Source organism: Xyrauchen texanus, chromosome 42, assembly GCF_025860055.1.
Source record: "Xyrauchen texanus isolate HMW12.3.18 chromosome 42, RBS_HiC_50CHRs, whole genome shotgun sequence".
In the NCBI taxonomy this organism is placed as follows: domain Eukaryota; kingdom Metazoa; phylum Chordata; class Actinopteri; order Cypriniformes; family Catostomidae; genus Xyrauchen; species Xyrauchen texanus.
Window position 1 is genome coordinate 30,248,299 of NC_068317.1, and position 71,754 is coordinate 30,320,052.

Consider the following 71,754-nt stretch of genomic DNA (forward strand, 5'->3'; position numbering starts at 1 on the left):
GGTCCATACAATGCATGTGAATGGTGGCCAGAACTTTGAAGCTCCAAAAAGCACAGAAATGCAGCATAAAAGCAAAAAGTCCATACGACTCCAGTGTTTAAATCCATGTCTTCAGAAGTGATATAATAGGTGTGGGTGAGAAACAGATCAAAATGTAAGTCCTTTTTTTTTGTCTAAATCTCCACTTTCACGTTTTAAAGGTAAAGTGTCGATTTATAGTAAAAAAAAAAAAAAAAAAAGGGACTTACATTTTGATCTGTTGCACAACCACACCTATTATATCGCTTCTGACATGGATTTAAACACTGGAGTCGTTTGAGTTACTTCTATGTTTCCTTTATGTGATTTTTGGAGCTACAAAAGTCTGATCACCATTCACTTGCATTGTATGGACCAACAGAGCTGACATATTCTTCTGAAAATCCTCAGTTGTGCTCTGCAGAAGAAAGAAAGTCACACAGATCTGGGATGGTATGAGGGTGAGTAAACCATGTAACCTTGTAAAATGCTGTAACGCATGTAAATCCCAGATTTTATCACGTTAACACGTACAGTGTTTACGTCTTTTGACTACGAAACTGTGTGTAATTGAATGTTTATATACTGGCCCCATTCACTTCCATTGTCAGAGACTTCCTGCAAATGCAAAATTTGTTTATTTCTATGTATAAATGAGGGATGAGTCGAAGTAATTTTTGTGGTAATCAACTTTATGTTGCAAATGCTGTCGATTGAGCTTAACTTGTAGGAACATTCCTTTAACAGCCATTCGTGTGTTTTTGTCTGATTGCCTTTTCACAGGCGGCCTGCTGACTACCTCTCAATGCAGCTCAACGAACAGGCCGAGACGCCACTTCAACTTTAGTGTGTTTGCATGAGTGTGCATGTGAGTTTGTGTGTGGGTGAATGCTTGCAGAATCATACGTCTGTGTATTTTTAAGAGTAGTGTTTTTAACTACTTGTCCTTGAAATGCAAGCAAACAGATTTACACAGATTTCAAGTTTTTTCAAAGCCATATTTTTGAACCTGCTATATTAACACCCCAATGATTTTCATTTGTTTAACGTTGTTTAACTTGTTGAATGTTTAAACTGAAGTTCTAAAGAACATTCTTTTATTAAATCCATTCAAAGTGTGTAATGTTTGTGCCACTAGCTTCACCAAACAGAAATGCTAAAATAATCGCTGTTTTCAACCTCTACCATCCTGAGTTGACTCCACATATTTAGCTGGGGTACGAGAAATCTTTTAAAATAGAAACAAATTACACATCATATTTTTGTACAATTTCTAATATTAATTGAAAATACCACCCTCGTGCCATCCCAGATGTGTATGACTTTTTTTTTATTCTGCTGAACTCAAATGAAGATTTTTAGAAGAATATCTCAGCTCTGTAAGTCCATATAATGCAAGTGAATAGTGACCAGAAGTCTGAAGATCCAATGTAGACATAAAGGCATCATAAAAATAATCCATGAATTAATCCATCCATTTAAATCCATGTCTTCTGAAGCTATATGATAGGTGTGGGTGAGAAACAGGTTCATATTTAAGTCTTTTTATTATAAATCTACACTTTCACTTTCAGCCACCTGCTGGATGGGGCTGGTCAAAGATGGAGATTGATAGTAAAAAGGACATAAATATTGATATTTTTCTCACCCACACTCATCATATTGCTTCAGAAAATATGGATCTAACCACTGAAATCATATGGATTGTTTTATCTGCCTTTATGTCTAATTTGGACCTTCAAAGTTCTGGTCACCATTCACTTGCATTGTATGGTCCTACAGAGCTGAGATATTCAACAAATAATCTTAATTTGTGTTCAGCAGAATAAAGTCAAACCCATCCGGGATGGCATGGGGGTGAGTAAATGATCAGAAAATGTAAATTTTTTTGGTGAACTATCAATTCAATTTTCTGTATAGTGATATAAAGAAGCATTGTCATTGTTGTGGGACATTTGCTCCTTGGCATTTGTGCTATTGTTTGCAGCCGATTGTTCATTTAAAAGAGAAACAGATGATTGTAGGGAATTTTTCACATTTACTCAGCTGTAATCAATAAAGTGATTTGTGTGTTCATGTGTTCAAAGATTTTCTGCATCTACAAAGTATTATCAAATATTCTCTGGGGCCACAGAAGGGTTTCAGAGTGTAATAGTGTACAGTAGGGTATTATTAGGATAGATACAGCCCATGTTGAAGATATTCCATCTTGTTACTTGTATAATTGCCACTTAATCAGCTGCCATTCTCATTAGTTTTATATTGATCACAACTGCTTGTTATTTAGAAATTAGACTGTTGTTTCACTTGTATGTAATTCTAGGACTGTCATTGCAGTGTTGAATTTAAAGGGCTAGCTGCAGTTAGATGTTCCAGCCTGCTTTGCGTCAGTGAGGTCTAGATAGATCAGATAAACGCATTCATGCAATCAAGTTTTTTTGGTTTATGATTTTGAAAATAACTGTGGAATTGCAATGTGCTCCATTTTGTTTGAAGGGATTATATATTTGATCTCATTGGTTAATGATGAGTCTTTTACACATTTGTCAGATGCAGTTTTGTAAAATAATGCAATCAAAATAAAGGATTGTTTGCTAATATTGGCTGTGGATGACCTACTTGTCTATAATATAATATAGTGGGTGCCAAAAGTCTGAGACCACTAGTAAAATAAATTCTTACGCTTGATTAGTGCACATTTCAATATTTGTAACTCATTTTACGTCTTGGTTTTAAATTTCTTTTAAATTTATAAAAATCCTAAAATGTTATTTCCAAGTAAAAAAAAAAAAAGGAACTTTTGGATGCTGTAAATATGTTAGAATTAAAAGATGCTCGAATCTTAACTTTTAGATTTGGTCTCTTATACAGTTGAAGTCAGAAGTTTAAATACACTTATGTTGGTCATTAAAACGTATTTATTTTAACCACTCCACAGATTTCATATTAGCAAACTATAGTTTTGGCAAGTCGTTTAGGACATCTACTTTGTGCATGACATGAGTCATTTTTCCAACAATTATTTACAGACAGATTGTTTCACTTTTAATTGACTATATCACAAATCCAGTGGGTCAGAAGTTTACATACACTAAGTTAACTGTGCCTTTAAGCAGCTTGGAAAATTCCAGAAAATTATGTCAAGCCTTTAGACAGTTAGCCATTTAGCTTCTGATAGGAGGTGTGCTGAATTGGAGGCATACCTGTGGATGTGTTTTAAGACCTACCTTCAAACTCAGTGCCTCTTTGTTTAACATCATGGGAAAATCAAAAGACATCAGCCAAAACCTCGGAAAAACAATTGTGGAACTCCACAAGTCTGGTTCATCCATGCAAGCAATTCCCAAACACCTGAAGGTACCACGTTCATCTGTACAAACAATAGTGTGCAAGTACAAACAGCATGGGACCACACAGCCATCATATTGCTCAGGAAGGAGACGCATTGTCTCCCAGAGATTCAGGTAGTTTGGAGTGAAAAGTGCAAATCAATCCCAGAACAACAGTAAAGGACCTTGTGAAGATGCTGTTGTCACATTTATAAAGTATCTATATCCACAGTAAAACGAGTGAATGGCTGCTCAGCAAGGAAGAAGCCACTGCTCCAAAACTGACATAAAAATCCAGACTACAGTTTGCAAGTGCACATGGGGACAAAGAGCTTACTTTTTTGAAGAAATGTCCTCTGGTCTATTAAAACAAAAATTGAACTGTTTGGCCATAATGACCATGATTATATTTGGAGGAAAAAAGGTGAGGCTTGCAAGCCGAAGATCACCATCCCAACTGTGAAGCATGATAGTGGCAGCATCATGTTGTGAGGGTGCTTTGCTGCAGGAGGGACTGGTGCACTTCACAAAATACATGGCATCATGAGGAAGGAAAATGATGTGGATATATTGAAGCAATATCTCAAGACATCGGTCAGGAAGTTACAACTCAATCGCAAATGGGTCTTCCAAATGGACAATAACCCCCAAGCATATCTCCAAAGTTGTGTCAAAATGGCTTAAGGACAACAAAGTCAAGGTATTGGAGTGAAAATCACAAAGTCCTGACCTCAATCTGATAGGAAATATGTGGGCAGAACTGAAAAAGCGTGTGCGAGCAAGGAGGCCTACAAACCTGACTCAGTTATTTAAGTTCTGTCTGGAGGAATGGGCCAAAATTCCAGAAAAGTATTATTATTCTGACATTTCACATTCTTAAAAATAAAATCAGGAATTGTGAAAAACTGAGTTTAAATGTATTTGGCATATGTAAACTTCTGACTTCAACATTATGTTCTGTCTATCATATATATCTATGTAATATGTTCATGGTATACATTACTGGTCAAAACACTTATTCTTTATTATATATATATATATATATATATATATATATATATATATATATATATATATATATATATATATATATATATATATATATATATATATAATAGTAGTCATTAAAACTATGGAATGGAGCTATGGGAATTATGCTGTGACTAATCAAAATCCAAAGATAAATCAAAACTATGTTATATTTTAGCACACTTTTGCCTAGAATTTGTAGACATGGACTCGACATTTTCTCAAGCAACTTCTTGATGTATCACCCTGAGATGCTTTTTAAACAGTATTGAAGGAATTCCCATCTATGCTGGGCACTTATTGGCTGCTTTTCTTTATTATTTGGTCAAAGTCATCAATTTCCAAACTTTTTTATTATTATTATTATAAAATTTTGGTTTTATAGTGAAATAAATTAATATGGTGGCATAATGATATTTTTGTCTACAAACTAATTTCAAACATTTAAGCAAACGCCTTCAGATTAAAACATTTTTAAGATCATGAGAATCATTTCAGTCAAGTGTTTAAAAACCCTTGACAGGTAGTCAATCAAAGGTAGTCAAAGTGTATATCTCAGACAATCTATTCCACAGAAACCTCTCTATGCACTTTAACAGCTGCTCTAAAAAATGTCATGACTCTCATGTCAAAACTCTCATTCTCTCTCTATCGCTTCTTTGTGCTTTCATCAGCACTTCCTGTCCTGTCTGTATCAGACATATTTTCTTAAAATACACATAGACACAGTCTCCTTGTTTGATGTCTTATTTATTTCCCTGGTTTGCATATATTGCTATAAATTACTTTCCTTACACACTTGAATTTAGTATGTACATTTTATTAATTGCAGACACCTGTAAGAATTTCTGTCAGATGTCTGCACATCTGTACAGTCCAGTGCTTTATGTAAAGCAGATATGTGCATGTTATTGCATGTCTGCATGTGTGTGTGTGCGGTTCTGTGCACTTTGTGACAGCATGTCACAGATGATGCTACACGTCAAAATTGCATCTGTGGCCTGCTGCACAGGAAGAGATGGAGGTGTGACAGGAAGGATAGAAAGAGAAGGAAAGGCATAGCGTGACAGAGAGAGACACTCAAACAGAGAAAGTGTAGAATGGAGGATGAAGTCTGTGAGAAAGAGGGTAAAGAGTAGCTGAAGAGATTGAATGGCAGTATAACTTCCTGTTGACAAGAAGTTGCCTTTCATACCTGCATGATCCTGGTTCTGTAATTGGATAAAAACTCTCTAAAGACCTTGAGCCTCAATCAATAGTAAGTGATCTCTATGTGTGTTTGGTTTCCTGATCAGCTGTCTTGTTCTGTCTGAATGTCACAAATAAAAATAGTTACAATATACATGTGGCTTATTGTATATCATACACAGTGGGGTCCAAAAGTCTGAGGCCACTAGTGAAAATGCTTCACTAATTTTATAATTTAAAAAAGTAATTAAATTCAGCATAGAATTTGATTGGAAAGTTGAATTTGTTGTATCAACGCTCTTTTGCTTTGATAAAGTTTTCTAATTTATTGTTAGACCATCAAAATTAAAAACATGTATACTAGATCCCACATGTACTAAGCTACTGAAAGAGGCGTTTTCTGGAGTTTTGGAACCTCTTCTCAATATTATGAACTCCTTCTCTTCAGGACATGTACCAATAACTTTTTAGATGGCTGTAATCAAACTGGTGAATTGGTTAATTGTGTAGACCCATCTCAAAAATACTAAAAAAGCTGGATCCTCCCAACTATGCTTTTATTTTGCAGAGAAACGGTATTTATTAAGATGCTGTATTCAGTCAGGTCTTAAGCCCATCATTGAATGGAGCCTGCACTTAGAAATTATTTAATTTTACCATCTGACATCAGCTGTATGTCCCTTCCAGTATTAGACCTTTGTGCTAATTTTGTCACCATAGATCATGACATTCTCTTGGACAGGCTTGTGAATTACGCTTGCGTCTGTGGACAGAAATAAATATGTTTAGACCCAATTTATCTAAATGCTGCTACTTTCTTTGTGTAAGGAGATCAAAAAAAAGTTAATTATGGTGTGACGCAAGGCTCTGTATTAGGTCCTCTGCTGTTCTCGCTGTACAAAAATGACTTTAACTTGAGAACCAGCGACTCGAGATTGACTTGAATTGCATGACTCGACAATGACTTTAATGTTATTTGTTATTATTATTTTCAATAGCTTATTATAAAAAGTAATGAAATGTGTTTAAAGCCACCAGCACCACTGATCTGCATCTGTGCAGTTAACGCCACGCTCACAACGTGCCAAAATGACAGATGACTGCCGAGTTCCAAAAATAATATCCTTTGGATATAAATATTTCAAATTGGACCGTGTGAATAAAAAAAGTATGAAAATATACAACGGAAAAATATTAAAAAAAATTGCATGCTATATATATATATATATTTTTTTTTATTAGTAAATTGCATGCTATATATATATATATATATATATATATATATATATATATATATATATATATATATATTAGTAAATTGCATGCTATATATATTTTTTTATTAGTAATATATATATATATATATATATATATATATATATATATATATATATATATATATATATTAGTAAATTGCATGCTATATATTTTTTTATTAGTAAATTGCATGCTATATATATATATATATATATATATATATATATATATATATATATATATTATATATATATATTAGTAAATTGCATGCTATATATATATATTAGTAAATTGCATGCTATATATATATATATATATATATATATATATATATATATATATATATATATATATATATATATATATATATATATATATATTACATTGCATGCTATATATATATATATTTATTGTTTAATACTGATTATTTTGGCATACAGCTCATGAAAACCCAAAATTCCTATCTCAAAAAATTTGCATATCATGAAAAGGGTCTCTAAACGAGCTATTAACCTAATCATCTGAATCAACTAATTAACTCTAAACACCTGCAAAAGATTCCTGAGGCTTTTAAAAACTCCCAGCCTGTTTCATTACTCAAAACCGCAATCATGGGTAAGACTGCCGACCTGACTGCTGTCCAGAAGGCCATCATTGACACCCTCAAGCAAGAGGGTAAGACACAGAAAGAAATTTCTGAACAAATAGGCTGTTCCCAGAGTGCTGTATCAAGGCACCTCAGTGGGAAGTCTGTGGGAAGGAAAAAGTGTGGCAAAAAACGCTGCACAACGAGAAGAGGTGACCGGACCCTGAGGAAGATTGTGGAGAAGGATCCGATTCCAGACCTTGGGGACCTCCGTGAAGCAGTGGACTGAGTCTGGAGTAGAAGCATCCAGAGCCACTCCCAGGTCACAGGCACTTTGAACTAGAAACAGCTGCAGAAGCGCCTGACCTGGGCTACAGAGAAGCAGCACTGGACTGTTGCTCAGTGGTCCAAAGTACTTTTTTCGGATGAAAGCAAATTTTGCATGTCATTCGAAATCAAGGTGCCAGAGTCTGGAGGAAGACTGGGGAGAAGGAAATGCCAAAATGCCTGAAGTCCAGTGTCAAGTACCCACAGTCAGTGATGGTCTGGGGTGCCATGTCAGCTGCTGGTGTTGGTCCACTGTGTTTTATCAAGGGCAGGGTCAATGCAGCTAGCTATCAGGAGATTTTGGAGCACTTCATGCTTCCATCTGCTGAAAAGCTTCATGGAGATGAAGATTTCATTTTTCAGCACCGACCTGGCACCTGCTCACAGTGCCAAAACCACTGGTAAATGGTTTACTGACCATGGTATTACTGTGCTCAATTGGCCTGCCAACTCTCCTGACCTGAACCCCATAGAGAATCTGTGGGATATTGTGAAGAGAAAGTTGAGAGACGCAAGACCCAACACTCTGGATGAGCTTAAGGCCGCTATCGAAGCATCCTGGGCCTCCATAACACCTCAGCAGTGCCACAGGCTGATTGCCTCCATGCCACGCCGCATTGAAGCAGTCATTTCTGCAAAAGGATTCCCGACCAAGTATTGAGTGCATAACTGAACATAATTATTTGAAGGTTGACTTTTTTTGTATTAAAAACACTTCTTTTATTGGTCGGATGAAATATGCTAATTTTTTGAGATAGGAATTTTGGGTTTTCATGAGCTGTATGCCAAAATCATCAGTATTAAAACAATAAAAGACCTGAAATTATTTCAGTTGGTGTGCAATGAATCTAAAATATATGAAAGTTTAATTTGTATCATTACATTATGGAAAATAATGAACTTTATCACAATATGCTAATTTTTTGAGAAGGACCTGTATATATATAGCATGCAATTTACTAATATATATATATATATGGCATTTTCTGTTCAACTTCAACTTACCGCTGTATAATGCCTAATAAATTATTGTTTATAAGCACTGGGCTGCTTTTTGTACAGGCTTTATATATATATGAAATGTGTTAATGAACATGCACAGTATTTTTATCGTGGGCACTTAAAAATACTGTGAATACTTCTAGATACCTTATTATCTGAACACATTACTGTTGTAACTGATGTAAAGGTATGTGTATATGTTCATCTTTTCAGAGCAAAAATAAACATTTATTTCAAAAATTAACCTCTATTTATTTTAGTACTGTGGCTTGACTCGACGACTTGAAACTCACCAGGACTGGACTTGTTTGATTTGTCTACACTGCACTTGAGACTTGATGGTTAAGACTTGAGACTTGCTTGTGACTTGAACATGTGTGACTTGCTCCAACCTCTGCATAATACATTCAAAAGGGATTAACAGGATTTCCTTCAAACAGTGTTAGAATCTTTCAGATTACTTTTTTGATGATTGTGCAACAATATGTTACCAAAGGTTTATTGCATTGACAAATTCTGTGGTGACAAATTGTGACAATGATATTTTGGAGGAAATTTGGATACCATGGCACATTTTTGCAAGGATAGTTCATTTGAAATCAGCTTCTTTTTTTCTATTTTTACTCGAATCACTCTTAGTTCATTAAAAGGATAACTAGTATCTCTTTACCCTTGTAAAAATAAAAAAAAAACTTGTTATAACACAGGAAGTGAGATACAGTTTTGTGAAAATATTTAGGCATCTCTTATATCTGTATTATAAATGTGACTTTGACTGAACTTTGGCAGACCTGTTAAACTGACACTCGCTTAAACTTACACAAGGGGTTAGAGAAAATCATTTCCTTGACTAAGCTGACTGTCCTGATCTTTGTTGAATTTCTGAAGTCAATCAAGATGCTTTATTAGATTAGGATTTTCATAATGTAGGAGAAATATCAGCATCTGTAGAGCAGAAATAAAAGAAGCCGAAAAGAGAAATGGAAGTGGTCTTATAAGAATAAAATGAGAAGTGTTTAAAGGTGATGATGCAATTGAGTTGTCAAGTATTTCAGCTGGTGTTGGCTACTTTGAAAAGGCAACAAGACATAAAATAACACATGCCTCACATGATGCACCGGAGGAACCCTCTGGAGATCCTCCAGACAGCCTTTAAAAGAGCCTCAAATAGCATCTTTATGCATTCAAGGAACTTCAAGATTCACTGACTGGCAAAAATAAAGTCAGGATGACAATGTCAAGATTCATCGGGCTCAAATTGTGAAAGAGTGGTTCAGGGAGAATGAGGAATCATTTTAACGCACCTAAACCCCATTGAAAGTCTTTGGGATGTGCTGGAGAAGACTTTACGGAGTGGTTCAACTCTCCCGTCATCAATACAAGATCGGGCCAAAATGAATGCAACTCTGGATGGAAATAAATGTAGTGACATTGCATAAGGTTGATGAGACAATGCCATGACGAATGCGTGCCGCAATCAAAGCTACAGTCAGTCCAATGAAATATTAGTGTATGCAACTTTTTTTTGGTCAGCCAGTGTACATTTCAAGAGACTTGAAGCCTTTCCCTTATGATGGGGTTACTGAGGGAACCATTATCAGTATGCCAAAACAAACGCTAGACAAATTTCTATGGTTTCCTCCTGCTTGTGTCTGTAATATGGAAACAATAATTGTTTTGAGGAGGAGGCTAAAGTCCTCTCACCTCCTCCTCATTATCTTTAATAGGTTCCCCCCACCCCCTCATTTTGATTTAACAAGGTGTCTGTGTAAAAATGTTTTGTGGATAAATTATGTGTTTTGCAGAATCGTGGATCATTATTATTGATTGCACCTCTGGGCTTGTAGCCTGTTTGCATTTGTGCACAACTGTTTGTTACAGCTGTCGTGTTGTTGCCATGGTAACAGTGTTTGTTGGCGTATGTGGGTTATTATGAGGTTCGGTAATGTCTATAGTCTTAGACTGTGGTCTTGTCTGTTTCCACTGAACTGATGTCTCCCTCAAATAAAGCGAAAACCAACTGCATACAAAGTGCACGGGGAAATGTGTGAAAACAAAGTGAACAAGCTTAGATTTTTTTCAGCAGGTTAATATCTTGCAATTATTTATATCATATTACATTATTAATTGTATTGCATTACAAAAACAGTATTTTATAACTAGTTAAGAATAATATAATGAAGAATTCAAATGAATACTTAACAAAATGTCTTAATGTATTTAAAGGCCTTTAGAGGTGCCCGATAAATTGTCAATTATACTTTAAAAATCAACAGGAATGGATCCAACGACTGAACTGCGCTGAGCACATTTTCCCAGCACATTCTGGGATGGAGAGAAACTCTCATATTCCATGGCAGGAATGCTGCTACCTGGATCTAAAGTCAAATGCACAAAAACAAGAGACTAACAAAAGGATGGAGGGTACAGATACATGTCCACCACATTGTATTTGCACAATACACTTTTTGATTATACTGTCTTTGTTAAATGTGTGTCTTTAAATACATGTGTGTTTACTCTCTAGATCCCAGCTGGTTATGCAAGCACAAGACGTTGCTGCAACGGTTTTTGTCCAACTCCATCTTAGTAAATGTGGTTCATCACATGAGAAAATCAGACAAACTCAGTGTGCAGGAAGTGGGGCTTATCCAGGAAATGGGTTCTTTGAAGGATAAAGTGCATTCATTGGTCGAGTTCCTGTCTGTCACGGATCCGCAAGGCACCACCCTTCAGGCATACCTTCAAAAATTGCACCCTAAAGAGTATAACCTTATAACTGTACATGGTAAGTGTGTAAAAGGGCCGTAAAGGTGTGTGGCAAAGTGACTGGGAGTCATTCATTCTCAATGAAAGTTGGCAATTTGAGTGGACATAATTAAGTGACATTTGCTAATGCAATGCCATGCCATGACAAATGCGTGCCGCAATCAAAGCTACAGTCAGTCCAATGAAATATTAGAGTATGCAACTTTTTTTTGGTCAGCCAGTGTACATTTCAAGAGACTTGAAGCCTTTCCCTTATGATGGGGTTACTGAGGGAACCATTATCAGTATGACAAAACAAACGCTAGACAAATTTATGCAACTTAATGCAAATGAGCTGTAACTACCAATCAACGTGAAGAGCTGATGTGTTTCGAAAGCTGTTTGAAACGTGCTTGTGCCATAGAAATTACTTTCAGCTTAAAGAACTTTCTCCATTTAAATAATACTGATTAGCACCATAAAATGTCCACTACATTTGTGAAAAATAAAATTGAATCAATTGATTACATCCTGTATAACATATTGAGCTGTAACTACACAAGTTAACTAATAATGCATTTTCGGTGAATCGAACAGAATTTACACTGGTGGCCAATAGTTTGTAATTGTTACGTTTGAGCAATGAGGCAGACGAGGAGGTACGGATCCAAACGCAGTTCAAACTTTATTAAATGAACAGCACAGGAAAAACACAAAGGAACAGCCCACGATGGGGAAATGAAACAAAAGTATAAACTAAACACGAGATGAACAAAGAGGGCATTCGAGGGAGAATCACACACCAGGTTGACATCAAACAACGATCGACAAAGACAGCACAAAGACACGGGGTATAAATAGACAAACGTGGGAAAGGTGGCCAATGAAAGAACAGAACTCAAACAAGGTAACAAGGTGATAAACAGAAACCAAAGGCAAATTAACCAGGGCAGGTGTAAACAATGAACAGTGAGCACGAACGCTAACAGAGGGTTATGGAATCAAATACGGGACTAAAGTGACAACTAAAAGAGATAAGGAAAACAAGAGGGCAACAGTGAAACAAGACAGGGTGGACTATGGAGTTAAATAAGGGAACAAAGTGAAAACTAAGTGAAAAAGTGACAAGATGGAAAACAAGAGGGTAACAGAGAGACAAGACAGGGTAATCATTACAGTAATGCACAGATTTTACTCTTATGGAAAGAAATTGGTACTTTTATTCACCATAGTGGCATTCAACCCAATTCCCAATGTGCTCCAAAGCTGCGTTCACACTGCCAGCTACTTTGTCGCTGCATGTCGCCAGTGGCTGGCGGTTAGGTCGCTAGTTGTGTGTATGGAGAGTCTAAACAGCACTGTTTCTTTACAATTAATATTATTGTTATTAAAATATTAGGATCACGTGATCTCTACCATCTTCTCTCTTCTCGAAAGTCGCTCTTCAATTGCATAAAGATAAACATTTCTCAACACTGTCACTACGCTGGACACGTCCACATCCGGTCTCCAACGGTTACCACAGCCTGTGTTGCAGGAAGTTGCCAGCTCTCATTGAAAATGAATGGTCGTTTTGTCGCTGCGTGACGCTGGCAGTGTGATAAGTCCTTGTGGTTGTGTAGTGACCCTCATCAATCCGGGTGGCGGATTAGGCAGCTCAGTTGCCTCCGCATCTGAGACATTCAATCCACGCATCTTATCACGTGGCTTGTTGAGCGCATTAACACAACTCACCACACGCCCCACCGAGAGCGACCCACATTATAGTGACCATGAGGAGGTTACCCCATGTGACGCTACCCTCCCTAGCAATCGGGCCAATTTGGTTGCTTAGGAGACCTGGCGACTTTTAGCAATTTAATCGCTGCCAGACTGAACACAGCTTGAGTGTCAATGTGTTTGCCATTTTCCAATGACTCATAGTAATGCACCCTCTATCTTTCCCTACAGACTCTGTGGTTCAGCAGAATAAAGATGCTCTCCTTCAGCGACTTAATGAAGAAAGTGTAAATTCTTCGTACCAGGGTGTCGGTAACTCATATGGCTCTACGCTCCTCCTCATAGAGAGCGTTTCTGATCTACAGCAACGAGAGCATGACCTCGTGCAAGTGTCTGTAAACAGAGGGGCGGGGCCTCTTCATGGCCGAGCACTGGGATTGGACAAGCTGATTGCACCTCTGACCAGGGTCAGCACCGCCCCACGAGTGACACTGACAGTGGGCGTGGCCGGTAGCGGGAAGAGCCGATTGGTTCACCATTATGTCCGCATCTGGAGTGGCGGGCAGGTCTATCCTGACCTGAGTCTCGTAATCCCTATTGCTTGCTGGGAATTGAACAATTATGACCGCTTATCGGTTGAACGCTTGCTACGATTGTTTGTTGCATATGATAACGTGGATGTAATTATTGGTAACGAAGCCTGCAAAGTGTTACTCATCTTTGACGGATTGGAAGAATTCCGTCAGCCTCTTGATTTCGCCGATGCCCCGTCCAATAGCGACCCTCGGCGGGAAATTCCTGTGTCAGACCTCATTACGAATATCGTTCGTGGTAACCTTTTGCCAGGGGCAAATATTTGGCTTTTGTCAAGACCTGGCATTGGGGCAAAGGTGCCGGCCGGATTGGTCGATCGTGTGACGGAAGTCCCACCTCTATTGCAAACGCAAATAAAGGATTACGTTAATCACTATATTACGAACACACTGGATATGTACTCTTTACCGCAAGACAACTCAAAGTCAAGAACATCGAGTCAAAGTGATTCCAATGCCTACATACCAGAGGATGTCTCCTCCCAGGTGTGGGCATACCTGAATTCCCAGAAACCATTGCTTGTTTTGTGTACTGTACCCGCTGTCTGCCATATTATCATAACAACGCTGTCTCGCCTTCTGAAGGCGGAAACAGATGCAACGTCCCTTCCTCGGACACTAACAGAGATCTATGCCCACTTTTGTTGGCCACACCTCTCCGGATCTGATTCAAGTGGCAGCATCAGGAAGCCATTGAGTTCTCTGGGTCGGATGGCTTTCTATAGCTTGTTACGTCGACGGCATACGTTCAGCGAGGCTGAATTGCGAACTTACGGTTTTGATGTCCCACCTCAGGTAGGGACTCTTGACTACCGAATTCTGCGGCGTAAGCGAAGCTGGTCGTCCGATAACGTGGCATGGCAGTTCACGCACACTTCCGTGCAGGAATTCCTGGGAGCGCTGTTTTATTACGTTTCTTCAAGGCGCGGAATGTTCGATCTCTTCTCAGAAAGTGGCGTCTCCTGGCCACGAATTGGTTTCCATAGCCACTACCGTGCTGCGCTTCAGAAAACCAACCAGTCAGATGTTGCAGCCCAGGGCAACCTCGACCTCTTCATGCGATTTCTGTCAGGACTGTTGTCGCCAACAACAAGTGCTTTGCTGGGTGGTCCACTGGGCATAGGACGTGAGGAGCAGGTGACCCAGCGCACCACAGCGACAAGCTTGCTTCAGAATGCAATCACCAGTACAGGAGGAGACGCCGTCAGTATGCGCAGTGTCACCATGGTTACATGTCTGGCGGAGTTGCAGCAGGGGGAGTGGCTAAGGTCAGTGGAGGATGATCTAATTAACTGTGGCCTGCGGGGAAAGTTAAAGGACGGAGTTTGTGCTGTGCTTGCATACTTGTTGCAGGTATCAGATACATGTACCGACGAGACGCAACTGTCCAATTGCCTAGACTCGACCTCCCTGAAAAGGCTCCTCCCACAGCTCCTGTATTGCAGTAAGCTAAGGTAAAACACACAGTCTAACACACTGTTTAACAGAAATCCCTCATGCTAAAGCAAAGGTTTAATTTTTTATAAATATAAATTGTATGAGGTTATATACACATTTCAGAAAATTAAAACATATATAATATTCATAATAATAAAGATCATTAAAAACATTAAACACAAATTCTAAAAGCTAGAGACCTGAATTATATATTTACTGTGTGTGTTTTACAGAATGGAAAACAATGAATTTAAGGAAGGTTCAATGGAGTTGTTGGGAAGTTTGCTAAGTGCCAAGGAGTGTCATATTCAGACCCTCAGGTACACACACACACACACACACACACACACACACACACACACACACACACACACACACACACACACACACACACCAGTTTAAATACATTTAAGCACATCTAACTGTCTTGCTCGCTCTCTCTCTCTCTTTCTAGTCTTGCAGATAACTCAATAAGCAGTAAAGGAATCAAACCGCTCAGTCGAGCTTTACTCGTCAACCGGACCCTCACAGCTCTCGAGTCAGTCATATTTGTATTTTTTATTTTATTTTTATTTTACCTTCTTGTAGATCTTTGTACGAGTTTTTGGAATATATTCAAGGTAAATGAAGGGGTTTTAATAAAATGTATATCTTTTCTCTTAGTCTCCGTGGCAACAACATCAGTGCCAAGGGAGCAAAGACTTTGTGTGAGGCCCTAAAAATGAACCAGGTCCTTGTCTCAGTCAAGTGAGTTCTAATGAACCAGAATGATATTTAAGCTAATTGTTACAGCTGTGAAATCTTTCATTAATAAATAGAAATAAAAATACATATCAAATATAAAAATATTATATTTATAAAAATACAATATTTCCAAAAAACTTATCAAATAAATATTTGTATTGCTAAATTATTATTTTTATTATTATAATCATTATTAATAATAATTATTTGTATAATAATATTATTTAGATGAATTATAATTATTTAATATTTTAATTCAAATACTTTTGTATTAAAGTGTAACTTATCAAGGATAAATAATTAATAAAGAAAAAAGTGAAAAAATAAAAAGTCTTTAATCAATACATTAAGTTCATATTGTATGTGCTGCTTGTGTGTGCATCATATGTTCAGCATATGTTTGTGTTTAGTCTGCAGAGTAATCATATTGAGGATGAAGGTGCCCGTGCATTGGCCGACGTTCTTCAGTCAAACCGAAAGCTTACCACACTGAAGTGAGTGTGTGTGTGTGTGTGTGTGTGTGTGTGTGTGTGTGTGTGTGTTAATTTACTTTCACAGAACCACAGGATCATAAATACAAATCTTTATGCATTTCAGTGTTCAGAAGAATGGCATTGGACCAGACGGAGTGAAAAGAATTGCAGATGCGCTCACAAAGAATCAAACTCTACAGGAAATAAAGTAAGAGCAGTGTGTGTGCATATTAAAAGGGTTATACTGACTATATACAGCAATATAGTCTTGATTTACAGAAAAGATATCAAAATATATTCTTTGGGAAGAAAAATGACGTAAGATATTAAAACTTGTTTTCAGAGAGATTTATGCTTAAAAAAGACCAGATAAGAAATAAAAGCGTAATACATTTATTTCTTCTTAAACATAAACATTTAATTTCTCTGAAGATAAGTTTTAACGTCTTATAGTTTTTATTATAATAAGTAAATGTGTCCTGTTTTTAGGATGTTGTACTGGGAAACAAGGCATAACATTTAGTTTTCAAAAAAAAAAAAATTCTAATAATGATTCAAGTAATGTATATGGCTATTAAATTCTCCTTTCATGCATACATTTTTCCCCAATTGTTTTTAATCATCTTTAGGCATATAAAAAATTGAACATCATTTTTTATATACACAAATTTTTGAAAGAGTTTTGTATATGTCCACTCAGGTGGACAGCGTGCGTTTGGGTTGTGAAGAAATTAGAAACTGAAGAAATATGGACTTGGCAAACCAATGAACAAAATGATGTATTATGCTGTTAAAACTAATGTGTCACATATTTTAACGTCTTCTTAATGCTTAACGTTACTTAACGTTGCTCAATGCAATGCAAACACAATCTGCATCCTCAACTCCTTCTTTGGTAACATTAAGTAACAAGGAGTAATACAATTGTAACATTGTTGAAGTATTGCATTTATTTTGGGAGGAAATTATGGTAATTGCTCCACTATCTTGTAGGCCTTTCTATCTCAAACTGCACTTGAGATCTACAAAATATAAAGACACTAACTGTTACTCACAGTTTGTTACAACTAATCTGCACAAAATTTTGTTTTTGCCACATGAACTGCAAGTTACATTTTAAATACATAAATCAATTGATTACAGCCCAAAATGTTACTGCAGATGAAGTATTTTCATAGTCGCAGTAATAGAATGAATTGTAGTTGACATATAGCCAGCAATGCATGATGTCCAATTTAGTGGACATATTATGAATTGTAATTTCCTCCCAAAATAAATGCAATACTTCAAAACTTTTACAGTTGTATTACTCCTTAGCAGTTACTTTATGTTTCCAAATTGTATTTACCTGCAAGGGTCTCCTTCTATAGAAGGATTGGCAAGATATCCCTGCACTAGCCGGTGTTTTTGGCACTTGCATCTTGGATATGAGAAGATTTTGTTGCACTTACAATGGCTGGCCAGTGGGTGGCAATGTATGGGATGATCATAGACTGTAAAAAAAGATGGACGACGCCCCTTCGCTCTTTTCCATTGGTGAGAACTGAAGCCTCCAGTGTCCCGATATGGCGCTGACATCTTGGGACTTGAGTCTGCGCAGTTGCGATTTCTGAATCAATCGCAAGTACACGCCCCTGCACTTTTGACTTTTGACTTATGACGGTGTGAAATAATTAATTATAGAAATTTAGATATTAAATTTAAAGCTTCAATCTCCTCAGTCCTCCGAAGATCCCGAAAAATAGTCAGATGGTGCTTCAGTGACTACTTCGCTCAGAGAACCTGTCAATCACATCTGTCAATCATGATGTCACAGCAGCGTTTTTATAGCATCAAATAACGAACTAAAAACAAACTTAGTTTGAAAACAAACACTTGAAATGACATCAACGTGATAGAAACGACAGTAAATGACAGAAAATATCTTTGGAAATAAGATATGTGAAGTGTAATTTAATTGTTTAGTTGGTCTCATGTCCCGTTGAATAACATGGGGAGGCGGGGTTTATGACCTATACTAGGACCAGTCACTGGGGGACGATCGAGACGTTTTGGCTTCACTTTTGAGGGCTTGTGCGGCACACTTGGGGATGATGCAATAGCGTACATTGAAGTGGCTGATGTGCAACTAGACCTTCAAAACCCATGCATATACAAGAAAACTGGTTTTGAATAGCTGTCCAATGTAGTGGCCACTATGCGTGAAAGGGTTAAACATCAGCCCTTAATGTGATATTGATGGCAGAAGAGACAGCTGTGTTCCCTTCGATTTGTTATGTTTCCATTATAAAGGTTATTTTTTTATTTGGGCGGCTGTGGCTCAGGTGGTAGAGCGGGTTGTCCTCTAATCACATGGTCGGCCCACACGACTCCACATGCAGAAGTGTCCTTGGGCAAGACACTGAACCCCATGTTGCTCCCAATGGCAGGCCTTGCATGGCAGCTCTGCCGTCATTGGTGTGTGAATGGGTGAATGAGACGCAGTGTATAGCGCTTTGAATACCGCTAAACAGGGCCAGATTACCGAACGGGCCAATGGGGTCAGTGCCCAGGGGGCCCTTGACTGCCCGGGGGTGCATTTAGTTTGGTGACCCCCCCCCCCCTTGAAAACCCTTTTGGCATGAACAACGAACCCTCCCCGCTCAACAACTTTTGGGTGGAGGGGGGCCCTTGGAGATAACTGACCCCAGGGTCTTTGCCAGTCATAATCCGTCCCTGCTGCTAATGTTAAAAAGGTGCTATATAAGTGCAGACCATTTACCATTTATTTGCGTGTGTGTGTGTGTGTGTGTGTGTGTGTGTGTGTGTGTGTGTGTTCACAGTGTATCCAGTAATCATTTGGGTGATTTGGGAACAGTGGCTCTGGCTCAAGCTCTTATATTCAACCACTCAGTCCACACACTCAGGTAAAACACACACAAAACAGTTTTATTTGAAACAATCCACTCCAGATTAGGAAATTAGTTGTGAGGGATCTTCTGCTCTGTGTCTGTTTCAGTCTTCAGAGTAACTCTGTTAGCGACAGAGGAATTCAAGCTCTCTCTCACGCTCTTCAATCAAACCGAGGACTCAGCAGTCTGAAGTATGTCAGTAAATGTGTGCTGTGTTTTATGTTGAATGCAATACATGAAATGTATAAGATACTTTCTGGAATACTTGATTCTGGTCATTCTGGCATTACTGAATGTACATTATACCTTATTTATAGTACTGTAATTACAACTGTATAGTCAATATCCTGGTCAATAAATAATAATAATGTTGTTTTTTGTGGCAGTCTAAGGGAGAATTCAATAGGAGTTTCAGGTGCCAAAGACATCGCCAAAGCCTTAAAAGTCAACACCTCTCTCAGAGAACTCGAGTGAGTGCACATACATTTTTTGTTGGCACAAAACAACTGCAGATAAATTAATTGACTGGTATTCAAAATCATTGGACGTGTGTGTGTGTAAGTCTGACAGCTAATCTTCTTCATGATGAGGGGGTGACAGCCATAGCTGAAGCCATGAGGGTCAACAGAGCGATCACTTCATTACAGTGAGTAAACACACGCTTTACACCAAAACACCAAAAACTATTTCTATTGATTTCTCTTGGTGTGACTAAAGGTATGTTTGGTCTTCTTTAATGCAGTCAGTCATCTGTCCTGGCTTATGGCACTTTTCCACTGCACGTTACGGTTTGACTCGCCTCAACTCTACTCGCTTTACTTTTCTGAGCTTGCATTTCCACTGCAGTTTGCCACCACAACATGGGTGGGATTATAGGCTGATCGTCATAGTTGTGCCACCTCTACTGCCGTGACATCATCTTAAATACGACCAAAACAATAACACAACCTCTAGCTGTTAGCTAGAGCTCATTGTGCTGCATACATTAGTTGTTGCATGGTGATTTTACACAAGTGTAACAGATAAATTGGCCTGGATGTATTAGAAGCAAGCTTCCAGTAGCTGGTCAACTAAATAAAGTGAAGCTTTCAAGCAGAGTTTAGAGTTAACATAACAAAACGTACCATCCTCCATCGTGGCTGAGTCCAGGGCACTCTCTTTCCCATTGCTCGCCGGTTTAGATAGTGTCCATTTGGTCGAACCACTTCCACTTTTCCTTGATGGTTCTGTAGTCACTTAAGTTTTTTTTTACTTTTCCCTTCACTGTTGGTAGGTCCGGTGCTAGCCCTGTTCGGCTAACAGCTGATACACTTCCTGAGAGACTTATCGTTTTTGCTAATCGCTAACGAGTGGACCGTCTGCACCTCGTTTATTGACCACAGCGTGGTTTTGCGCACAGCCATTTCTTTTTTCACAATTCGAAAGTCGCGTGAACAAATAATACTGTTATCGCTGTTGCTAACTTTAAAACTAGTGGGTTGATGTCGCATGTCGGAAATCCAGTGACGCTGCTAGTGACGATTCTCCCTGACCAATCAGTGATCTGCAGGATTTTGACGTCACATTTAGTATCGGCTCGGCTCGCTTGGAAGCTCTGCCGAGGTGGTACTAAATTATCAGTTACCAGGTATCCACAGTGGAAAACCCCAAAAAAGCGAGCAGAGTTGAGTTGAGTCGAGTTGTACCGTGCAGTGGAAAAGCCCCATTAATTTATTAATGATAAACCAACCAAACTTATTAATGATATGGTATTAATGGAACGTTAACATAAACATACTGTTCTGTTAATTAATCCAGAAATGGTCTATAAATGTGAAGAATTTGTAGCTGTGAGAGAATGTGATGAGATGTAATCTTGTCTGACTGAGTAGACGTTCATGATTCACTTTTTCCATATAGCAAAGGATGCTTAATATTCATATCAGGACAATCTCTCGTGTAAATGACTGAAGAAACGCCAGTGTTTGTGTGTATGTTTTGAAAATGTCCTCACTAAAAGAGTGAAAACCATCTTTACTCCAAAAATATGTTAACAATATTAACTTAAACAACTTCTCATTTAGAAATAAAAGCCTATCTAGGGACCTGAGCCCGTGCTATGAAATCTGAATGTGCATCTTTTTTAGTATGTTTTGTACTGTCCCTATACAAATAAACCAATAAATAAATAAAATATATATATATTTTTTAATATAATTATATATTTAATTAGGTCTGTCAATCGATGAAAAAAATGTAATTCAGTTGATTACATAATTTGCCATCATATTTTTTTTTTTTTTATAATTAAAGAAATTATGCATTTAAATTTCAGAATACATTTATTTCATAAAATAAAAAAAAAAAACTAAATATTTAATGTTTTAATCATTTCATTTTGTTAAACATTACATAATTTAATTTTGTTGGAATTTTGGGTAACACTTTACTATGAGACTCCGTTAGTAAACATTAGTTAATGCATTAGTTAGCATGAATTAACAATGAACAAAATCATTTTACTACATTTATCTTCGTCAATTATATAATTAATAAATATACAATTCATGTTAGTCTGCAATGCATTAACTAATGTTAACATATATTCAACTTTTAGATTTTTTGAAAATGTATTAATATCTGTTGAAATTAACATTAAGATTAACAAATACTGTAAAATTATTGTTCATTGTTAGTTCATGTTACTAATGTTGGATCTATTTGATTAATTCCTAAAAGAAATTCAGCATTTGCACAATCTTTCTTTTCATACAAGCCAATTAAAGAATGGAATAAGCTACCCGATGAGCTTCACATTTGTTTAGATTTTTATACGTTCTCCAGAAATGTTACAAATTGGCTTTTAGTACTTCAAACTTGTCATCATTAATTTTGTACGATGTTAGAATTTTACTGTTAATGTATATGTGTTTATTTACATGCATATATTTGCATGTTTTTTGTTTATATTGCTTTATTTACCTATCCAGGGACTGCAGATGGAAATTAGCTAGTAGCTAAATCTGGTGAAAAGCATCTCTTCTCTTGTGAGATTAAAGTTTTTGTGCATGGTCCCTGACAAATAAATGAATAAAATAAAATATACAAATGGAACCTTGTTGCAAAGTGTTACCATAATATTTTATTGAGTGTTGTGATTACATTTGTAGATGATAATGGCTCATATTTAGGTCAAATCATGTTTTGCTGTAATTTACTATGAGGGTTAAGGTTTAGGAATAAGGTTTGACACTGTATGCTATGAGCTATCCACTTATATAGTGAAAAAACATGTGTGTTTCAGTCTCCAGTGGAACTTCCTGAAGGCTGGAGCGGCTAAAGCTTTATCACAGTCTCTCATGAGCAACACCTGCATTCAGCTGCTGGAGTAAGACCATTTACAGTTTGACTCATTAACCTGTCCATCTCTTCCTGTGTAGCTGTGTAACATTATCTAGACAGATTACTGTCATTCTGTTCATTCCTCTTTGACTCCACACTTTTACAGGCTGTAAAACCTTTGTGCTTCTAATTGGAATGAACCATTATTTGTAGAGCGCATGTCTCAACTTTATTGGTTCAAATGTGTCATTGGATATGGATCTGTAACATGATTTATTATCACTCATATCTCTCTCACATTGTGTGGACAGCCTGCAGGAGAACACTCTGGGTGATAATGGGGTCATTTCACTGGCCAGTGCACTGAAGACAAACTCCTCTCTCAAGACCCTCTAGTGAGTCTGACTTTGTTTAGTCATTTTTGGTTATTTAGTCCATTCACTGTATGAAGCTGATGTCTGACACTCTGATGTCTGTGTGTGTAGTCTTCAGGGTGTATCTGCCGGTAAAGCAGGGGCCATGGCGCTGGCTGATGCTCTGGTGGTCAATGAAACCCTTCATACACTAGAGTGAGTTCATACAGCATTTGTTCTAGTAAATGGAGATGAATGACAAAGCTTTGACACTCCTGATTCAATTGCATTCAGTTGCTTTTGTAGTAAAACTAACAATCTTTGCACTGAACAAACCCATATTTTATAGAATGCATATTTTTATTTAAATGCACAGTTAATGCAAATTTGTATGAAACAGTTACCGAGTTCAATGCTCAATTTAATGGACTGAATGTTCATTGGCTTGTTCAAAAGTTTGGGCACCCTTGTAGACAAAACAATGTTATTTTACAACAAAGTTCTCTTTGTTAAAATAGTTAATGCATTAGGTATCATGCATTGCATTGCATTTTGTTATAACTAACAATGAGCAATATTTTATTACAGCATTTATTAATATAGGTACAATTGTTACGACATTGTTAGTTCAAATTGCATTAATCGAATTAAAATGCATTAACATTAGTTGCGATTAATCAAATTAATGGCAATGAATCGCATCTATCAATATTTTCAGAGAAAGACCCCCAAAATGTATTTAATAGATAATTATTAAATATTTATAGATTAATAATTACAAATGTACTATATTATAAATGTACTATATATTATTAATATACAATATTGCGGCAGACAAGTAAAGCGTTGATAAGACAATACAAAAAATTGCTTTGGAATACAACATGCTATTTATTTCCATAATCATTGAACAAATAAGCCTATAATTGGCCAACAGTCCGAGACAGATCTATTATAAGGGCTTTACTAAGGATGTGTATATGTGCACGTCAGACTAACGCTTTTGTAGCATCTCATTTTGGACGCACCGCCTTATACACAGCATTTGAAATTTAGAAAAACACATCTCAAGACTCCTGCAGTTGGAGTTGCGCTCCTTCCAACTGTTGCGCTTAATGCCCCCTGCTGACCGAGACTAACAAAATAAATAATTTGCTGCAGTGGATGATCAGCTCTTTACATAAATGCAATAATCTTCCACGATGTTTGTCCTAGTCTTCGTGGCAACTCCATTGGGATGGAGGGAGCGAAGGCATTTTCCAGCGCTCTGAAGATTAACAGGAGTTTGAGAAGTCTCAAGTACGTCTATAGACACCGCATCTCTCTAACGGATCTGTGAATAATCGAAAGTTTAAAGTCTTATAAGAGTGTGTTTGCATGTTTGTAGTCTACAGGAGAATTCTCTGGGGATGGATGGAGCGATCTTCATTGCCACAGCGTTGAGAGGGAACCATCAACTCACCTACATTAAGTATGTGTGTGTGGGTATATGTGTGAACCGCCTTCAATGTGTGTAAGGTTTAACCACAATTTGTCACAAGATTTGTGCATGCCACGTGTGGTAAATATTTTACACTTTCAAACTGGGTGAGATTCTTAAGACTGATTTTGAGATAATACGCATCTTTCATATTTTGATGTGATATGCATCCTATGATGTGGTTTGTCTGTGATTTGTGTCCGTCTAAACATTTTCTATTTCACATTCAGTCTCCAGGGTAACGGCATTGGTGAGTCAGGGGCAAAGGTCATCTCCGACGCCATCAAAGCTGGTGCACCAGAGTGTGTGGTGGACATCTAGCATGCACGCACTCTCAACAAAGCAAACATTGTAAAATGTAAATTAATGTATATATTTAGTCCATGTAATAATGTCTATTTGATTTTTACAGTACTGACAGAGATTTTATATTAATAAAAGACAATTACATCTATTTTAATTCAAGACTTACAATCAAATTGATCAGATTTATTGAGAATTTTAAGGCTAATTGAACAGGCAGGCTCACCTGAAGTCAAATAAGAAGATATATTTACATATATTAGTAAATACGTTATAATATTTACATTGATGTGGAGTGCATTGCACACTAAAAAGAGTGTTGTTGTAGTTATGATTCATGCATGTAAGCCATTATATAATAATTAATTGCATGTCAGTTGTGTGCATGTGTGTTAAAAATCATTATCGCTCTCCTCGAGGATTTGCGGGTTCAATGATCGGTTTGATCGTCCGGGTTTGGCAGACGAGCCCTCGAGACTGTCATTATCTTCATCCAGATCCTCGTTTTCCTCCTCTTCATCTTCATCACCATCTTCATCATCATCGTCAACATCGATCTCACTGTCCGACTGCAAACCAAAGAAAATGACAGATTATATAGCATCATTACGTCAATCAATAGTCAACCACTGGTCGATCTCATTAACTGGTCAAACAGTAAATTAGAAGAGAAACTACTCAAATAACGAAATTCTCTTTCACTTTTTACTTTCCTTATGTCGGCTCCCACGTGGGTGATTTCCAAAACGTAGGATGGTAGGAGAAGTCTCGTTAATATTTATGAGGAAAGCTCTTCCTGATTGATTAGGATTAGGGGTAGGGCCCTGATTGCTCCGTCAAATCAGGTATTGCTTTCCTCGTGAATATAAATGACTCTTCCCCTGATATCATGTCAGCTTCTTTTTGTGTTTGTGTGTTGTGAGTGAGTGTGTGTGTGTGTGTGTGTGTGTGATGGTCAAATGCATTTCAAAATACCTGTAATATTAAGAACAATATCAAGAAACCCATTCATTGCTCTTGGCTGGATAACTTTAAAATAAATGGTATAATGGTATATCTTACTGTAATAGCATTATGAAAAAGTAGATCTCATGCCATAAAAGTGTGAGCACCTCTGGTTTAAAGGAACATTACAGAGGATTTCTTGTAAAAATTTTCATTTCAAAAGAGAAAAATGCCATTACATGAAAAATACGTGTTCGTGTTTATGTTCCTGCCTTACCCCGAGTCACTACTTTAAGGCTACAAGTAACAACAGAGCGCAACAGTCTGGTTCTGAAAGTAAAAATGATTTGTTTCCATAGGAGTGGGCTACGAGGTTGTTAATCAAAGGTATCCCTTAAAAAATATAAAAATCGAGAGTTCATGACAAACTTGCCGCAAATTTGCCACTGATAATGTTCTCATGCAAATGAGTTTTGAATTGTCGATTGTTGCTAAAGGTCTGCTGCAAACATTTGCGGCGAATCACAAGCTCTTTTGCATGTGAAAATAATGAGTGGCAAATTTGCTGAAAGTTCGTGAAAAGTTTTCCAGAACTCTCGATTTTCTTGAAAGGAATATGCTTCTGTTAAAGCCATCAGTCTGCATTATTTCCACTTAAATTTGAAAACTTGTGTTTAATAGTGGAGTTCCTAATAAAGAACTACATTACCCATGATCCTAAATTAAAAGGATCCACCAATCAGAGAAATGCAGTCACTCCCATTTATTTTTTATTTGACTATGTCATTCGGAATGCTTCATGGGATTGTAGTTCATCCCTAATTTAAAGATGTTATAGGGATGGTCCACCCAAAAATTTTAATTCTTGAAAATATGATAGGTGTGGGTGAGAAACAGATTATTATTTGTCTTATTTATTTATTTCTTTTACTATTAGTCGCCCCATTCACTTCCACATTCTTCTTCTTGTGTTTTTGGCAATTCACGTTTGTCATGCATATCGCCACCTACTGGCATGGAGAAGAATTTATGATAAAAAAGGACTTAAATATCGATCAGTTTCTCACCCACACCTACCATATCATTTCTGCAGACATGGATTTAACCACTGGAGTCGTATGGATAACTTTTATGCTGCCTTTATATGCATTTTGAAGCTTGAAAATGTAGGTTCCCATTCACTTGCATTGTATCAGAGCTGAAATATTCTTATGTTCAGCAGAGAAAAAGAATGTTATACACATCTGGGATGGCATGAGGGTGAGCAAATTAAGAGAGCATTTAAATTTTTGCCTGACTTTCACATACTTTATTTTGCTTCAAATCAATGTTTGTAATCTTGGGATTCACCTCAGAAATTTTTTTTTATGAATGGTTTAATGAGTCACCTGAAGTGACCTGTGCAAAAAAAAAATCTAAGAGACTTCCGCGTGCGCACGCGAAAGTCTCTTAGTTTTTTTTTGTTGCACAGGTCACTTCGGGGGCTCCGTATTTATGAGACCCTTATGGAAAATATTATTGTGAAAAAACGTCCAGAACCAAGACGGCTGAAAAAATGGGCGGGCACTGTTGCGCTCTAGTCTAAAAACAAACAACTATGTATTCTGCATTTGTACACACATACAGTATAAACACACTCATACGTGCAAAACCTTTTCTTTCTTTTGTTTCCGGCCGCTGCCGGATAGGCGGATTCGTTCCTTTACTCTGGGCTTGATGAACGAGTGCAGAGGAAGACAAAGAGAGATGTAGGAGTGAAAATAGAGTGAATGAAATGAAAGCTGACAGCATATACAGTGAGAAAAGAAAACGTAGGAAAAAGAACGAGAGAGCTAGGCTACTGTGCAAAGGCAAAATGCAGTAACTACACATTTTATCAAGACTAAGCTATGACTGTGACAGACAGGTTTGGCTCAACTATGCTCTGATTTAGAGAAAAAAAGTGTCAAGTTTATAGTACATTAAACTACAAACTCCACACTAAAACTAAGTAACTTTGAAGCCATTTTTCTCAGTTTCAGTGTTGGTGTAGTTACCAAGTTTTGACTTAGTAGGTCAGTAGGAAGCCATTATTGCATGCACAATCTGAAAACTCTACATGACAGAAATATAAAAGGGAAGAAAGCCCTTGATGTGTTCTGATTTCATGCATGTCTTTGCTCTTCCATCAGTGTGTCTACGGAACAGAGAGTTACTGTATATGAACGTGTGCATTATCACCTCGTCACTGTCTCCTCCTCTCATACTGCCAATGAATTGAGCTCCACCTCGTCCTACAGCAGACAAAAACACATCAGGCATGCATGAGAAATTAAACTCACTTTCAATAACAGATACAGCCATATGTTTTATGAAAGTGTGAGTATATTTGAATTATGTGAAATGTTTTCTAGCTTTGGGAAGCAGGTTTCTATAAAACATGATTTATGAATCACCTGACATCTGGGTGTGGCGTGTGGGGTGTGGTCTGAGCTGTCCGTCATCTATGTCACTGTCAGATCCTTCATCCTCTGGGATGTCCACATCGGAGTCTTCATCCCTCACTACTGAGACAGAAAAATTAGAGATCTGTGATTCTTGTTGAAATCACATTAATAATTATTTTACATTTAAGTTACTTTCTAAAACACTTTTCACTGAAACATTTTTGCTCTCCCACTCAACAAATTCAAAATAATATGTGCATTTCCTCCACGTTCACTGCCGTACACGAGTCATGCACTCGTTTCTCCCATTCAATGACTTGTTGGTTTGGCACACACCCTTCAGCTTTTACAGAAACTCTTTTTAACATAATTCATGTTTTAAATGTATTCTACATCAACAATTAGGAATGGGAATTGTTAGAAATATAACTATTCCGGTTCCGAGTCCTCTTAACGATTCTTTCAGTACTTTTGAGGAAGAATTACTTGGAAATAAGAAATTCTTATTGCGTATACTGACCTCAGTGACCTGTTTCCAAAATATAATACAGACAATTTCATACAATTGTTGTAAAAAGCATGTCTGCATACTTTCTGCATCAAAGCTTGAGTATCGTTAAATACGCCTTTAAGCGCCGGATGTTTCACACTGTAGGTTAAAAGAACCGACTCATTAGAGTCATTCGTTCGGGAATCAATACACTGGAATCAATCTACAGCGCTATGTGTTTAATATTATAGATTCAGTAGGGGCAGCGCTGCCGCTGAAATGCACTGCCGAAAAATCGGAGTATTTTAGTACAGGGCTCGTCCCACATCGGCAGAAAATGTACCGTTACCGAGAACCGTTAACCGAACCGAATGTAAAGAAAAATCTACAGTTCTGGTATTTTTTAAAATGCAACCGATTCTGAACAAGAACCGTTCCTCAGTTCTCAACACCATAAATAATACAATTTTAGAAAAATGTGTAACATAAGTAATGTACTTCAAATTTACTTAATTGAAAGTCAGTAGCTGTAATCTAATTACAATAATTAAAAAAGTAATGTTACACTATTTCTGATAAAAAATTTGATTACAGTAATTAATCATTACACCCAGATTACACCAAACAATGTTTATAATTCAATTCTGTGTGTGTGTGTGTGTGTGTGTGTGTGTGTGTCTTACCTCCACTCCTCATGAGTCTCTTTTCTTCCTCTTTTAATTTGTTTTGTATCATTTTCATTGTAATTTCTGCTTCCTAGAAAAACAAAACAAAGTATACAGTGATAACATTTCCCATCAATTCAGTATCCTTAAATCTTCATGACAACACCTGCAATATTCAAGCTAAATACGCAAACATTTCATGTTCAAATCTTAACTTTCGTCTTTTGTTATTTGCACTTGTAGCTCAATCAATTCAATTATGATGCCATTACGGAGTGTCATAGTTGAGAACTGGCCTCATACGAGTATCAAAGAGTTGTTTTGATGCATTTCTACTGTAAAACAAGTGTGTAATTGCACCTCAAACCGTTCCTGCTCTGCTCTGTGATAGTCCTCCAGCTGTTGCTCCAGGAAGCTCAGGTTTCGAAATTTATCCACATATGTCTGGTACTGCTTTTGCAAGTCCTCTTCGATCTTCTCATATTCATCCATAAACGCTGGACTACATAACAAAACAGTGTCAGACAGTATTGTTTGTGTATTTTTGCACGGTTGTATTTTTGCGCCTGCGGCTCACCGTACGCTCTGTAGTGTTTGTAAACGTTTCTGGTTTCTCTCCAGATCCTGTTTCTTCTTCTCGATTTTGGCTTCCAGACTCGCCTCATCAGACGACACGTTATTGAGCAGATCCTTGGTCATCTGGATGCTCTCCTGAACACAGAAAACATGCCCAATGTATCAGTACACAAAGCTACAAGTCATTGCAACTCCAAAATAACATCACTTACCCACTGGATCCAAATACTCCAAAGAACCTCATGTTCTTATAATAAATAAATCATGTACACTATTCACTGAATGTACTAAAATCATGCCTATGAAGAGCTGAACCTGAAACAGAAAGTTATTTTGAGTTCTTGCAGCCCTCTAGAGACTTGCATAACACTCTTACAAAGAACATTGATGGTACAGTTTATATTTCTGGGTACTAACAGTTCTTGTAAAGTTCTTAATATGCTAAAAGTGATCATATCTTAAATAAGTTTGTCATGTTGTGTTATGTGGACCTTCTCTTAGATTCAAGAGGCTACCAGACCACAAAGACCATTTATAAACTCTAAAAAATGTAGAAATGTCTCATGAAAATGTACCTAACTAACAAAACCCGAGCGTTATGTTTGTGATTGATTGCGGATCTGTATTTTACCGTAACGTCTTTCACTGCCGCTCTGAGAGCTCTCTCTGTCTCAGTGATCTCCAGTGGTCGGGCAATTGCTGCCGTCCTGTTCTCTCTCAGGTCCTCTTCATGCCCAAGCAGGTCATACAGAGCTGCTCCCTTCGCTGTAATCTCAGATCCCAGCTGACGTGCCACCTTTAAATCTGCTATCTGCACAGACATGTGATAAAACATCCCAAAAAAATACATACTCTACTTAGTTTGCAGGTGAAATCAACAATGTAAATTATTGTTTAAGTTGATCCAAACTTATCCTGATAAGTCTTGTTGACTCATCGATTTCAAAGCATTTTGAAAATGTATGAAGAAACACGACATCAACTCATTGCATTAGTCTAATCTCTCCTAAACTTGGCCGTTACCTTTGAGCCCAGGTCAAACTTGAATTTGCTGTTTTCATCGTGGTTCTGGTCACCAGTGGTGTTCTCTTTGGTCCTCATGGCGTTGTAGAGGATGCTGGTGATTTTCAGCATCTCTTTCACAGCGTAACCATCTGCCTGATATAAACGCTTGAGATTCAACTTCACATGAGCCTTTGTCGCCTAGAGGAAAACACATTAATATACATACATGATGCCCAAACACAAACATGCGCATACGTTTTAATAAACATATTTTATGAATTATTAGTAATTATATAATTTACCATGAATTGAGCCACAGCTTTGATGAAAAACACTCTGTCTGACTCTGTGTCCACATCACTAGGAATTTCCATCTGTGGTTCATATCTATAGGACAACACATAAAATTATAATCATTTTTAAATTAATGTTATGAAGTTTTTATAAAATCATAAAAAACACACGCGCACACACACACACACACACACACACACACGTGCATCACCTCTTGACAAGCCAGATGAGTATTTCAGCAACTAAAGGGAAGTTTGGAGATCGGAAGTTCTCCATGGAGATGAGGCGAGGGTAACCGAGTGCTCGCATCATCTCTGTAAAATCTATTTATCCAAACCATAACACAAATATGATTTCACACACTCTCTTAAGCCATGCAATAAAGGCATCGTTCACCCAAAAATGAAAATTCTCTCATCATTTACTCACACTCAGACCATCCCAGATGTGTATGACTATCTTTCTTCAGCTGAACACAAACAAAGATTTTTAGAAGAACATTTCAGCTCTGTAGGTCCTCACAATGCAAGTGAATGAGTACCATGTTTTTTAAGCTCCAAAAGGCAGCACAAAAATAATCCATAAGGCTCCAGAGGTTAAATCAATGTCTACAGAATGTATATGATAGGTGTGGGTGAGAAACAGATCAATATTTAAGCCTTTTATTTTTACTATAAATTCTCCCTGCCCAGTAGGTGGCAATATGCATGAAGAATGCGAGTCGCCAAAAAGAAGAAAGTGAAAGTGGAGATTTACAGTAAAAAAAGGACTTAAATATTGATCTGTTTCTCATCCACACTTATCATATTACTACTGAAGACATAGATTAAACCACTGGAGTCGTATGGGTAACTTTTATGCTTTTAAAAATCTTCGCTTGTGTTCTGCATCAAGAAATTCTTACAAATATGGGCTGGCATGAGGGTGAGTATGTGAGAATTTTCATTTTTGGGTGAACTATCCCTTTTAGATCGCTTTACTATTAAAGAAAATGTCAGGTTACAAAACAGATATCAAAACATTTCTCAAGACCTAAGATGCTTTAGAAACACATAAGGACATATTTATACAGTCCATACTGTAGTTAAAGACATATTGAAACCAGTACAGAAAGTATATTGACTAGCCTATATCTTATTTTAAATAATTAGCCTTCACCAAAAATGGTTATAGATTGATCAAATTAAAGTGTAGGTTTACTTACTCCTCAGATCTCTAAAAGACATGACTACTGTTCTCCTTTTAATTCTGTACACAGACAACTGTCACCTACAAGACAAAAAGAGTAAACAGAGCAATACCATTTTATTATTTATTTAATTAACATTAACATTTAAATATACTGAAATTACCTAGAAACTAGTGATCTAACACCTAACTCGTTAATTAACCAACACATACATCAATATACACACGCATTTACATATTAAGGGCAAAATTACAATAAGATCAGATCAAATTAGTTAAGCTAACTTGAAATAGATGGTTTATGATCATTATAACTGTATCTACGCTGTCAAAATCAGGGTAAAGCGGTTAATCGACAAATACAAATGATTATTTTGAATATATTCGTCCTTCATCGTGTATCTACGCTGTCAAAATCAGGGTAAAGCGGTTAATCGAGAAATACAAATGATTATTTTGAATATATTCGTCCTTCATCGTGTCAATAAAGAGTGAATATTATTATCGAAAGCGGATTTCTTGCCTTTAGCAGAAGCGTGTGTTGCAGTATTCGTCACTATGGCAGCGAAACAGACTTACGGAAGCCCAGGAAGGACATTCAAAAACAGAAACGCATTTGTAATATTCGTTGTGTGGATGACCGTTGGCAGCCAACAGTGTTCTGAATTCATGTTATGGATATACATTAAATGTAATTGATTTGAAACTTGTCAATCTGAACATTAGAAAAAGCCTTAGAACATTTCCTTTAACCCTTGTGCGAACTTCGGGACATTTTTGTCTTTTTCATTTTAGTTGTTGTTTTTCGATCATTTTCTATTAACGCATACATTTTGCCAAAGGTATGCATTTTTGGGGGAATTTAGTTACACTCAGGACCTTCAGACAAAAATATCCCCATTGAAACCCATTAAAACTGCAATATTTGATCCCAGTGTCCTTAAAGCATAAAATCATTAATTATATGAATGCCCTGGCTTCAACATGTAAATGTTTTATATTTTCCACCAGATGGCGCCATTTTTCTCAGGTTTAGCCTATGGAGCAAATACATGCTTTTTTTCCTATTTTCTGTTTGCTGGATTATAGAGCACTGCAGGCCAATTGAATAAATGATGCAGCTAAAATTGTGTGACTATGTTGGTATCGATGTCAGAGTGTGTTTTGTATGTATGTATGTATGTATGTTTAATGAGTATTTAGAAATTTGTTTGTGTCTGTGTGTAAAAAAAACAACATTGGCATTATGTAAACAAACTGGCATTAAAAGGGTTAAAATCATAAAAATTAATATATATATATATATATATATATATATATATATATATATATATATATATATATATATATATATATATATATATATATACATATATATATTATAATAATAATAATTATTATTATTTTCATATAAAAAAAGAACAATTTATAGGGATAAATTCCTGAACATTAATGAAAATTCATAATTGGTGATCAAGGCTGATGTTTGTTAAAAAATATTAACTAATTGAAAGTAGAAAATAATATTAATATATCATATTATGGCAGTTTTTTGACGTGGACATTTTTGTCCTCTAAGGACCTCTGAGTAACTTTTTTGAATTGATGCACAAGGCTTAATATTATTTCTGGGTCACAAAAGTATGACATTATATATGAAAGAATATGAAAATAGTCCAAAAACTTTATTCGAGGTTACAGTGACTGTACAGTGAGGATCTTCAGTCTGGAGTCAGCCGAGATGGAGATGAAATTACAACCTCATTTTGTAGCTGTGTGTGCCTTGCAGTACTCAAACAACGGTGTATGTGTACAGTATGTGTCCTTGTTTTGTGGTTGTCTGTTTTGTAATGCAAAGTTCTCAACATGGTGTGAAAACATTTAAGTATCTAGAATTTATGGCGAGACACATCTATCATTTTTTGAGTATGTGTGCTGATATAAATGTTTTATAGTATAAGGAGTTTGGTCTCCAGTGCAGACAGGCGTGTCAGTATCTGGGCTGACTCACTCCTCCAGCGGCCAATTTCAGGACTTCACATCTCACAGTGACTGTTGACGTGTGTAGTTTTAGCTGGTCTGGATCACTGCTATTCTGACACTCACAATGACCTCTTACTGTGGACTGTACATGGCTTTTAATATATAACATATACAAAACACATCAACATGTTAGAAGAACATTAAGCCTACTAAATCCCAAATGTTTGTTCTTTTGGGTTTAATAGTTTGAATTTCTGAAGTTATTCTGGAGTCAATGTTGTTTTCTGTATTTCTCTGAACATGTCTTCAACTTCTAAGTTGTCAACTCATGTTTTCCTAACATTGTACTTGTTTTTAATAGTTTTAATAATGTAATAAATATATTTTTGCTGTTCAAAAATATTCTGCTGGTAAGAATTACCCCGACTATGTCATACACTGTGATCTTTACAGTTGCAACAAAGTAAAACGTAAAGGACAGTATATTGAAGTCAATGTGAAAAGGCATTTGTAATCCTTCATTTGTATTATTTCTGAGTTAAACTGGATATTAATAGAGACGTGACTTGATTTTATCAATCAATAATTAATTTACTGCAGTGTGTGCATGTTCTCGGTTTCATCATTTATCATTAAGAAACATATAATGTTTAGCAGGTTTCATTTAAATCTCATATGCATTATTTAATGTAATAGTGTTTGCTTATGCTTGTTCTGAAAGTTCTTATAAAGTGTCATCCCTAAATTACTTGGTTACCAATATGGAATAATTTATACAAAATAAACTATTATTTAATCCCCACTCAGTCATCCAGAGTCAACAAAGATGTATTGGGATTATCATTTACAATATTTCCGAAGCGTATAAAATAATTTTAGTACTGAAATAAACGATATAGAAAATAAATGAAACCCACGCATTTATCAGCAGAGGGCGCCACATTTTGGCTCCAACCGGAAGTACACAGCGCTGCCAGTTTCTCTGACTGGAATGGAGCTAGCGAGAAAGTAGCACAGGGTTTTGAATCGGGTTGAAGTTTTAGCACAAGATAAACACAACTTGACTGGCAGCTGAACAGATAGTGGAGTGAAATGAAACGCGATGTCCGGATACTGCTGCTGGGGGAACGTAAGATGCTCTTTTAAAATGTCAAAGCAGCTAAATGTAACAGTTAAAGGAAAGTTAGCATAACCCACAACCTTGAGCTGCTGCAGAATGAGACTGAAGTACAGACACTACTCACATGACTTCAGTTAATTTTGCGTTTTATTTCGGTTTACGTTTTATTCGGGTGTTAGACATCACGTGAAATGAAATTCATATGAAAAGTCACTTTGTTTGTGAATTGATAATGTAGGTTTTACTATGGTAACTATCATTAGGGAGAGAAGTTTGTGCTTAGTTAAACATCAGACGAGCATGAATTGTAAACAAAAAAACATAAGCACGTGTGACAAACCTAGAGAGAGTTATCTAGCACATAGTCAAGGAGATCAAGTACAAGAACACCTGTAAAGTGACAGCTTTATTAACTTCCTGTTACCTTCTTATAAGAGCTATTTTATAAAAGTTTGACAGTTGACAGATGTCACATATCCAAACATATTGCAAGTTTGATATTTCTTCTCCTTTACCAGTGCTGACTAATATCTGCCTGTCTGTCTGCCTGCCTGCCTGCCTGCCTGCCTGCCTGCCTGCTTGCCTGCCTGCTTGCGTGCCTGCTTGCGTGCCTGCTTGCGTGCCTGCTGTGCCTATCTGTCTGTCTGTCTCTCTCTGTGTGTGTGTGTGTGTGTGTGTGTGTGTGTGTGTGTGTGTGTGTGTGTGTGTGTATTTGTCGCATACAACATTATTAGGAACACCTAATTTTCTATTCAGCCAATCGGGTGGCTGCATTGCATAAAATCATGCAGATACGGGTCAGAAGTTTCAGTGAATATTCACATCAACCATCAGAATGGGGAAAAAAAAAAAGTGATCTCAGCAATTTGGACCGTGGCATGATCGTTGGTGCCAGATGGGCTGGTTTGAGTATTTCTGTAACTGCTGATCTCCTGGGATTTTCACGCTCAACAGTCTCTAGAGTGTATAAAGAATAGTGCGAAAAACATCCAGCGAGTGGCAGTTCTGTGGGTGAAAATGTTTTGTTTATGACAGAGGTCAGATGAGAATGGCCAGACTGGTCCAAGCTGACAGGAAGGTGACAATAACCAAAAATAAAAACGTGTTACAATAGTTCTATGCAGAAAAGCATTTCTAAAAACACAACATGTCGAACATTGAGTCAGATGGGCTAAAGCAGCAGAAGACCCCTCCGGGTACCACTACTGTCAGCTTACAACAGGAAACTGAGGCTGCAGTGGGCACAGGCTCAACAAAACTGGACAGTAGACAATTGGAAAAACATCGCCTGGTCTGACAAATCTGGATTTCTGCTTAGATGCACTAATGGTAGAACCACTGCGGCCTCAGTTTTCTGTACTTGGCTGACAGAAGTGGAACCCAACGTGGTCTTCTGCTGTTGTAGCTCATCTGCTTCAAGGTTCGACATGTTGTCCATTCTGAGCTATTCTGCAACATTAAATGTTGGATCAGGGGCAATGTGTGTGCACAGGCGATCTCTGGACGTTGTAGCTCTATCGGGAAAGTTGTTCTATCACTCTTGGTCCCCCCTCAGTGGCTCAGCCCCTGAAAGCTGTCCCAATTTTCCCCCATATGGACAGCCCTTTGTGTGTGTGTGTGTGTGTGTGTGTGTGTGTGTGTGTATATATATATATACTGTATATAGTCAGCACTGTTGAAAACGAAGAAATAATTTTTTCGTTTTTTAAATTAAAAATTTTTATTGTCCAGATTTATCAAACTATTCAAAAATACATGTAAAAAAACTGCAATTCACACAAAATTATTAAAAAAAAATATAACTTAAACACACCTCTTCTTTGATTAGCATATTTTCCATTTCTGAGTTTAATGTCATTTTGGAAGAAAAAAAAGTCATGTGGTGTAATTGTCCAGTAAAAAAAAAAGTCTCATAAAAATTTGAAATTCTTTAAAAAAGAAATATTGACATGAGTTGTGCTGAATAATTATTAATTATATAATCTATATCTAATATTTAAAAGCACTTTTGTACACCAAATCAAAGTAGTGGTTTATCACCAACACTTAGTTTGCAATTTCGTTGTTTATGTTTACAAAAACCCTAAAACAGAGCGGTCACCTTTTGACACGCATCACTTTGTGTGATTATTTTGAAAAGGCACATTTTGTTCAGGATGTGAGAAAACTTGTTGATATTTTTGATGGGAAATTTTTTTAATATTACTAATTATTAATAAAAAAAAAAACCTTACCTTCAAAAATGTGTTCGAAATCTTTTTTGAAATCAATGATAAAGTTTTGTACATTTGTGTTTTCAAGGTGCAAGAAACGTATCTGAATACTTTTTATTTGACGGTTACACTAGAGCTGTTGGAAAAAATAGTTTCAGCGATGCATCACGATTCATACACAAACGATTCTGAATTGATTTTCAAAAGAATCAGAATCGATTCGGAGTTCAGTTTAAATCACGGCAGAGCAGTGGAGCACGCCAAAGACAGATGTGGAAACAAAGATGCGAGTTAAGTGCACAAACATGACTGTTTGCAGACCAGCTGTATGAAACACATGACCATTTGTGCCCGAATGAAACTACGATCCCGAAACTCTTTCACAAACCCACGCACATATCAACGGGAGAGCTTATTCATGATAAGAAGCCAACAAACAACATGAAAGATGAGCTCGCACCCATAATTGCACTGATTTGCACACAACGGGGGAAGACACAGAAGAAAATAATGACGAGGCAGCGGTTCGGGAGATGTTGGTGATGTTTTCATTTAATTATTTATTTGTAATTATTTCATTGGCTTTTGACATTGCCGGTCACTCGTTTGTCAGGACAGTGCGCACACCTGATGAGAAAGGTTTTATCTTTTACTCGCAGAGCAAACAGATAGAGCAGTGCATACGAGACGCTTGATTAATTTCTGAAGCAACAACTGTGCTATTTAAAGCGCTTTACTTTCACCTGTGCAGGTGAGGAGAAGCTGACAGATGCACTCTCATAGAAGCAGATATATCTCATCCTGGACCAGCAACTTCCATTTGTGCTTAAATGAAAATGAATAGCATGGCATAGATTCATTTTCATAATTAAATGCTATTAAATGATTCACAATGCTTAAACAAAAATAATAAAATAACCAGTTGAAGTAATAGTATTCAGTGTGTTTTAATGGAGCACCAATAATGTTTTTGTGCTTTTAAGAGTTTTTTTTTAAGGTTCTAAAGAAAGAAACTGAAAAACTGAGAAGCTCTTTTAAACTATTGAAGCATTTCTTTAATCTTGTGGATGTTCATGTTTTGTTCACAGCTCATACTGAATGTAAAAGGCCAGTTTATGTAATGTGACTCGTTCTGATTTTTAAAACAGCTGTTAAATAAAAAGCTGAAAGGGAAACAATAGAGAGTAAAAAAGAAAGATATTGAAGGACAAGATGCATCGTGATGCATTGAGAATCGTTTTATAATCGAATCGTTACCCTTTGAATCGTAATCGAATCGTGAGGCCCTCTATGTTTCACCATATGATATATTTTCAGTCATTAAATCTCTTTTTTTGTAGAAAAGATTAAAAAAATGTTTTTTTTTTAATGATGAGTTATTTTTAACACCTCAGACAACCTTATTTGTCAATGACCCATTATTATCAAACTGGAAATAAATTTAATTGAGTTTATCGACTGCCACCCCAAACATGTAGTACATCACAGAGATTTGCCAAAGGAATCAGGGCAACAGAGTTTATTGCGGTGCATTCATTAATCATGTTACGTCTCACCTATATATTACTATGAAGTCAAGTGAGCTGTTGGGAATAAATCTGTATGGAGTAAAATGAAGTGAATGTCTTATTTACTTTTTTCCTCTAGCCAAAGTGGGGAAGACCTCTCTTATCATGTCTCTGGTTGGAGAGGAGTTTCCTGATCAGGTGAGTTTGACTGGTTTATCTATAATCCTGTCTGTTAATACGGCATGGCAGCTGTGTGTAAATGGTGCAGTTGTAAGAAGATAATTTGTTTTTGCCGTCAGGTTCCTCTCAGAGCAGAGGAGATCACCATTCCTGCAGACGTCACACCTGAGAAAGTGCCTACACATATAGTCGACTATTCAGGTCTGTGCTGGTGCATGTGCCAAAAGTAGCTTGTAATATTTACCCTGAAAAATTGTGCTAACACTCTTGGTTTCACTACAGAAAGTGAGCAATCTGAGGATGTGTTGAGAGAAGAAATTGTAAAGGTGAGACATTACCTATGAATTTCATGTTGTATCTTTTTGAGATGCACCCTAAATACTGTAAGCCATAGGGTATGAGAGCTCATGCTGTTTTGTAAATATAGGCTCAGCTAAAAGGTGTTATTTGGTGCCACCCCTGCCGACGTAACTATATGCACAATATAGAGCAACAGTCATGTGCCGAAATTGATTATTAATGATATCTTATAAATACGTCTGTCCATATAACACGTTAATTTGGTGAAATTAATTATATAAAATATAACGTGTTAAACAAATTAACACAATTAAGCATGTCATGGACTATAATATGCAATATCCATCGGAGCAATTTAATCTTGAAGCACCACCTGATTTCAGCAGGGGGCAGTAAGCCAAGCTCCAGCTGCTTATGCAACAAAACACACTCAGTCTTGCTTGACACTAGCGAAACCACAAGATGAGAACACATTCTCACAGCCAAACACAGCTGGACGGAGTGCAATTCCGAATGGCAATGATCTCGAAATGTGATTTTCTAAGTTTGAAACTATGTTTAACTTGACACAGTGACCTAAAAACAATCTTTATGATGTGCTGCGACAAAAGCGTTCCTCTGACGCCTGTGTACTTTGACGTGTTCTTAGAAAAGCCCTTATAATAAGTCTGACAAATTCAATAGCAAAATGGATTGCTGTGGACTGTAGGCCAATGATGGGCTTATGTGCAAAATATGGAAATACTTTTATTGCCTTCTAAAGCCACTTTCTTTTTTATCAATGCTTTATAGTCATCTGCCACAATTATGTAAGGAATTGTAATGATCTAAATTATAATTTTTAAAGGTGCAATATGTAAACGTTTTCATGTAATATTCGCCTTTTTTAATGCAACTTAAATGAGTCCTTCCCGGGTTTACTTTGTTGCCTATTAAAGCCTGTAGACTGATTTTCATGCAAAGGAAGCAGGTCGCTTTTGCCGGGAAAATCCAAAGGATGTGACGTTTATGCATGCTCCCGAGAGCCTTGGTGTGTCTCTTCCGCTATTCAACAGCGACAACAAACTGCAACACTAGGTAACGTTATCTTCGAGATGGAATCCAGCAAACGTCCGGCTCCCAGCACAACACCGACTCCTACACAAACTCAGAGTAAACCAAAAAAATATTTTGCTACTGAATCCCGTCTGGCTAAGCGGGTACGTGATTGTGGTCGTGCAAAAACTAGAGTGAACATCGTCAGGTTATTTGATTCCTGGAGGGACCTTCGTTCGGTTTTGGGGATCAAAACAGACCCTGAGTTGGCGTTCTTCTTATTGGACCGGTAAGCTTACATAACTGCAAAGCATGTGAAAAAGTGCCATAAGGATTGATCTGTGTAATTTTAGCTAACCTATTGATAAAGCTAGCTAGCTAGCTATCACCGACATAGGCTATCATATAAATGCAGTCAATATATCACGCAAAAAAAAGTGATTACTTCAAACTACAGTCTCTCATAGTCAGACCTATATCCACACTTTGTTCCAGCACTGGAGAGTCAAATATAATATACAGTATCAAAGTTTGCAGTAAAACAATCATTACTGTGTAATTTTAATTATGCTACCTCATCTGTCAGCATGATGCCGGTGAATCACGTTCAGCCTCTTTGTTTTGGTCGATGCTCGTGTCCCTATGGAGTGTGCGTGCGCGATCATGAGCAACAGGTAGTGGGCTGCAGTTCACTTAACGGCCACAGGTGTCATTAATAACAAGGGTTTCTGAATCTTACATACTGCACCTTTAAAATATATACGTATGATTTTTATAATGATATAAATATAGCTATTTACAATTATTTGATCATTATATATTGAATTGTTATTTGAGGGTATTTAATCAGATTAATTAATCGGAATATGTAAATAATTTGATATCAACTTTTTATCGATTGACAGGCCTACTTCTAAACCTTCGAAGACAGACCTACGGCAAGTTCTGAGGTTGTTAATAGAGGGTAGATGCTTCTGCTGAAGTCATCAGTTATTTCAAATTAGTGAAATTCCTGGTGTAGAACGTCACTACCCATGAAGTGTTAAGATAACGATCCTCCAATCAGAGAATAGCATCAAACAAAGCATGCCAAAAGAGCTCTGCAGCAACCGCCCACTCCGAGTGCACTCCCTACACTCTCAAACTACTTCTATTTGTATGTGAATATTTTGCAATATACTTAAAATATTTTTGTACTTGCTGTACTTCTACAGCAACTTAATATCGATAGATATATACGTCAATTGAAAAAAATTAAAAATCTAATTTTGTAATGTTGTGATTCACCTCGGAGCTGGTAGGTTCTCTTGAAGAATGAAGAATTTGACAAAATTCCTATGAAGAAAATTAATAGGGAAGATACTTCCGGAACCAAGATGGCTGAAATATTGGGCGGGCACTGTTGCAGTCTAAATAGCACGGCGTCAAGTGACTTATTGCTTTTATAACAGTTACTACATAATAGAAAGGACACATGTTCATTAAAGCATCTCTTTATTTTGTAAATTTCGTCCCCTGAAGCTCATTATGAATGTTTATTATGTCATCTCCCCTGTAGGCCAATGTCGTGTGTGTGGTTTATGATGTCACACAAGAAGAAACCATTGACAAGGTATCAATCAGTATGTCCTTGACTCTTATTTCAATATTTTTCCTCACATTTTCTTTTCTATGCTCTAATCTGTTTCGTAAAAAAACATTCCTCTCAGATCAGGACAAAATGGATCCCTCTGGTGAACGGAGGAGCTGAAAAAGGAAGCAAGTAAGTTTTGTATGTTAAGTATGTCTTCTCTGGCCACTGTGTAAATACATCTGCGTTTTTAAAATGTCTCATGTACAATGTCTCTCTTTTTTTGCCTTAGGATTCCCATTATTCTAGTAGGCAACAAGTCTGACCTTCGGTCTGGTAGCTCCATGGAAACCATCCTTCCAATCATGAACAAGTTTTCTGAGATTGAGACCTGTGTGGAGGTCAGAACCACTGACAACTCACACAAAGAAATGTTGACCATAAGCACTGTGATACCACTTTCCCTTAATAGACACAGCAGGCAAACCCTTCCAGTGTCTGTGTATGTTAGCAGAGCGTTTAAATGATGTTCATGACTGTTAGATGTGTTCAGTTGAAGTCTGACTGGTACACCTATATGCAGAAATAACATTCCAACACTCTTAAACGATATAGTCTGCAGCATAGTGTGTAGATTAGCATGTATGTGCATGCACAACCATGATTAATGGATTGCATTGCATTGAACCCAGAATATTCCTTTAATGGCTGTTGTAAAGCCTAGTGAGCTGCCTACTTACCATATTCGCAACCCATAGATGTGTTAAAACTATTTAAATGTGTGAATTATGCTAAAAAATGCTGTTCACTATGTTGTAAATAACAGCCAGTGTCCTGCTTCTGTGATTGTGAATGCTTGTTAAGAAAGGGGGAAAAAATCTAGTGTGCCGTTATAATTAGATGGTGTGTGTCTGTGTCCGCAGTGCTCTGCTAAGAATCTGAAGAATATTTCAGAGCTTTTCTACTACGCTCAAAAAGCCGTTCTACACCCGACTGCTCCACTCTACGACCCTGAAGACAAACAGGTACACGCAAACTCCTCTGCATGTCTTCTCACGGACATACACTCATGCTTGGGAGCATTGTGATTGTTTCTGTATTTCTTCTGCATGTTTGTGCAGCTGAAGCCGCAGTGCGTGCGCGCTCTGAGTCGGATCTTCAGTATCTCAGATCAGGATAACGATCACATTCTCAGTGATGCTGAACTGAACTGCTTTCAGGTGAGCACACAAACAGCAGTGTGGTTTTCACCTGTATCAGCTTTTACAATGGGAATATAATTGAAAAACAAAAACACAGAACAGCATTTGCAACACATTTATCTTCTCAAATGCAACATGTTTGAGTGAAAGCAGATATTCAGCTGGAATGAATGTCGGGCTGGACTGATTTTATTCATTGGGATTTGATTGGATGGATGATAGGCTATGATGTTGGTTAATATTATGTTTTTCCCATGCATGCAGCCTTGTTGATGTAAGCAGAAAAGTTCTTGAGGAGGTCTAGAAAGTTTTTATATTTTGATTATTGTTTATGAAAGCAAAATGTCTTTGTGTTAGAATAACATGCATTGATGAATCATTCACAATGGTCTTTCTAAACTTGAAACCGTTAACCCAGGGTCATTCTTAATAGCTCGCGATGGCACTTGTTAACCGCTTATCAGTGGAACTGCGTATCTGTGAAAATGTTGCAAACCAAATCAGCTCTGATTGTCTTTCGTCTTCTGAAACAACGTACTGCGAAACATTTCTCACTACATACCACAAATGCAGTGCTTACAATTTATTTTATAACCAAGGGTTAAAAGCTAACACCAGTGGTAGTACTAGGATGTGATCTTTGGGAGGGTAATTTGATCTTAAGGGGATGGGGGTGCTCGTCCTTGAAACACTTGGGTTGGTCCCCCTTGATAGTGTTTCGGCATCGGTCTGGAAGTTTTAGGGGGTGCACAAGGAAAACCTAAGAGGGGCAATACCCCCTTAGACCATGGCTAACACCCATTAAAATTACAAGAGTTAAACGTAGGGAATGAGGTTTTGCCCCAAGTGAAGGAGTTCAAGTACCTCGGGGTCTTGTTCACGAGTGAGGGGACAATGGAACGGGAGGTTGGCCGGAGAATCGGGGCAGCGGGGGCGGTATTGCACTCGCTCTATCGCACCGTTGTCACGAAAAGAGAGCTGAGCCGAAAGGCAAAGCTCTCGATCTACCGGTCAATTTTTCTTCCTACCCTCACCTATGGTCATGAAGGCTGGGTCATGACTGAAAGAACTAGATCGCGAGTACAAGCGGCCGAAATGGGCTTCCTCAGAAGGGTGGCGGGCTTCTCGCTTAGAGATAGGGTGAGGAGCTCAGTCATCCGTGAGGAGCTCGGAGTAGAGCCGCTGCTCCTTTGCGTTGAAAGGAGTCAGTTGAGGTGGTTTGGGCATCTGGTAAGGATGCCCCCTGGCCGCCTCCCTAGGGAGGTGTTTCAGGCACGTCCAGCTGGGAGGAGGCCTCGAGGAAGACCCAGGACTAGGTGGAGAGATTACATCTCCACACTGGCCTGGGAACACCTCGGGGTCCCCCAGTCAGAGTTGGTTAATGTGGCTCGGGATAGGGAAGTTTGGGGCCCCCTGCTGGAGCAGCTGCCCCCGCGACCCTACTTCGGATAAGCGGTTGAAGATGGATGGATGGATGGATGGATGGAGTTAAACGTTGTTTATTCAGGGTTAAATGCAGGATTTATAAAGATGTGTGAAAAGCCCTGATAAGACCAGGAACATTTACAAAGGAAGTGAATATATGGTCCATTTTGATTTCATGTTGACTTAAAGAAATGTTTCGTAGTTTTGCTAAATAATAGTTTAAGTAACTAACATAAATATGAATCTGCCATTGTTTTGTATGGCGTAATGATTTGTGTGTGTGCGTGCGTGTGTGTTGTGTGTGTGTGTAGAAATTATGTTTTGGGAATCCACTGGCTCCTCAAGCTTTAGAGGACGTGAAAACAGTTGTGTGGAAGAACACCAGTGATGGAGTGCAGGACAATGGACTCACACTCAACGGTAAGTTGCGCGCGCACACACACACAGTCTCTCATTTAACATTAACCAGCCCCACCAGGATTTCGCAGGACTTTTTCTTGATAATTGCGGCCCAAAGTGATGTAATTTTCTGCAGCTTTTCTCAAAAAGTTTGATGCCATTTGCTGCGTTTTTTGTGTTGTTTTGCAATAAAAATCTCACAAATAATTTGTGTCATTGATGTACAAGTGCAAATACCTGTAAATATTTTAGTGCATTTTAACTGAATAAAATTAGGCCTGTAGTGATTATTACATCATCTTAACACAATCATTTGATTTAATCATGTATATTGAGCACTTTCAGTTTTAATCACTACCGCACATTTATCATGTGACTTGCTGAGTGCGTTAAGGAGACTTTTAGCATGTTTGGACGCTGACGTCATTTGCCGCAACATGCACGCACAACTCGCCTAATGCTCCATATAACAGCTCTGGAAAAAAATTAAAGATCACTGCAAAAGGATCAGTTTCTCTGGATTTACTATTCATAGGTAACATTTTTGTTTTATTCTATTAAGTACTGACATTATTTCTCCCAAATTCCAAATAACAATGTTGTCATTTAGAGCGTTTATTTGAAGAAAATGACAACTGGTCAAAATAACCAAACATATGCTGTGTTTTCCAAAACCAAATTTCACAGTGGGTGTGAGACACTATGGCTTGAAAGCCTCTCCAGGTCTGCGTCTAACCATTTGATGACCAGGTGTTGGGCAAAGCTGAAAATTGGGAAGATGACCTTACTCAAGTCCTCTACGGTCCAATCCTTATGGTCTTTTGCAAACCTCAGCCTAGCTCTTCTTTGCTTCTCATTGATGAAGGGCTTTTTCTTGCACAACTTCAGTTTCGAAACGTCCTCGCCATGCACTTCATCCCAGCTGCCATTTGCCATTCTTTATGTAGGTGACTTGATGTCATCCTACGGTTATTGAGTGTTGAGTCTTCAAATTAGTTGCCGGTCATCCCAGTCAGTGAAGAGTTGCTTTCACCCTCTGCCGATCTGTAGCTTTGTTATCCCCAATGTCTGCTGCTTGACCTTGTTCTTATGAACCACCGTCTTTGAAATTTTAGGGATGATGATGATCTGGGGGTACTTCAGCAAGGCTGGAATCGGGCAGATTCGTCTTTGTGAAGGAGGCATGAATCAAGCCACGTACAAGGTTATCATGGAAGAAAACTTGCTTTCTTCTGCTCTGACAGTGTTCCCCAACTTTGAGGATTGTTTTTTCCAGCAGGACAATGATCCATGACACACAGACAGGTCAATCAAGGTGTGGTTGGAGGACCACCGGCTCAAGACCCTGTCATGGCCAGCCCAATCTCAAGACCTGGAGATTCAAACCCCATTGAAAACCTCTGGAATGTGATCAAGAGGAAGATGGATGGCCACAAAGCCGAACTTCTTGAATTTTTGCACCAGGAGTGGCATAAAGTCACCCAACAGCAATGTGAAAGACTGGTAGAGGGCATGCCATGACACATGAAAACGGTGATTGAAAATCAGGGTTATTCCACCAAATATTGATTTCTGAACTCTTGCCAAGTTAAAACATTATTATTGTGTTTAAAAATGTTTTCTTTGCATTATTCGAGGTCTGAAGACACTGCATTTTTCCAGATCTATATATATATATATATATATATATATATATATATTACTTGATACTGAAGCACTGGTACCTTTGACAGCACCACAAGATGCTAAAAACTTTCAGGGCTTTACTAGAAACATTCAGGGCTTACCTGACCTCTAGTGCCGCCCATGGTAGTGGTAGCGTCTACACTTGCTGAGCTATCCAGGCCCCCAAATAAGGGAATTTTAATAGACTATTGAAAAGCTATGAAACATGCGATTGTGTCTCTTTTTACAGTGCATAATGTGAGCACTCCAAATGAACTCTGACTGTCAGCGACCCACACCGCGGACCACACTCAGCAGCTCTTGAAAAGAGCATGTGCAGGCTAAACGCTAGCTGTAAAGTTTGCACGCCGTCGGTGGTCTCGCATAAGTTAAACAAGGATTATGATAGTGAAGGCAAAGCACTCCGGTTTCACTTAAATGTAACATTTGTGTAATGGCAAATGTTCTTGGTCGTTGAGGGTTCTTATACGTATTGTTAATGACACGGAGGAGACAAGCTTCTTACGTCTTGACTGTGCCAAGCTTTTCGAGCAATTTGTTTTGCCACTATCAAACATGGAGAAAAGCAATTGGATTTCTTCAGATTCACGGTTCATGCAGAAATACAAAATTGCAAGTTACCGCAAAAAATGCGGAGTGTGGTTGGCATTTAAAGTCCTGGAGGGTCTGATTAACACACAAACACATTAACATATTCTTGCTACAGGAAACAGGTGAAGGTGACTCATGTATAAGTATTTATATTCCTTACGCAAGAGAGTTCAGGTTTAAACAGTGTAAGACAAAAACGAGTTTTAGAAATGTTGTAAGGTTATTTTAGTTTTGAATGTTTTATTTTTGCCATTTTTAATTGGTTTATTTTCAGTTTAGCTTTTTGTTAATGTATTTTGTTTTTTACTTTTTTTGTTTATATAATTGTCAACACTGTTTCACATCGTGTGTGTGTGTGTGTGTGTGTGTGTGTTCTGTAGGGTTCCTGTTTTTAAACACACTCTTTATCCAGAGAGGACGTCATGAGACTACCTGGACCATCCTGCGCAAATTTGGCTACGATGACACGCTGGAACTGACAGACGACTACCTCTACCCACAGTACGTCTATCTGTATATTTAAAGGTATAGTTCACCCAAAAAATGTCAATTCTGTCATCATTTACTCAACCTCATGTTGTTTCAAACCCGTATGACTTTCTATCTTATGCGGAACACAAAAGAATATGTGAGGCAGAATGTAAGTTTCCTTGCATCTTTAATCCCATACATACTAGTTAACAATGACAGAATTAGCATTTTTGGGCGCACTATCCTTTTAAATGCAAAAGCATTTGATTGCCTCAAGATATCGGAGTTTAAGTGAGTGTATGTGTGTGCTTTCAGATTGAGAGTACCTGTCGGTTGTACGACAGAGTTGAATCATCTGGGTCAACAGTTCCTGCAGAAACTATTTGATAAGTATGATGAGGTGAGCAATCACACTGATGGATTTCACCTTCTAATGAACTTATAGAGTTTCATTGGTCTAATGATAGTGTCTCTCTCTCTCTCTCTTGTAGGATAAGGACTCGGCTCTCTCTCCCGCAGAGTTGAGAAATCTGTTTAGAGTTTTACCCTACATGCCCTGGGGCCCGTCAGTGTACAGTAACGTCCCCATAACAGAAGAGAACTATATATCTCAACCTGGATACTTCTGTCAGTGGATGTGAGTGAAAGAAGAGGAAATTGAACTGCATAACACATGTTTAACATGATTAACACTAGTAAAACATGTTTGTTTGTTGTTCCTGGGCTATGGTTGGTACTGATTGGTTAAGTGGTTTGAAAAACGATGTTGATCCATGTCCTACTCTGGTAAATCATGTTGTGCCACGAGACACAGCACAAAGAGACAGTAAAACATTTGGATTTGACTAGTGCTTTATGATAGTGTATAATGATGACCATACCGGTATTGGCTACATTTTATGAGCATCATCAGATTTGGCTGAATTTGTGAGCAGATAATGTCATTGCTCACTTTTCCAAATCAAAACAAGTTCTAAAGTACTAAACCGTTATCCATCTTTTCTAGTGTACATTGTAAAGTTTTAATGGCTGATTTAATTTAATGAATGTAAAATTGTAAAGGGGAGCTTTTTTAATAATTATAATAATAATAAATAAATAAAATAAGAAAGGCAATATGGTTCAGATTTATATTATCAGCCATCATATCAGTTATCTGCCATGACAGATAAATAATTATCAGCAAAATGTGTTCATCTGGGCTTCTTTACATATAACAAATAAAGTGAATGTATCAGGGTAGATGTAGTCACCTAAATACATGCATTTTATTTCAGCCTATTTATTTATTTATTTAAACAAACAGATTGCCAGATTATGGAAAAAGTGTGAAAATATGATTTCATTGTGTGCATTTAGAATACATAAAATGATAGCTAGGAAATTAGCAAGACAAAGGAGTCGTCTATTTTTATTGTCATTTCTAGCACAGAAGTCCCATGACCGTCAGAAATGACATAAATCTCCTATGATGCATTTTTTGAACAATACTTTATTTCAAGTTTATATTAAAAAAATATATAATAATAATTAAAGGGACAGTTCACCCAAAAATGAAAATTCTCTTATCATTTACTCACCCTCATGCCATCCCAGATGTGTATGACTTTATTTCTTCTGCTGAACACAAATAGAGATTTTTAGAAGGATATTTCAGCTCTGATGGTCCATACAATACAAGTGAATGGTGACCAAAACTATAAATTCTCCTCCCTGCAAAAAGAATGCGAATCGCCAAAAATAAAGAAATGTGAATGTGGAGATTGATAGAGAAAAAGGACTTAAATGTTGATCTGTTTCTCACCCATCATATCGCTTCAGAAGACATGGATTAAACCACTGGAGTCGTATGGATTACTTTTATGCTGCCTTTATGTGCTTTATGGAGCTACAGAGTTTTGGTCACCATTCACTTGCATTGTATGCATCTACAGAGCTGAGATGATCTTCTAAAAATCTTTGTTTGTGTTCTGCAGAAGAAAGTAAGTTACTCACATCTGGGATGGCATGAGGGTGAGAAAATGATGAGAGAATTTTCATTTTTGGGTGAACTATCCCTTTAAGCTTTTGAAAACTAGAAAGCAGTACACTGTGAATGTGCATCAAAATGAGTGTCAGAAGTGGTAGATTGTAATATAAAGCCACAGTTTATTAGTTATTTAGGCTGTAGTGTTAATTCACATTCCAGATGTGGTGATTTCAGCTTTTAAACCAAATACATAATTTCTGCCACATAATGAACTGCCTGCAGGTTGTCTGCATATCTGGATGTCCACCGGTGTTTGGAGCATCTGGGTTACCTCGGCTATCCAATTCTCATGGAGCAAGACTCCCAGACCTCTGCCATCTCAGGTAATCTGATTCACACCCAGTCGTGCTTTAAACTCGAGTACATCGGTTCGTTTGATCTGAGTATTTCTGTCTGTTTCTGCATGTGTGATTCAGTAACAAGGGAAAAGCCATTAGATCTGGAGAAGAGACAGACCCAGCGAACTGTGTTCCTCTGTAAAGTGATCGGCCCTCGTGGAACAGGAAAGACCGACTTCCTTCGAGCTTTTCTAGAGCGGAGTGCTGAGGTGAACGAATGGCTCATCTTGAAAGCAAAACTTCAGTTTGAACAAATGTTATTGACCTGACTGAAAGCGAAACATGTTGTGCAAAGCATTTTTCATCTTTAATATACAGCTATATGGAGGGGTTTTTGGACCAATACGATTTCAGCCTGGGCGAAGCTAACCAGGTTGACGCAAAAAAAAGAGAGTGACCAAAAACAAAAAAAGACTACTAGTTATCTTGTCATTCATCACAATTGAATATGAAAAAGATTGGATTTATTGCTATTTATTTATTTTATTTATGGTTGTTGTTTTTTCATCAAGCAGATGGTAGTATTTGTGTTTCAAACCGGTTTATTATCACAGTCTGTCTTGGAAATATTCATCTAATTTGCTGCCAATTGTTGCATTTTAAATCTACCAAATATTTACAGAGGTGAAAGCTGAATTTTGTTTGTTTTCAGAGAAACGATCGCAACCCTGGTCCCCCTTCAGTATATGCCATCAACAACGTCTCGGTAGCCAATCAGGAGAAGTATCTAATAGTAAGTGGGTTGTTGAGTAATAAAGTTTTCTGAGATGACAAAAATGAGAACTCGTTTAAAACATGTAACAAGTTTGTAGAAGTGTAACATTTGTGTCCATGTTGGTGTCATACATTTAGAAAAATATTTCTAGAGGGTCTGGGTAGCTCAGCGAGTAAAGACGCTGACTATCACCGCTGGAGTCGCAAGTTCGAATCCAGGGTGTGCTGAGTGACTCCAGCCAGGTCTCCTAAGCAACCAATTGGCCTGGTTGCTAAGGAGGGTAGAGTCACATGGGGTAACCTCCTCGTGGTCGCTATAATGTGGTTCTCGCTCTCGGTGAGGCGCGTGGTGAGTTGTGCGTGGATGCCGCGGAGAATAGCGTCCACACAAGGTTTTCAAACATTTTTCAGGGTAAAATGATATATATATTGTTTGACCAAAACAAAATGTGCATTTTTATACAATTGTCAAAATATCAGATATTTTTGAAAAACTTCACACACATGGGGGTCTAAAAGGCGTCCTGGTTGTGACTTTTTTATTTATTTATTTATTTTTTTTTACTCTATCCAGGCTGTTGCACCACTTTTTTCCCTTCTTTTTTATATATAATAAACATTTTTAAGTCCCATAAAAAAATTATTAAATAAAATTGGAACTCCGAAAATAGCAGAGGTATATTTTTTGAGTAACTTAATAGATCTGGACAAAAAGTAATCATCACGTCATTGACTCAAGTGGCAAACTGTTGTTGTTTTTTCCTTGTCTGACACGTGTGTTATTGCATGTAGCTGGAGGAGGTTGACGTAGAAACAGAGTTTCTAAAAGCAGCAGATGCGGCGTGTGATGTGGCGTGTCTCATGTATGATGTCAGCGATCCAGACTCATTCAATTACTGTGCTAGTATATATAAGGTACGAAATGACTGCACATACACAAGATGCTTTAGGTCTGTAGTATATACTTCACAGACACACTCTGACACACATAATTACATGCATATTTGCTGTGTGACCCGGATTATTTGCATTCGTAAGCACCATTAAGAAATTAGATCATACTATGCAAGTAATTTAATTCAAAGTGCCTATTTGACAGAATTCCTTTCCATAAGTTCACCTTTTCCCTTTCTTAAATGTTCCACTCTATGATACCCTTCATCAGGTAAATCAGTCTGCTTTTTTGTCATCTGTAGCAGCACTACATGGACAGTGGGATCCCGTGTGTGGTGGTGGGCTCTAAAGCTGATCTTATAGAAGTTAAACAGCATCACGGGATGAGCCCGTCTGAGTTTTGTTACAAACATCGGCTGCCTTCACCTCTCCATTTCTCCGCACTGCTCACAAACACACACACACACATCTACAGCAAGCTCACCTGGGCCGCCATGTACCCGTAAGTACACACACACACACACACACACACACACACACACACCAACAGCTTTAGATACACAAAATAATAAGTATACAAATGTGCATTTGATAAGATAATGAAGATTTGTCTGTCTAAATCATAACATAGCAGGTTAACCAATTTATGTTTTTAGTTGAATCCAAAATTTGTGATATTTGTAAAACTACAAAAACAAGCAGGACTTGCCTTCCAAAAATGTATTTAATGTAATGCATATGAATGTCCAGTATATCTGTCGTCATATCAGTTATCTGACAAAAAAAAAAAAAAAATAATCTGCATTCTGCGTCATTTCTTTCATTATTTTCTCTAAATATAATGGATACAATGAGTGGAGCAGGATTGTCATCCAAATAAATACTTTTATGAACTACGTTTCTAGGTTAAACAGTAGCCTTTTATATAGCCTTTAGTAGTTTTTGTAAGTTAATCAAAGTTTAGTATAAATATGCAGGAAGTTGAACATTTTAAAGATGTTTATGGACAGTGAATGGGGACATTAATGAGTAACAAAATCACATGACAATTTAAATATTCAGACAACAGCAGTAGGACACATTCCACATTTAGTGAATTCAGCTTTAAAACTGTATAAATTATACAGTATAAATTACATTTGTATAATTATTTTAAGGTTGTGTACACCTTCATATATAAACTATAACAAAGCAGGTTAACCAATGCATGTATTTGGTGGAATCAAAAATGTGTGATTCAGATGAAAACATGCCAAGACTTACCAAATCTAATTTAGTAATTGTCAAATGTTTTATTATTATTTAAAATAATAATTTAACTGATTAGTTTTACTGCTATTTAAACATCAAAATTGACCCAATTTGTTTTCTTAAAGGGATAGTGCACCCAAAAATGAAAATTCTCTCATCATATATTCACCCTCGTGTATCCCAGTTGTGTATGAGTTTCTTCTGCATAACGCAAACAAAGATTTTAGAAGATCATCTCCGCTCTGTAGGTCCATACAATGCAAGTGAATGGTGACCAGAACTTTGAAGCTTCAAAAAGCACATAAAGGCAATCCATACGACTCCAGTGTTTTAATTAATGTCTTCATAAGAAATATGATAGGTGTGGGTGAGAAACAGTCTCAACTTTAACTCTCACTTTCAGATGTAAAAGTGAAAGTGGAGATTAAGAGTAAAAAAAGGACTTTTTATCTGTTTCTCACCCACACCTATCATATTGCTTATGAAGACATGGATTAAACCACTGGAGTCTCATGGATTACTTTTATGCTGCCTTTATGTGCTTTTTGAAGCTTCAAAGTTCTGGTCACCATTCACTTGCATTGTATGGACCTACAGAGCTGAAATGATCATCTAAAATCTTTGTGTTCTGCAGAAGAAAGTAAATGATGAGAGAATTTTCATTTTTGGGTGAACTGTCCCTTTCATACACATTACTGGTGTTATTGTGCACGATTCATTATTGAACGTTATTGCTAAGAAAACAATGTTTGTCTTCGTAATCTTTCATCGAAATGTATATCTTTCGCAGCCTCTAAATCAAATGTCCTTTTTGGCTAATTTTTCCAAGCCTTTTATTTTTCAACCCCTCCTCTCCAACAACCTAATTGCATCTATTTAATTCTCGATGGATAATTATACAGTCCCGCCCTAAATATTTTTTTCCACGTCAAAAATGCCATCTTACTCCAAAATACGTCAGATTATGGAAGTAAAGTGGGTTGCGAAAATCTTTAAATGTTGATGAAAGATTTTTAGATGACAGACTAAAATAAGCCTTCTTAAGTGGGTGGATGTGTGTCTTCAGGTCACTGAATGTACTTAAATGTTTCTTTGTCACTTCCTGTCTGCAGGCACCTGAATGGATCAGACATGAGCAGCACGTCTTTCTGGCTGCGTGTGACTCTGGGCGCCACAATAGCAGCCATGCTAGGCTTCGCTCTCTACAGAGCCTTTAGCCGACACAAATAATGCACACACACACATACACCCACAATGCATTCAGATAAACACACTCTTACTCATTGCTGTCTGTCTCGGCCTTACAGAGTCATTTGAGCTTGAACCGGGGCCTGAACTCCTACTAGTTACAGTGACAAACATACAGAAGTAAGCAATTGTTTTTGTTAAATCGGACTAGAGTATTCCACATAGAAACACATGCACGTAAATTAAGGAAAGACTTAAGGGCTTGCTTTATTATGAAGTTCCTGACCTTACTTCATAACTACATGCTTGATCCCAGGAAACATTTTTCCAAATTGAGAGCTTTTCCAAGCTGACTGGTGTTTTGAATTGTATTTGAAATGTGTTAAAAATGTAAGAGCTCGAGAAATCAGAATGGATCAAGAATGTATTTCATGCAAATATGTTCAAACTCATATTCTGTTTCTGAACCATATAGGACAGATATTAATGTACGACTCTGCGTTGGGGTCAATTATTCTGTTTTAACTCAGGTAACACAATTTACAATTCAGTTTCAGAATATTCCAGGTTAAATGCAAACTTAAACTGGAATCGGGCATTTGTGAGCTGTTGATCACATAAAACAATTTCGATTTGTAGCTCAGATTATAAAAGGAAAGGCACTTTTTGTTTTCTTTTCAAACTGATGAATGAGTTGAAATTATTTTCTGTGGTAATTTGACAGTATGCCACATATGCTCAAAAGAACTTCATTTTATAATTGTAATATAAACAATATGCTTCATTTAGAACATCATCTAAATGGGCTGAATTGAAACAGAATAATCCTCAGTCCTTATGCATTTTCATTTCCTGCCCTTCAGATGGACATTAATGTGTGTGGACCATGACTGACTAATGTTGTTTTTTTTTTTGTTTTTTTTAGCCAAAATCCATTGATGTGTTTCAGAATAGATATACTTGGCCTGTTTGCCTAAATAGTTTGTAGGGGAGAATGATGTCTGATTTTGTTTTAATATTACAGTAGAGATGGATGGTGTTAATAAGTGTATTGTAAATTATATTTTCAAGGTAAATGCTCTGATGCTGAATAATGGTCTTGTTCAGAGTTATCCCATTGTTACAGTAAACAGAGAATCAGGGATCACTATTTACATCACTGTAATTGATAGAAAGGGAAATGAGTGGTCAGAATAAACAGTATAGAACAGCCTCAATGATTGTTATATGAAGGATGGTCCATACTGGATTTATCTAGGAACTCTGTCAGTTTATCGATCATCTCAGATGATCAGACACTTGGTTAAACCTTTTTTTTTAAAACTAGTCGGATCAGCACAAATCTAAACATTTTCTCCCGTCTTTTTCATTCATTTGAATCACCCTGAACATATTGAGGAAAAAAGTGGATGCAAGCATTTCTGTGGCTGTTCTGATTTATCAGTTTAATTATAAAAATGTCAATTATCTTGTTCAGTGTTAATACCCAAGCGGATCACTTCTGTTAATGTCGGGTGGGCCCAATTTTAATGTACTGAAAGCTTGTATCTCTGTGGCCGTGGTCTTCCAGCCTAAATATTAAATGAGATGCTTGGAATGAAGCCGGTGTGTTCTAATAGAAATATTTTGTAATAAACTAGCTTTTTTTTCTGGTGAGTTTGTTTACTGTCCTCTGTGATGTCAGCAAATGTGGTGCATTTTACTTGGTCATATGACAAGGCGCAAGCAGCTGATTGGCTTACTGCCTCTGTTTGTGAAGGCATTGTGCTTCTTTACCGATTTCTGTTTAAAAAGACTCGTGCTTGAAGTCATAAACGTGCCTCATTGTGCCTTGACCATTATATTTAACCATTTAATATGTGTGCATTACTGTAATAGGATACAGTTCTTAACATTTTAAGGTGTTGAAGAGATGCCTAAATGTAGATTTGGACTAGGCCCTCTTATTGCAATGGTCTGTATCAAAGAGCCCATATCTGATTACTGTTGGAGCTTGGTACAGCATCATGTTTCAGGATCACTATGCAATATGCATAGAGCATATGAGAGATGATGAAGTGTAATTTGGGTACTTAACAAATATATGGACCTTTTGTTAACATCAAGATTGTTGGTTAATTTGTATGTGGTTCAAAAAGTGAAACTAAATTTTCACCATAACATTTTGTATTTATTTTTTTCAATGTGGCCTTAGATTCATAGACCCCAGTGTATATGTACAAGGGAAAGTATGGATGTCATAGTCAGCCAGTTATATATAGATTCAGTGATGCAAAATATTATTTTTGATTAAATAAAACTGGTTAATTTAGATTTTACCACATGACGCACGTTTTTTGGGTTATACCATTTATTATTAGAATTAGAAAGTGTTCACAATAGATTTAGACGAAGTGTATTGCACGGAATGCCATTGCATTTACCCCAGCATGACTCTTATTAGTGAAGTTCCAAGACCAGACAATGCGGGGCAGCATTGAGACAAAAAAAATGCCCCTCAGTTCAGAAGATGCGCTTCAACTTCGCTCTCGCAATCGCAGGAGTAAGAGCCGAAGGATGTGGTGCCCAAAGACTATGCAGTTATATATGTGCCACAATTCTGCACGCGCAAAATTATATTTTGAGCGCACATACATTTTCTGCATGCACAAGATGATATTTTGAGTGCATAAAAATGTATTTCGCACACGCAAGATGATATTGTGATTGCAAAAATAAATAAAAAATAAATAAAATCTGCATGTGCAAGATTATATTTTGAGCGCACAAATTTTTTTTTTGCACTGTCAAGATGATATTTTGAGGGCAAAAAAAAAACTTCTAAACACGCAAGATGAAAATGAGCGGACAAAATTATTTTGTATGTGCAAGATGATATTTCGAGCGCACAAAACGTTTTTTGCACGGTCAAGATGATATTTTGAGCGCACAAAAAAAATGTTGCACGCGCAAGATGATAGTTTGAGCACACAGAAAGTTATTTTGCACGCGCATGAATTCAGTTTCGCAAAGCAATGTATCTTATTGCAAAGATAAATTCAACGAAAATCAATTTTGCACTTGCAAAAGGTTGATTTGAATGTGAATTTGCTCAGAATTCTTAAATGCTCCTCCTAACCACTCTGTGTGCAAAATACCTTTTTGCATGCTCACAATATCATCTTGCGCACGCAGAACATTATTGGCACTCAAAATATAATTTTGTGCGCGCAGAATTGTGGTAAGAGTAGGCTATAACTCCATGCAAGACCCCAGGACTAGTGTCATCAACACCCCTGTGAACTCACGAGCCCTGTGCTCTCCATAGTTTCGCAATAAAACACTAAGGAAACGCTTGTGCTTGGAAATGAGAAAAGTTTATTGATGCACAGCAATGTGACTTATTATGCGCAATGACATTATTATTGGACAGCAATGGAACATGACAGTCTAGACTACAACAGTCCACGTCACTAAGTTGGTTCGGTCATGTACATTATCATATAAACAATGATTTTTTTTTTTTTTTAAGAATGTTTCTTAACATTATTTTAGATATCTCAATTAGTCTGTCTGGTAAGTGTCCAACACAGGGTTACATTTAAACAATGTTCATAAAAATTGCAAATAAATAACTGCTTAGCCGTTTCAGTGGAAATATCTTGAAATCTTCGTCTGATTGTGCACAAAAAAAGTTTCTGAAAATGTCGGGTTGAAAACCCGCGCACAAAGACCCCGTACAAAAATAACAATATACCAAAAAAACATTTGCTTCAAAAGTGTATTTACACCAAGTCAGTCCGTCGGAATGGAGTTTGTTTACTTCTTTTTGCCCGTTTTCCTGGCCGCTGTTTTTGATTTGGGTTTCGCCGTTTTCACCTTCTTCGCTTTGCTCGCCTTGGCCGGTTTGGCCACCTTCGCCTTCTTGGCAACTTTCTTGGCTTTGACGGGCGACTTCTTCTTTTCGGCCACCTTCTTCACTTTTTTCTCCGCGACTTTCTTGGTCTTCGCGGGGGATTTCGCCACTTTCTTGGGCTTGGGAGCTTTCTTGGGTTTGGGGGCGGCTTTGGCTGGCTTCTTGACTTTCACCGGCGCCGGTTTGGGCTTCTCGGGCTTCTTGGGTTCCTCCGCTTTGGCCAGCTTGAAGGAGCCCGAAGCTCCGATGCCCTTGGTGTGACGTAGGAGCCCGCTGACCACCAGGCGCTTGAGGGCGAGTTTGATCTGGGAGTCGGCGTTATCTCCCACCTTGTAGTGATTTTTCACGTACTTCTGGATGGACTGACGCGACGCGCCGCCGCGGCTCCGATCGGCGACGATGGCCGCTTTGATCATGTCGGAGTATTTGGGATGCGACGTCGCTTTCTTGGCGTTTTTCGCCTTCTTGGGTTTGGACGCGGGGGCCGCTGCCGTCTCAGCCATGGCCAAAAAAAGAGTTTTGGTCAGTCCTGGAGGATTTGAAACAAAAACCTGGAGCGAACTGTCAAAAACTCGAAAACGGAAAAATTCTTCTAATTGCAGCCACGTCACACCTGACCTGCGTCCTTCGTTGATTTCTGATTTTAAATATGTATTTCGATGTGAGAAATTAGCGCGCTCCGAAAAGTGTGTATATTATCCTCCAAAGTGCGCCTGTACTGTATATGAAGCCTCCGCGCGGACGTGATTGAGAACACCAACTGCCAGCAGCTGATCGAGCGTGCTTCCATGAAATCTGCGCGGGCTGGTTTGTGTTTCTTCCTCCTCGAACTGAGGCCGAATTTAGCCAGCCTGGTTCGGTACCGATCCTCCCAGCGCGACGGTCCAAGAGGGGAGGCTTTGGACTTTACGTCCGTGTGTCGCTTTGGCCTGAATTCATCGAGCCTTTAACTTTTTTCCCTCGAAAATCGACTCAAACTGGCGAGCGCGGTGATGTATTTTGCAGAATTCAGGTAAAATTAACCCAAAACAACAAAACCGAGCTGGGAAACACCGAATGCACATGAAAGCCCAATGAACACACAGGAGGACCGGATGGGTTTGATTCATGGAAAATGTCGTCTTCGTTTTTAATAAGCTGAAGTAGTTGACGAACTAACACAGTCCAGCCACCGAGTCCTCGTGACGTTACTGCGATTATTTATTGTTAAACCTTCTATAAATTAAATGTGCGCGAATTAAAGTGTCTCCCGTATGATGCATCATATTCACACTTGTCACGATGTGTTGGTGTAACACTTGTGCTTTATATCTATACGCGTAAAACGTTACATTACACATACCAGCAGCTCAAATGCTGGGTGTTCAGACAGAACTGCTCGGCTGTTAGGAAAGTTGCCAACGACCCAAAGACCAGCTTTACAGACCGGAACCCACCGGTACCGTGGTCAGATTGCACATATCGGTCTATGTAAACATTCCCGATGGGTTGCACGTTATGGATACGACTGGCTTATTGACATGAATCAAACTGAGTTGATGGTTTAAGCGCTCGCGCATTCTTTTGTTATCACTGCGTTGGCAGGGAAACGCGTATCCCATCGGTGTATTTTCCCCTCATTGTTTTGGCATCGTTCACTAATAAAGTGATCAGTTTAGTTCGGACTACTAAATGATTTCTTAACCATTGTGTTCCTATCGCGCGGGGATATTTCGTTATGCACGTTTTCAGGGTTGATGCTGTTTCTGTCAGAACGCCATCTTGAATCTATTCACTTCAGGTTTTACTGTGAACACCTCACGAGTAGACCCCTTTACAGAACTTTTAATGAGCCCACTGCATATCAGTAATTAAACAAATTGATTAACCGTTTAACCATTGAACTTTGTACTCAAGTTTGTTGACTGGAGCGACTGTTTGACTCTCGCGCCCTGGTGAGCTGGCTGTCTCTCGCGCATAACACTTAAATTGAACAATATTGTTTTGAAATATTCTTGCTTTTGATACAATTATTAATTGCCACTAGATAGTTGTAGACCATTGAATATGATTTTTGGTGCTTTCTTTTGTGCCACTTTGGATAGGCTACTAACAAAATGCCATCATACAGTAAGTAATAAAAACAAAGAACATCACACTATGGTATGATTGCTTCTGTTTCACTATTAAATTCAAACACCTCCGTTTGTGTGTGTGTGTGTGTGTGTGTGAGAGAGAGAGAGAGAGAGAGAGAGTGTGTGTGTTTGAGAGAGAGAGAGCGAGAGAGTGTGTGTTTTAGAGAGAGAGGAGAGAGAGTGTGTGTGTGTGTGTGTGGGCAGGTTTAAGTGGTTTACAAGGACTTTTTTAGGTTACAAACGTCTAATTACAAGGGTATTATGCTATAAATGTGGTTTATGGTGATATTTCTAGTGTCTCCGTATTTTATATCAAATGTAAAAATGCAGAAAGTTTTTTGTGAGGGTTTAGGGGATATAATCTATAGTTCATACAGTATAAAAATCATTATGTCTATGTCCTCTTAATGATAGCTGCACCAACGCGCGCGCGTGTGTATGTGTGTGTGTGTGTGTCATGCCAGGCTCGTCGCCAAGGGGGGGGGGGCATTGGGGGGCAGTGCCCCTCAAATGATTTCTTGTGCCCCCCAAATAAATGAATTAGTGTGTTCCCCTAATCGTTTGATATTAAAAGTCTACGATTGTGATCATTTTCACTTTCTCATCAAATTGTTTCAGCAGAATTTATCTCACAGGAACAGTAATCTCTACAGCGGTAGATATGCATAACACATACACATTATCTTCAGAAATGATTCAGAAAATTCATTACTCAACGCATTATTACACAGAACGTAACTTGAAATATAATTATATTCATAAATGACTGTTAAAACATCCCAAAACAGCACCCAAACATTGCAAAGACCTACTCCATTAATTATTCAAATACAACAGCCAATGGCAAGTCTCCAGCAGCAGACCTTTCAATATGTTATTTTTGTGTTAGTAGTTTTATTTATTCAAATTACAATATGCAGTTTGTAAGTATATATATATATCATATAAATCATGCAATTCATTTAGTTAAGCATAGAGAATTGTTTATACGTAATTCCTTTGCGCAGCTCAGCTGGAGCAACAGGACAAAAGGACAATGACAAACCAGAGCTACGAAGCTACGAAGGCTTTATTACAGTGCACTTGACACACTTCTTGGAGGAATCAACCATCGTTGAGACAGAATGTATTGTTGCTAAACAGTTTATTTCTACACAAATAAACAAAGAAGGAAACGCGAAACTGACAACACAAAATCTCCTTTCAAAGTACCACAAAACATTAGAAGCAATGCCAAGTGTACTGACAGCTTTGAAGACCGGATTGACGCTTGGTGCTTCAACCGCAATGTGTGAAAATTCATTTTCAGTTTTCAGGAATGTATTCACCGACCACAGACGTTCTATGCGGCACACACGCAAGGCCCAGCTCATTCAGCACACGCAAGTGTCAACATGAATGGAAAGATAATGTTCTTCGGAGATTTCACTCGGAGACCCGCCGCCTTCAACTATTTTAATCAGTTGTGAATACAATGCTTGCCTGCTTCATTGCTAAATTTTTATTGCAGTATGTTATGCATTGCTTTTATTATTGTTGTGTTGTTCTTGGATCCAGCTGGTTAGCCATGCTCTTTTGCTTTCATTCAAAAGAAAAAATATCCAGATATACAAAGAGAAAGAAAGAGAGAGAGAGAGAGAGAAAGAGAGAGTGAGAGAGGATAAAACGTATTGCTCAAGAGCTGAAGTCTTCTTTGTATAACAAAAAATGTAGTATGTTATGCATTGCTTTTATTATTGTTGTGCTGTTGGTGGAAACCAGGAGCTTTTGTGACTCGTGTTTATGAAGTGTTGTAGAGTCATAAATCAAATTGGTTTTGGTGTAGTTTTAGGTTGGACTTGTAATTATATGCATTACGTTGATTGTGCTTGTTACTCAAGAAAGCCACCAGATGGCACTGTGTTGTGTATGTGACGAACAATGCAGATTAACAAAAAATATAGGCTACTAGAAATGTTAAGAGAAAATAAACAGAAACGTTGAGATCATACGGTGAAGTATTTTATTTGAATAATTGAACAAAACAAGACTATTGTGGTCTATTTTAAGTTATAGCCTAATATGGGTTGTTGTTTTGGTCTGTCTCAGATCATTAAAAAAGTGTGCCCCCCTATGAAAATTAAATGCCCCCCATTTGGTTTGTTCTGGCGACGGCCCTGTGTCATGCTGTATGTAAAGCTCCTCTTTGTGATGTAGACAAAGGTGTCTGCAGGTATGGAAAGACAAATTAGCTTTTAATGTTCCCAGCATTACTCATCATAATTGCATTTTTACTAGTAAGAATTCCAGTTAGAGAGATCGGTAATTCCATTTTTACTGGTAATAATTCCAATTTGAGAGATCTGTAATTCCATTTTTACTGGTAAGAATTCCAATTAGAGATATCTGTAATTCCATTTTTACTAGTAAGAATTCCAATTACAGAGATCTGTAATTCAATTTTTACTAGTAAGAATTCCAATTAGAGAGATCGGTAATTCCATTTTTACTAGTAAGAATTCCAATTACAGAGATCGGTAATTCCATTTTTACTAGTAAGAATTCCAATAACAGAGATCTGTAATTCAATTTTTACTAGTAAGAATTCCAATTACAGAGATCTGTAATTCAATTTTTACTAGTAAGAATTCCAATTAGAGAGATCGGTAATTCCATTTTTACTAGTAAGAATTCCAATTACAGAGATCTGTAATTCCATTTTTACTAGTAAGAATTCCAATTACAGAGATCTGTAATTCAATTTTTACTAGTAAGAATTCCAATTAGAGAGATCTGTAATTCAATTTTTACTAGTAAGAATTCCAATTACAGAGATCTGGAATTCAATTTTTACTAGTAAGAATTCCAATTAGAGAGATCGGTAATTCCATTTTTACTAGTAAGAATTCCAATTACAGAGATCTGGAATTCCATTTATACTGGTAAGAATTCCAATAACAGAGATCTGTAATTCCATTTTTACTAGTAAGAATTCCAATAACAGAGATCTGTAATTTCATTTTTACTAGTAAGAATTCCAATTACAGAGATCGGTAATTCCATTTATACTGGTAAGAATTCCAATAACAGAGATCTGTAATTCCATTTTTACTGGTAAGAATTCCAATAACAGAGATCTGTAATTTCATTTTTACTAGTAAGAATTCCAATTACAGAGATCTGGAATTCCATTTATACTGGTAAGAATTCCAATAACAGAGATCTGTAATTCCATTTTTACTGGTAAGAATTCCAATAACAGAGATCTGTAATTTCATTTTTACTAGTAAGAATTCCAATTACAGAGATCTGGAATTCCATTTATACTGGTAAGAATTCCAATAACAGAGATCTGTAATTCCATTTTTACTGGTAAGAATTCCAATAACAGAGATCTGTAATTTCATTTTTACTAGTAAGAATTCCAATTACAGAGATCGGTAATTCCATTTTTACTAGTAAGAATTCCAATAACAGAGATCTGTAATTCCATTTTTACTAGTAAGAATTCCAATTACAGAGATCTGTAATTCCATTTTTACTAGTAAGAATTCCAATTACAGAGATCTGTAATTTCATTTTTACTAGTAAGAATTCCAATTACAGAGATCGGTAATTCCATTTTTACTGGTAAGAATTCCAATTACAGAGATCTGTAATTCCATTTTTACTGGTAAGAATTCCAATGACAGAGATCTGTAATTCCATTTTTACTAGTAAGAATTCCAATTAGAGAGATCTGTAATTCCATTTTTACTGGTAAGAATTTTGGTTAGAATGCTCTCTAATTTAATTGTTACTAGTAAGAATATCACACTAATCCAATTACAGAGCTCTGCAGTTAATTTCTTACTAATAAGAATGTAATTGCAGAGCTACAATTTACTGATTGTTACCAGTAAGAATTGAATTGTAGAGCTCTCAGTGCTCTCTCATTATGGTAATCAGTCCTCATGCATATTCATATTCATCTGGCTTGTATAATTTGTCAGGCAGGAAATGTATATTATTATGTACAGTATCATTTCTGTTCTGAAAACCAGGATGTGAATTACACATTTGAGTGGTCTCCAGGTGGGGCAGGGGTTGTATGAGTATATTATATTATACAGTAAATGTATTACACTTATTCTATATTATTTGTAGTGGTGTCCTAAGTTGTTTACACATACTGTACAGTATATTAACTGATTCTTACTGTGATGTCACGTGTACATCCAATGTACACTCGTCAATGGTGTATTGCCCATGATCCACCACAGGAGGACTGACAAGCTGAATAGAGCATGTGCGGAGAGGGAGCAAGAAAGAAATCAAATTGGAGGTTGCACTTTCCTTCATTCCAATAATCTTTATTTCATGCTCTAAAGTTTTTACTTTTTAGAAAGTCAATGATTGATTAAAATTATTCTGATAAGATATTGTTATGATTATGCAGATATAATCAGAGATTATTTTTATTTTGCCATTAACTCAATTTTCACAAATTTACTGAGGTTACATTATTATTAACTCTGAAGACTGAACACAGTGAAAATTATAATTTACCGGATGTTTCAAACATTTGGAGACATGCAATGTTTTCAATTAGATTGCTATAATGCCGCATGGGGGCGCTATGCGCTCATGATCTTCTGCTTTCAGGTCTGCTTTGCTGGGAAGGAAAGTTTCAAGATACTGAATAATAATAAATAAACACACCCTTGTTCATCTGTGTTTATTCTTGTTGGATGCAACTAAAATGTTTGCTATAAGCAAAACATTTTTTAAATGTCTGGTGGATGACAGCCGCTCCTCCCCTGGCGGACGGCAGCGGTGAGGTCTCCACCAATGTAACGTGTAAGGATGGGCAAGGAGGACGCAGGAGCCGGCTGAGCGGTCAGTAAAACTTTTAATGACCTAAATCAACTTAAAACACACAAAAAGCAACTAAGTCTCTTCCTCTCTTGATCTGGTGCCTCTGACTTGTCTTTATCCCTCTCCCGGCTGATTAGAACAATTCTGGGCCAGGCGTGCGTCCTCACTGCCCGGCCACGCCCTCCTCCACGTCATATGGTGTAACCGCTTCTGCTTTGCATCTCATGAATGCAAGTTGCAAGAATGCAATTGTAGAGCTCTGTAATTGACATTTTTACTAGTAAAATCTCTGTTAGAGTGGTCTGTTATTGATTTATTACTAGTGAGAATGGAACTGCAGTGCTCTAATTAAATTCTTACTAGTATAAATGCAATAAGTCGAGGATTTAAAGATAAATCGGCATACCATATGCAGGTGTCTAGTGCTGAAAACAGCACCATCCTTCAGATCTGTGCAGACAGACAGACAGACAGACAAAACATTTGACAGCTGTATATCCCAGAATAGTGTTGATAGACAGTCAGGGACTGAGAAACTAAATTAGTTTTTGGCCACCATGTGCTGCTCAAATGTTCTAAATTCTACAGAAATAATTATTCATACATGCATATTAAAAGAAAATAATTTTTAAATGTAAAAAAAAAAGTAGGCCTTCTGCTTATTGCGCGTCAATTTGTGACGTCACACAGTAAGGCAGCGGTAGTGCGCCTATACGAGCTCATGAATAATGCGCGTGCATGTGTATGCATTTTGAGTGACAGCAAGTGCTGATATTCTGTAATTTACTTGTGATATCATGATGTTGATTGAGCTTAACTTGTATTGAACCTGGAATATCCTTTTAATTCCAGAATATTGCTTAACAGAAAACAGACCAGTAAGGAATGTTGTTTCTTTTAGATGTCCTAATTACACAGAAATATTCATCATTACTTTGATTGTACTTTGTTCAAGCTGATTAGTTTAAATACTGTGCCATCAAACAGAATTGCACATATAAACATTGTTTTCAGACAGCTTTCCAAATACACCCCCCTACTGCTGTTGATCAAACAAACACCCAACTTATGCCATTGGTCGAGCCTCAGCTTTAAACTGCGAAGAAATTGTTAACACAAAGAAGCATTCTGGACTAAGGAGGAAGTGTAAGTGAAGGCTAATTAAGACTTAAAAAGTTGTGAGCTTATCTAGTTATTTGTGTTCAAAATTGCAAATTAGAGAGTATTTGCAATTTGCAAAGTGGGATGAATGTCCAAGTACAGAACGAAGGCCGATATAACAAATGTATAGAGAATGTCGAACATGTTACCAGTAGAGGACAGCACTTTTCTGTTCTGCATAATGTGCAATGTTTGAATGAGAACACCAACAGAGGGATCCAGTCTTGTTTTATCTGTTCAGCTTTTCCTAGGTCCGTACTGTCTGCTGATGTGCAGACTGGTATGTGAAGAGGTCATGGAGCTCATCCTTAAAGCCTGCTGCCTTTGATGGATTGATAGCACGCAAGTATCAATAACAAGGAGCCAATCGAATATCATAAAGTCACATGTCGACCTGTGGATGTATTGCCCATTCACGCTTCTGTTGATTAATTGTCTGCCCAGTGTTATTGATCCAGTCTGGGATCTGATGGAGATGCTGGAGAGGTTCAATCCAGGTGTGACTGTGAATCACTACATCATGCAGGTAGACCGCACAGCAGTTCTTCTCACAACTTGGAAGTACACCATCCATTAACAGACCAAAGGTAGAGACATTCATACACATGTTGGTAACCATAAATTAAGTTGTTAATGGGGTGATTTAGAGATACTAGCGTTACTGCATTCGTCCTGAACAAAATGTGCCTTTTCGTAAAAATGCCCAAATCAGTTTGTGTTTGTGTGTGTGTGAGTTTTACATTATTACAATTACAATTACATAATAATTAGGGTCTTAAGGCATTCTCTCGGTTTGATGTATTTTGACACTAGAGAAAATACCTGCATGTTGTGTTTTTTCCCCCACCAAATAAAAGTCAAGTTTGGTGGAAAGAAAGTATGTAAGTATGAGTAATATTTGAAAACAAAATGGTTTCAAGACTTATTTTATTAAGAAATATCAATTATTTCAGATTATTTCAGACTACTCATTTCAACAAAATATTTTGAAAGAATTTAAGCTTTTAATTAGACTTTATTTTACATTCTCGGGACGGTTACACAGACTTTTTTTTTTTTTTTTTTTTTACTTTAACCCCCAGAACTTAAATAAAACTTAAAATAACTCAGAATTTGAAAAGGGTAGTGTTGGTGGTGGTGTAGTGGGCTAAAGCACATAATTGGTATTCATAAGGTTGCTGGTTTGATTCCCACAGCCACCACCATTGTGTCCTTGAGTAAGACACTTAACTCCAGGTTGCTCCGGGTGGGATTGTCCCATTATAAGTGCACTGTAAGTCGCTTTGGATAAAAGCATCTGCCAAATGCATAAATGTAAATGTAAAACATGTTCATCATAAAAGAGGTGTATTCTATCAAGTGTTTTTTGTGAATTTTATTTACTGCATTTTACACATCTATCTCTGCAAACGTTACCAAAACAAGGTCTGTCATCAAATGTAGGAACTTGATTTATTAATGATTTATTTGCTTAAAAGTTTATCTTAACCTTTGTAAAACCTCCATTCCAAAACAGTTGGGACAGTATGGAAAATACTAATAAAAACTAAAATAAGCGATTTGTAAATTCTATTCACCCTGTACTATAATGAAAGCACTACAACAACACATTATTCAACGTTTTACCTTGTGAAGTATTTAAAAAAATAAAAAATACACAGTACGCATTTTTTAAACACTTTTGTGCTACACACATGGATGTATACCTCAAATTCTGTGGCTTGTTGAGGAAATGTAGCAATGTAACAAGGAGGTTACCCCATGTGGCTACCCTCCCTAGCAACCGGCCAATTGGTTGCTTAGGAGACCTGGCTGAAGTCACTCAGCACGCCCTGGATTCAAACTCGTGACTCCAGGGGTGATAGTCAGCGTCTACACTCGCTGAGATACCCAGGCCCCTCCCAAATGACTTAATTGATTACAGCATGTATGTGATTGTCAAGATGTTATGTGCATATAGCCAAAATAAGCAGTGATTGAACTGTCTCAGAGGGCATTTAGGGTTTTTAGTATCTGCTGTGTGTGATTAATGTCTGATTTAGGAAACCACTGTGCACCTGCATACTGTTTGTTTGTGTGCATATGTGTGTGTGCACTGCAGTGAATGTGTGTTGGTGTGTTTAGTCTCTTTAAGACTCTTGCAGGGTAGACGGAGAGCTGCAGATCTTAGGACACACCCCACTCTGCTCTCATTGGCAGCTCAGCACCACCTCCCTCCCCTCCCTCATTGGTATTCAGGTAGTACAGTCTTTGTGGAGGACAGAGGGGAGAGAGGGCGAGAGATTTAGGTAAAGGCGATAGGACCACAACAAGAGGGGCATATTGAGAGACACTGAAGGGTAGGAAGGTGGAGATAGAAACAAGACAGAGTGAGATTGGAATGAGACAGAGAGACAGTTTTAACTACAGGGTGAAAGCAGTTTTTTGGTTGATGGAAGCAGGTGTTAAAGTGCCACAAAAGATCTATAGGTTCTGGATGGTGACTGGGACTCGGAGTGCCTGTGTTGGATTGGAACCCAGTTTGGATCATCTAAACCTGGGCAGAAGGAGGTAGAAGTCCCAGTGATACACTCCTGGACGTTACTGCTGTGCATTTGAGGGGGTCTCACTGGCGTTGGGGAGGCGTGCTGCACAGACGGACGGACGCACTGGCGGTGCGTGTGTTTGTGTGTGTGTGTATGTGTATGTCCGAGTGATATCCCCCTATGTCCTTCTTTTGGTGGCTGTGCGTGCACCAGGGCCCAGTATATGGATAGAAGCTCTCTGTTTCAGCTCATCCAAGAGCAGGTAAGCTGCAGCCAGTTGCTATGGTTACTGCATCCTCCTGCATGTCTTTGTGCATGTGTGTTTCTAAGCGGATACTTGAGGATCGATGCAGAAAGGTGATGAGTTGGGAGGAATGGAGTGCTGGAATGAATGAGTAAGGAGTGTGTGTGTGTGTGTGTGTGGTCCTCTTGTTTATTCATTGGCTATTACTCTAATAGTACTACACTAGACATCAGCATTGGCACTGATGCTGCTCAACACCAGACTGGTTCAGCATATGCTAATATATGCAAATCCTACATAAATACTAGTTGATTAATATTTTATTTCCTTTCATTATGTTGAAATTTGAATGTATTTATCTGCATCATATTTTTTGCACAGTCACCAGCAGATGAAAGATCAAAGAATATGGCAGTGGAACTAATACCAGAGCATTCTATTCTATTCTATTCAGTTAAATTCAGTTCAACCTCATTTGTGATTTTAACGACAGATTGTTAAATTCTATTAATTTCAATAATACTTCGTTAGTGCTTTCAAATATATATATATTGTTAAAATAAATTCAATTTAGTTCATTTCAACCTCATTATTTTTATTATTGTTGTTTTGTTTTTGTAATATTGTCTTTAAGATCTAAAAGGTTACCCTCCTTTTTGCATGCACAAATTGATCTAGATCTTTTACTTATTTATAAGCTCAATTAATTCAACTTCATGAGTGCTTTTAACACTATATTTATTCAGTTTATTTCAACCTGATATAAGCGTTTTGAAAAATATAGATTAAGAAGATATTTTATGTTCATTATATGTACTGTAAACAGCCCAGAGTTTTGTTTTTGTTTTGTTTTTTATTTCGTTTCATGTTTTGTTTTGTTTCTGAAAGTTACCCTCCTATTTACAAACAAACATTGTGGATAAACATGATCTTTTTCTCATTAATACCCTCATTCATTAGTGCTCTTAAGAAGATAAATTGGTAAATTAAATTCTATTGAATTCAACTGCATTAGATTGTCAGATTCAGTTTGGTTTAATTCAACTTTTTTTTAGCTCTTAAGAATATATATACTTTCTCTAAGTAATGGTGGGCTTTCAAACCTCCAATCCAAGCACTGGATGTTAGTGGCACAGACTAAAACTGTGATTGCGAGGGAGAAACCCTGGTCTCAAGTCTCAAAGGGGAGACCCATCCCCCGCTGATCAGCCTTCTGGAATAAATATTCATAAAATAAATAGTTAAAAGTTAAACAATAAAGGCATATCACTTCTAAATATCCAGGTGAGTTAAGGTGTGCACTCGAAGTAACCAACAACGAATATTGAGATCTGTTTAGTCATGAAATTAGAAATCATGTGTCCTATTTGTTTATTTTGTAATCAATTATTTTAGAACGGGGAGGTTGCACTCCTATTTGCTTACAAACACGTTCTCTTTTATTTATTTATACCCTCATTCTGACCTGGCAGCGTGCAGAGCGCATTACTCTTTCCGTTTCGAGAAATAGAAGGAGGTCAGTGAGAACTTCAAGAGCTGAGAGATCCTGTTCTGTACACCCAAATTTAGAGATGACTAACCTTATTTCAACAACTACAGTAAATACCTAAAAGGAGTAGCTAATGTTGAAATTTCCTGGATAGATTTTCTTGGCAAAGCCTAAACCTTATGAAAGCTCTTAAATGACTTGATTTTAGTATATGTATTATCAATGCCTAGTAGTGCAAATCATATTAGTTACACTCAAAAATGTATATGGATGCAAAGATCATCTTGGTTTGAATACATATGCATGAATATATGCCAATAAGTTTTGTTCTAAAGGTTAGACTTTTTTGTGCTTTATTATCTCCGCATCTGCATTTATACTAGTTCTGTGCTGTTATTAGTGTTTGCGAAGGAAAGTATCACTATTGCTATTGTCCATACATATACTACTTATAGAACACGTTGACAAATGCTTAGCAATGCCATAGGAACTGCCTAAAAACACCTGTTAGTCTTGTTAGTAACACAACTTATATCTATAATTGCCTTCTTAGAAAATCACCACACCTTCTATACAGTTGTGTGCAGAATTTTGCATACCCATTGAGGAGTGGTGGTGGTGTAGTGGTCTAAACCACAGTACTGGTAAACTGGTAATCAGAAGGTCATTGGTTCGATCCCCACAGCCACCACCATTGTGTCCTTGAGCCAGGCACTGAACTCCCTGTAAGAAGGGCTCTGTAAGTCGCTTTGGATAAAAGCGTCTGCCAAATGCATAAATGTAAATTGAAATGTACCCTTGGAGAGTTGGTAATATATGTACCATTTTTAAAGAAAACATGAGTGAGCAGGCAAAACACATTTCTCTTATTTCTTATGGGATTCATATTTAACTGTAGGTTATAACAGAATGGCACAATCATAAAACAAAACATGGCAACAAAGAAAAAAATCAGAAGTGCATACCCTTTTTAACTGCCCCCTTTAGCATCAATGACGTCGTGCAG

The 71,754-nt window shown here is 37.5% G+C and overlaps 6 protein-coding genes across 12 annotated transcripts in view; 4 read left to right on the forward strand and 2 right to left on the reverse strand.

Moving 5' to 3' along the window:
- The window catches only part of LOC127635257 (uncharacterized), a 21,639-nt gene extending 19,547 nt beyond the window's left edge, over positions 1 to 2,092 (forward strand). For both annotated transcript variants that reach the window (XM_052115165.1, XM_052115166.1), the window contains exon 13: positions 802 to 2,092. In XM_052115165.1, coding sequence (XP_051971125.1) covers positions 802 to 865 — 64 coding nt within the window. In that variant the 3' untranslated portion in view covers positions 866 to 2,092. The remainder of the gene's footprint in view (positions 1 to 801) is intronic.
- A 3,392-nt stretch (positions 2,093 to 5,484) lies between these two features.
- LOC127635298 (NLR family CARD domain-containing protein 3-like) lies at positions 5,485 to 24,849 on the forward strand. Its single transcript, XM_052115216.1, has 19 exons — positions 5,485 to 5,634; positions 11,013 to 11,160; positions 11,264 to 11,524; positions 13,435 to 15,250; positions 15,467 to 15,553; positions 15,688 to 15,771; positions 15,897 to 15,980; positions 16,388 to 16,471; positions 16,575 to 16,658; positions 19,273 to 19,356; positions 19,449 to 19,532; positions 19,728 to 19,811; positions 19,904 to 19,987; positions 22,625 to 22,708; positions 22,974 to 23,057; positions 23,148 to 23,231; positions 24,231 to 24,314; positions 24,403 to 24,486; positions 24,726 to 24,849. Exons 2-19 carry the CDS (start codon positions 11,067 to 11,069, stop codon positions 24,814 to 24,816), a joined length of 3,441 nt encoding a protein of 1,146 aa, XP_051971176.1. The 5' UTR covers positions 5,485 to 5,634; positions 11,013 to 11,066; the 3' UTR covers positions 24,817 to 24,849.
- Positions 24,850 to 24,876: 27 nt separating this feature from the next.
- LOC127635299 (clusterin-associated protein 1 homolog) lies at positions 24,877 to 32,959 on the reverse strand. 6 transcript variants are annotated; one of them, XM_052115219.1, is made up of 13 exons: positions 32,911 to 32,959; positions 32,404 to 32,468; positions 31,411 to 31,522; positions 31,208 to 31,292; positions 30,924 to 31,103; positions 30,532 to 30,711; positions 29,902 to 30,035; positions 29,685 to 29,826; positions 29,343 to 29,415; positions 28,179 to 28,286; positions 27,964 to 28,016; positions 27,387 to 27,455; positions 24,877 to 25,367 (listed from the first exon to the last, which is right to left on the reverse strand). In XM_052115219.1, the coding sequence occupies exons 2-13, from the start codon at positions 32,423 to 32,425 to the stop codon at positions 25,191 to 25,193; spliced, it is 1,335 nt and encodes a 444-aa protein (XP_051971179.1). In that variant the 5' UTR covers positions 32,426 to 32,468; positions 32,911 to 32,959; the 3' UTR covers positions 24,877 to 25,190. The 6 variants fall into 6 exon arrangements, with proteins under 6 accessions (XP_051971179.1, XP_051971178.1, XP_051971180.1 ...); XM_052115220.1 differs by having other exon boundaries at positions 24,879 to 25,367; positions 27,396 to 27,455; positions 28,179 to 28,289; XM_052115217.1 differs by having other exon boundaries at positions 24,879 to 25,367; positions 28,179 to 28,289.
- Positions 32,960 to 35,350: 2,391 nt separating this feature from the next.
- LOC127634881 (mitochondrial Rho GTPase 2) lies at positions 35,351 to 56,140 on the forward strand. Its single transcript, XM_052114615.1, has 19 exons — positions 35,351 to 35,499; positions 39,351 to 39,409; positions 39,511 to 39,592; positions 39,674 to 39,717; positions 42,285 to 42,338; positions 42,436 to 42,488; positions 42,589 to 42,697; positions 43,220 to 43,321; positions 43,418 to 43,516; positions 45,235 to 45,343; positions 47,980 to 48,100; positions 48,386 to 48,470; positions 48,562 to 48,707; positions 50,322 to 50,422; positions 50,516 to 50,646; positions 51,090 to 51,170; positions 51,944 to 52,066; positions 52,348 to 52,547; positions 54,409 to 56,140. Exons 1-19 carry the CDS (start codon positions 35,463 to 35,465, stop codon positions 54,524 to 54,526), a joined length of 1,854 nt encoding a protein of 617 aa, XP_051970575.1. The 5' UTR covers positions 35,351 to 35,462; the 3' UTR covers positions 54,527 to 56,140.
- A 1,999-nt stretch (positions 56,141 to 58,139) lies between these two features.
- LOC127634882 (histone H1.0-B-like) lies at positions 58,140 to 59,083 on the reverse strand. Its single transcript, XM_052114616.1, has one exon. It carries the CDS (start codon positions 58,880 to 58,882, stop codon positions 58,283 to 58,285), a length of 600 nt encoding a protein of 199 aa, XP_051970576.1. The 5' UTR covers positions 58,883 to 59,083; the 3' UTR covers positions 58,140 to 58,282.
- Positions 59,084 to 68,760: 9,677 nt separating this feature from the next.
- LOC127635108 (rhomboid-related protein 1-like) overlaps positions 68,761 to 71,754 on the forward strand; it is a 34,452-nt gene continuing 31,458 nt past the window's right edge. Inside the window, exon 1 of the mRNA XM_052114899.1 lies at positions 68,761 to 69,277. Coding sequence (XP_051970859.1) covers positions 69,239 to 69,277 — 39 coding nt within the window. The 5' untranslated portion in view covers positions 68,761 to 69,238. The remainder of the gene's footprint in view (positions 69,278 to 71,754) is intronic.

Coding starts and splice junctions, on each gene's coding strand:
- LOC127634882 (XM_052114616.1), bottom strand. CDS start 58,882: ATGGCTGAGACGGCAGCGGCCCCCGCGTCCAAACCCAAGAAGGCGAAA.
- LOC127634881 (XM_052114615.1), top strand. CDS start 35,463: ATGAAACGCGATGTCCGGATACTGCTGCTGGGGGAAC. Junction 35,500..39,350: donor GATACTGCTGCTGGGGGAAC/GTAAGATGCTCT, acceptor TTTTTCCTCTAG/CCAAAGTGGGGAAGACCTCT. Junction 48,471..48,561: donor TATTTGATAAGTATGATGAG/GTGAGCAATCAC, acceptor TCTCTCTTGTAG/GATAAGGACTCGGCTCTCTC.
- LOC127635299 (XM_052115218.1), bottom strand. CDS start 32,425: ATGTCTTTTAGAGATCTGAGGA. Junction 30,036..30,531: donor CGGCAGTGAAAGACGTTACG/GTAAAATACAGA, acceptor TTCTGTGTTCAG/GAGAGCATCCAGATGACCAA. Junction 28,017..28,178: donor ACGCCACACCCAGATGTCAG/GTGATTCATAAA, acceptor TGTCTGCTGTAG/GACGAGGTGGAGCTCAATTC.
- LOC127635298 (XM_052115216.1), top strand. CDS start 11,067: ATGGAGAGAAACTCTCATATTCCATGGCAGGAATGCTGCTACCTGGAT. Junction 19,533..19,727: donor CGAGGACTCAGCAGTCTGAA/GTATGTCAGTAA, acceptor TTTTTGTGGCAG/TCTAAGGGAGAATTCAATAG. Junction 19,988..22,624: donor AGAGCGATCACTTCATTACA/GTGAGTAAACAC, acceptor TGTGTGTTTCAG/TCTCCAGTGGAACTTCCTGA.